We start from the raw sequence: 72089 nt of genomic DNA, 5'->3' as shown, positions 1-72089 counted from the left end.
ACAATATGACCCAAATATTCCACCTCCTGGACTCCAAAGAAACATTTGGATCTTTTTGCATATAATTGTTTCTCCTCCAATAGTTGTAGCACCCTGTCAACATGTTCAACATGATCCTTCCAAGACTTGCTGTAGATTAGTATATCATCAAAAAATACTAACACAAATTTTCTAAGGAATGGTTTGAAAATTGAATTCATCAAACCTTGAAATGTTGAAGGTGCATTGGTAAGGCCAAAAGGCATGACCAAAAATTCATAATGACCCTCATGAGTTCTAAATGCTGTTTTCGGAATGTCTTCAATCTTCATTCTGATTTGATGATATCCTGAACGAAGATCCAACTTGGTGAAGTAAATTGATCCATGCAATTCATCTAGTAATTGAGAAAGAACTTTGACTTGGTTGAATTATACCAACCTCTAGCATTTCTACAACCATATGTTCAATTTCACTCTTTTGGACATAGGGATATCTGTACGGCCTGATGTTTGGAGGAACACTTCCTGGAATCAGATGAATAGCATGATCATGATCACGCATAGGTGGGAGACCTTTGGGAGTCTCAAATACCTTGGAATGATTGTCCAGGACTTTTTGGAGATCTGGAGAAATAGATGATTCCAATGTGGAAACATCTAGCGAACATAATTGTGCAATTACACCTCTTTGCTCCTTTTTTAGAAGCTTTGTCATACCATTAGAGCTGATTATCTTTCCTGGTTTCCCTGCAATACCCCTTAATTCAACTTCCTTTCCTTCCGTAGAAAATTTGATGAAAAGTTCTTGAAAATTAAAAGCTATTGTACCCAAGGATTGTAGCCATTGGACTCCTAGTACAACATCAGCACCTCCCATTGGAATGGAAAGCATTGGGCTAGTCAATACATATTCTCCCATGGATAGCTTGATATTATGGCACTTTCCAGAGCAATTTATTGTTCCTCCATTTGCAATCATCACTTGACACTCTGGTGCTGGATATAGGAAGCAATTCAATTCTTTTGCTACCTTACAATGAATAAAATTGTGGGTGCTTCCTGAATCAATCAACACTATTACCTTTTTCTTCTTGATTTGTCCTTCTATCTTGATGGTTTGAGGAGTGGTAATTCCCGCCAATGCATTACAAGATATGGTCGGATTTATTTGTTCTTCATCTAGGCTTTGTTCCTGGAGTATATCCTCTTCTTTTGACCTTTCTTGCTCCTTTTCTTCTTCCTCTTCACAATCTATGTAGAATAATTTCTTCTCAGCACACTTATGACCTTTAGTGTATTTGCTATCACAACTGTAACAAAGCCCTTTTGCTCTTTTTTCTTCCAATTGTTGTGGTGTCAACCTTATAGGTTGTGGAAGACTAGGGGCAACAACACTTCCGTCTTTATAGTTGTGAGTGGTATGCTTCCTAGGTGCCATAATTTTGCTTTCCATTTTTCTTGCTAACCTGAATGCCTTCTCTAATGAATCAGGTTCCCAAAGGCGAACATCATGTTGGATATTATCCTTTAAAGACCCTATGAACACATCAATCCTATGCTCCTCTGGAATATCTTTTACCCTTATGTTCAATTTTTGGAACTCCTCAATGTGCTCCATTATTGAACCCTTTTGTTTGAGACTTATCAATTGGCTAAAAAAAGTGTTGCTTTTTGTATCCTCATAATGTGCTATCAATTCTTCCGTAAAAATTGCCCAAGTGATAAATTGTTTACGAGAGCAAAGCCATTGATACCATACAAACTGATTTGGTTCCAAATATAAAGTTGCCATACGTACCTTTTGTGTGTTTTGCACATTATTGAGATCGAAGAATTGCTCCATCTGTAATATCCATGTGGCGGGATCCTTGCCATCAAACTTCCTCATATCGATTTTTGGAATATGGTGAGTCTTCGATCCAACATTAGCGTCTATGGAATCATGATTAACATTTCTTTTGTTCTCATCATGAGTTTCCTTTAGTACCCTTTCACCCTTAGGGACCATTTCTTGTAGCAACTTATTCATATTTATCTTCAATTCGTCCATGTCTGTCTTCAAATCTATCTTCAAATCATCCATCTTAGCTTCCACGTCAATCATCTTAGCTTCTATGCCTTTCTTTAAACATTCCATATTAACTTCTACAATTTTCTTTAAACCATCCATCTTAGCTTCTACATCTTTCTTTAAACCATCCATCTTAGATTTTGTTCCTTTTTGTGCAAGGGACAGTTGTTGCACTTGGTCTTGTAATTTTGATATATCATGTTGCATTTCTTCCTCTTCTTCATGAGTCATGCTAGAGCTTTCAGGTTCCTTACTAGGTGTTTGCATTTTCTTTCCTCGGGCCATCAGTTACCGATAATAATTCTCTACTATGCCCTTTGAATTCCTTCAAAATAAATTTTCAAACCAAGCTTAAGCAAAAATTTAAGAAAATCTACACACCTTTTTTCACTTTGTAGGAGCTCGATATTGCCTCTGATGTATCTCTGTACTTTCCAATCATCTAGTTCTAAATTTGTGAGCTGTAGTAGCCCTCTGCGTCCTCTTTCCAATGCCACAAGTCTGACCCAAATTGGATTCTCCAAGGAAGAGTTATGTGAAATCTCCCACAGTGACTTGCTTATAGACTAGTTCAGTAGAGCGAACTTGTACGACGTGCCACGTATCACTGTTTCGACCTTTGGATCTGAAACATGCATACAAAAAATTAAAGTCCGTCCTCTTTCTATACCTTCTTACGAAATTTCAATCCGATCCCCAGAGAGAAAGTTATGATGATTTTCCCCAGGTCACCTGTTTTGAATGTAATTCAGTAGTCTGCAAAAAGACCAACTTCCTCAGATCATATCTCCGTAAATATCATGCAAACATCTCTGAAATTTGGACCCAAGGTTCAGCACGATTTCTTCTCAAATGGGTTTTTTTTGCGACTTCTGAAACGTCACAGAAAAAAGTTATAGCGAAAATTCCACGATGACCTGTTTGGAGCAGCGAAACCCTAGAATCCAAAGCTCTGATACCAAATGTTATGAAACCAGCTCAAGAAAAGATAGAAAAGATAGATCAACTCCTTATAATTCAGCCTCTTCGAGGGGTCAACCTCCTTTACATTACATAAATGAACAATTCTTGGATTATTCAAATGACAAAACCTCCTTTCTATATATAGGAGTCTAAGGAGTCACAATATAATCCAGCCGACTTAACAATAATAATATAAAGCCACAAAAATAACAATAGAGGGATTCTATGGGGCACAGGAATAACAATATGGGGGAAATAGGGGCACAAAAATATTAATAAGGGGTATGACTACAATAGTAATGGGGTAATCACTAGTATTATAGGGACCCAACATTGTACCTCATGGGATCTAGGAAGCCATGGCAGCCTCGACCACTGATGGGAAATCAAGGTATGTACCTAGATCCATCTCAGTATTTTAATAATTGTAACTTGAATCCTTAGACCATGCCTTATCCTCACATGTGTTCGCAATACCAGTTCCCACCTTGGTAGCAGTGGAACCCTCAAGCTAGTACTAGCTCTCCATGGGCTCCAACTTAGTGAGGTTCCTCTCCTGGTTAGTTTCCTCAGCAGTTGCCACAGAAGCAACTCCAATTGCCCTCCAATGTGCCTCCTGGTAATCAGCCTGCCCATCCTCAGCTTCCAATGCAACCTAACCCTAAACTAGAAATAAAGGATCTCATCAAGTTGATGTCCTTAACCTGCCTTCATATAGTATCTCCACTGCAGAGTTGTATGAAATGAATCTACGATCAGGGCAGATAGTTAACATCTAACCTCCTCTAGTTATCGTTGAACAACTTGATAGTGAAGTTAAGGAGGCAAAACCAATTAGTAAAGAGCCAAAAAAAACTTATAGAAACTAGGTACCTCCTGTTAAACATAATCAATTTGAACCACCTTACCCAGAGAGACTAATTATGAGTAAACCAAGCCCTCAAGCTGAATTTGATTTATTGGGAGAATTGCAGAACTTATTTGTTAAAATTCCCTTGTTACAAGCTATGAAGGATGTGCCAATATATGCAAAAACTCTTAGGGAATATTGTTCAAGAAACCTGCAAAGAAAACTAAAGATCCCCTCACTATATATGTTATGGGAAAACTATCAGACTTCATGATGGGAAAATCAATGCCAGTGAAATATGGAGATCCAGGGAACCCGATTTTGACAGTACAGATTAATGGGGTAGAGATTCCAAATGTGTTGGTAGACCTGGGTGCTGCCATTAATGTCATCACTACTGAAACCATGCATGCGTTAGGTCTTTGCAATTTGAAACATACACCTACAGTATTGGAATTGGCAGATCGATCTACAGTCAAACCTGTAGGGAAGTTGGAAGATGTAACAATTTCAGTGGATTCATGGCACTACCCCATAGATTTCCTAGTATTACATACGTAATCTTTAGTGGGTGGTCATCCTTTGATTTTGGGTAGACCATGGCTGGCTACTGCAGATGCTTACATCGGGTGTCGTTCAGGAAATATGGTTATTTCTAATGGGCATAACACTAAGAATTTAGTGCTATATCCACCTGTAGAACCAAATTCACCCATGAAACCAGCAGGTGGCAAGAAAGCTATATCTAGGATAGAGGCCGAAACGGAAAATGAAGAAGTGAGACCAGTCCTCACTATTGGACAGGCCCTTCAGTTGAAAATGGAATCAGAAGATGATGTAATCACTTCCTTCATGGATGATCCTTGCTCCGTTTCAGAGCCAAACCAACAGATTCTAGAATCTATCCTAAGCTGTGAGACTCAGGAAACTATGGAAATAGCAGAAGGATTAGAGGAGCCACCTGTTGATGCACCCCATGAAAGTGTTCAAGTGGAATTAGAACCTGGGAAAACCCTGAATATTAATCCAAACCTGTCAGAATCTAAGAAGAAGCAACTTGTAGATGTTCTGCGGAAACATAAAGAAGCCTTCGCCTAGGATTATGCAGATATGAAGGGGATCCCTGCCAACTTATGCACCAAGTACCCACAACACACTATGCCGAACTCGAATAGAAATGTGTCGGGGTCATCTGAAACCAACCCATGAAAGTTTGGTAAGGTTGCTAATGGAATAGGCTTTGTAGGTGCACCAGCTCCCAGATCCCCAATCGGAAAGTCGATGGTGGAGGTTGTGGGAGCCATAAATATCTTCCAATAGTCACTGGGGATTTCAACAGGCTCTTTGGAGGATGGCTGAGGATTCCTTACCACTGGAACTCAAGTCGCTTTAGCAGCACTTCCCTGGTCACTCGGTGATGAAAATATCTCCTCATTCCCTTCTTCTATCTCCTGATAGCTTGACCCCTCGGCTACAACCTCCTTTCCCTTACTGGAGAAGTCTGACCCTATCAATGTTCTACTTTTGATTTATTCCTCTGCTATCACCAATGCAAGGTTCTCCTGGTCAAGTCTACTGTTGGATGTTTCCTCCACTCCTAAAGGAACCTGTTGTGTTGAATCACCAAAGAATGCTGTAGACAGCACTGGTTTCTCTATCAACTGTCCCTCGGACCTTACTCTCCTTGCCCCTAGTCTCACAGCTGCACGAGATGATGTTTCTGATTTAGCCTTTGCTATGATCTGCTGGATATAGGTTTTTCTTCCCAGATCTGGTCCTCCCCTCTTTAGGGCTCTCCCTCTGCCCCTCTTATTTGGTTCTTTGTTCATACAAAAGTTGGTATAATGGAAGGTCTTGGTATGAACCTATAATGCTTCAATCTTGGAGTAAGGTGTCAAAGGACTATTCCTTCCCCAAGATGAAAGAACTCGCAAAAAGAAAGGCAGCTAAAAAAAACAAAAATCTAGGGTTTCAGGCCCAGAGCAAGGTGTCAAAGGACTCCTCCCTCCCTGAGACAAGAACCAGAAACAAACACAAACCACAGGAAGACCTAATACTTCCAGATCTGAAGCAGGGTGTCAAAAGACTCCTCCCTCCCTAGGATAAAAGCTAGGGTTTTTCCCAAAAAGAAAACACACAAGGGTTAAAAGAAATAAATCTAACTCAGGGCCTGGAGTAGGGCATCAAAAGACTCCTCCCTCCCCAGGACAAGAGGATGGCCCAAAATCAACAGAAAGGCAAAAATAAACAAGCAAAAAGAACACCTACACTCAGGACCTGAAGCAGAGTGAGAAAACTTGTTCTCTCCCCAGGACGAGAGATTGACCCTCTGGTTGGTCCGGATCATTGTTGCACCTTGTTAGCCTCCCCGACAACAACGCCAAAATGTTGGTGTTCATGTATGAATGATTTATTCACCATAATCTGACATTAATTTATCAATCTGGGTGCATATCCTTTCAAGGAAACACACAAGATATATGTTGGGGCAACGCGTAATCCGTTCCGACCAAGGGTTCGTGGTTAAGATTCAAAACATGGCTGTAAGATGAAATAAAATACAAACTCCAGAAATAATCATAACCAGTAAAGAACTGTAACAACAAGCACAAACTAATAATTAACACACACAAAGACGTAACACCTGATCAAACGAGCGGGCCTAGCTCTTTGATCATGGCTGCGTTAGTCACGAAGAAGATTAGAACAACAAAACAGGTGATACTTTATTAATCTGTAATAGGTGATTAAAATCACGATGGGAGAACCCCCATTTACAGGAACAATCCTTCTTTTATACACAACACAGGAGAATAACATATCTCCCTGAAACAAGGTAACCGCATATGCAGAAATATACATTAGTTGGAACGGCACCAACACCAGATAACTGAGATAGAAAAAAGGCCCAAGAATAGTTCTAGGGAATCATGACTCTAGTTGCGTGGCCTCCTGAAGGCTGGCCATTACCAGATCTGTTGCAAAATGCTAAAGCGAGGGTTCCTGTTCTCCAAGCTGTGGTCAAACATTCAATTCAGTGTTGCGAATAGATAAGACTCCGTGAATTTACTTCATTAATTAAAATATTCCAATCGGACAAGTCAGGGGTATTTACCTTATAAGTTTAGCATGACAACATGGGTAAATAAGTACCAAAAAGGGTAAAAAAGAATGATAAAAATGGGCAGAAAGATAGCCAGATTCGGTGCCCAATAGTTGTATGCCCTTCTCTTTGGAGTGCTTACTGGACTCTCTCTTCTTACGTTATCTTCACTGGCTTGACTATGCCTTTTTCTTTATTTAATACCTTATGCTCTATTAGCTTCAAATCCACACCTCTCTATCTCATTTGAGCTTTTTATGCATTTGTGTTTGTTTAAAAAGTTGGCACCAAAATCATATTGTTTTTTCCCTTGTTAGTCAAATATACTGTACAAGATTATCACATTCAATTTTGCTTGTTTCTCCCGTGATATGAAAATCATTTCATTGTTTTCTTTGAAACTTCTTAACTTACCCTTCAGAATTTTGAGAGTGTCCATACAGTCAGGGGAATTCTCCTCCACCCTCTTCCCAACTGATTCTTCCTCCTGGTCATATTCGAATCTGTTTGTGTTGTATTACACTATCTTGCCACTCATCCTTTATTTTCTGGTTGGGCCGTATCTTGTGTTATGTTCTTTTACACACATATAATCATTAGTTAAACCTAACATAAATACATCGATTCATCAACTTAATATTGAAGATTATTTAGATTTCATGTTAATCAAAATTTTACAAAACATGTCGACATGTTAGTAAGAGTATTCATCCATATTAATTATATAAAATTGGAAATTGCTAATATATTATTTAAATTCTATCTATAAATGTGTCTAGGTCCCTAAATTTTATTTTCAAGGCTCATTTAGTCCAAGTGTTGAACTTGGGCTCTGATAGTATTTTGTAACACTCCCTACCAACCCCTTATACTAACATGGGCAATGGAAGGTGAATTACTGATGCCTTAAATCCGATTTCCAGGTCTATCGTAACAATGAGGTCATAATTTTTTTTCTCTTTCTAAAATGTTTCTGGAGTTAGAAATTGAGATGAACATCACATCCAACTTAGTGAGATCTTTTCAAAGATATAAATTTTTAATCAATTCAAGTCTTGAATTACAAGTTGCATTCAAAAGAAATATTTTCCTATTAATTTTGGCCACATCAACATTAACATGCCACACAACACCTATTTTGTTTTTGGAATTGGTCCACATGGCGATGCCAGGAATACTAACGGGTCCACCACTAGCTTGAGGAACAATGATATATATATCTATATCTATATCTATCTATCTATCTATATATATATATATATATATATATATATATATATATATATATATATATATAGATATATATAGTTTATATGTACCATATGGGGAGAAACTGGATGGGATCATATTGGTAGTTAGCTAGGTAATGATGGGTCCGTGCTATTGGCAAATGGTTTTCAATTGAAACTAGCCTCCCTGGAACTAATATCAGTAGCTTGTGAGGCCTCCCCCAGAAGATTCAAAAGTACCCCCCCTTTTAGTATCCCCTTCAAGCTTCAAGTTTTGGGATCATCGAGTCGGATTCCTAGATTTCAGACCTGGCTTCATGAGATAGCTTAGCTTAATGAACTTCAATACATTATGGTTGATCTCAAAGCCTTGAGGCTGCAGTCTATTCAAGACAACCCACATCTGCTGTGGAGAACGTAACTTTATATAGAAATGGCTATAGCTATGAGAAGTTAATAGACGAAAGTGATTTCCTTGCTTGATCTCTTACTTACTTAACTTACTGACTTATGAGTGAGATGATATATATATATAAAACTTAGGCATTGCTTGACTTAATTGCTCACATCACTTAGAGTTTGATGCATTATACAAATATACATTATTTGTGCATTTGCATAAGCTAATGTCTCATATCACTCTCACCTCACTAAAATGTCGTGAAGCCCATAAAACTTAGGCATTGCTTGACTTAATTGCTCACATCACTCAGAGTTTGATACATTATACGAATATACATTATTTATGCATTTGCATAAGTTAATGTCTCATATCACTCTCACCTCACTAAAATGCCATGAAGTCCATAGGTAGAGAGTTTGGTAGGCCCTCCTTGCACCTAGCCGCATCATTGGGTCTATCAGTAGTGATGTTTTTTAACATGTGGGGTTAATTCCCCGAGGCCCAAAAGCTTGAAAACAAGGTAGGTCATACCCATGGATTTTTCCCCATTGGTCTATCTACAGTGATAACATGAAACTTGATATGTGGAGGGGCTTAAGCCTCGAGGCCTTTAGGGCCGATGCTATTAATCTAGAAGATTTCCCTCCAAAACCACAACATATTATGTTGAGGGGCTCTGGAGTGATGATCCATTAATTACTTGCGTTTCCCTCCCCCAATGCTCGATAACTAGCAAGACCTACTAGGCTTCAGTTGTGTATATTGAGGGCGACCAATTCATTGTTATGAATTTTTCTAAATAGTCCAAGGGAACAATTCATTTATCATTAGAGCAAAGGTTAATTTCCCTATGTTGTGAGCTTGAAATTTATGTTGTTAAAGGCCTGAAGGCAGATTTCATGATCTTTTGTGGTTTCTAAAATAAAATAATATGCATATGTATGTTTAATAGGTCATCAGAGCAAGAGTTATTTAGTGATAAGTTTAATAATGCCCCATCATGTGTATTTCTCCTTAGTTCATATATATATATATATATATATATATATATATATATATATATATATATATATATATATATATATATATATATATATATATATATATATATATATATATATGTATGTATATGTATATGTATATGTATATGTATATGTATATGTATATGTATATGTATATGTATATGTATATGTATATGTATATGTATATGTATATATGTATATATATATATATCTATATGTATATATATATATATATATATAGATATATATATATCATCTTGACATAATGATTTGGTAAGCTCTAATTATAGAATTCAACGTACGTTTTATATTCAGCTAGGAATTGAGAAATGAACTATTAATATCACAAAGAAACACAATTGCATATATGTATAATATCTTATTCGTGGCCAAGGGCAGTTGAACGCTTCGATGCCCAACTAGGGATCAAACAAAAATTTGAAGCCATTAAATCACTTGTACACATGAGGGAAAATGATGTTGAATTACGACGTTCGCCAATTTTGATAACATAGTAGAGTGGGAGTATATGGTTATAGTTGTTTCTCAACCAATTATGGTGAGGCTAGAAGATGAGAGATGGTTCTAACAATTCTTCAAAATATATATAGTTGTAACGATGGTTGTGAATGCCAAAATTGGTAATGCATGATTTTATTTTGGGGTGAACGCATCCACTTAAATGGTAGTGTGAAGGCCAAAAAGGAGAGCATGACCCAATTGATTTTCTAGGATGCATATAAGTTAGCTATTTATGGACATTGATTTAGTGGTTCTTTACATAGACTACTTTGAAATTTAACCAACAAATGAAATATACATCATCCGTTAATTAAATCTAGAACATGCGACCACAATTTATAATTCATATCATTTTGAGAAACCATAGTATGTTCAAATAATAATTGTAAGATCTAAGACATTGTGTCTTTCAAAATAATAGTACCAATTCAATATCTCAAGCACATCAATCCATGAAATGATTTTAGTGTTGTCTAGAATATGATATATGTTGTAAATTTTAAATCATTACATGGAATTACATTTGACCAAACAACTTTAAATGACTATGAATATCCAAGGTCAATAATAATCATGATTCCCATCATTTCCCTGCTCAAAAACTAGGTGTTCTCAACACATTAGCCACTTGGACGTTGCGAGTTTCTGATGAAAATCACCTCGAAGATGAAAAACCCACCTCCTTAAGGTTTTTAATAAGAATGGTTATAGCAGGTCCCAAGGTCTTAGATCTTTTCTTAATGCTGAAAAGGGTCCTAAGAATAGGATTGATCCGAAGGATCAGTTTTCTGGAGTTCATCTTCCTTTTATTCAAGGGACCAAGGATAAAATCACAAGGATCTTGAAAAAACATAAGATTCCTTCTACTTTTAGGCCCCTTATTCAAAGTTCTCTTCGTTCGGTTAAGGACCCGGTTAACCCCAAGGATGGGAAGGGTGTTTACATCATTCCTTGTTCCTATGGGGCTCCTTATATTAGTGAGACTAGTTGATCAATAAATCAAAGGATTTGTGAGCATGCGGCGACATCAAACATGGAAGGTCTCGCTCCTCCACTTTGACAGAACATACAAAAAAGACCAATCATCACATTTGCATAGAAGAGACTAGGGTCATCACTGGGATTGACCATTTTCATCATCGTAAATTTAGAGAGGCCTTAGAAATAGAAAAAAGGCATGTTAATATGAATAGAGATGATGGCTGCAATATCAACAGGTGTTGGATCCCTGTGTTAGACTCCGTCTTCTCAAATCCTCTGTCAGAATCCAATTCAGACAGGTGGCTGTCAAAGTCGTTGTTCAATATGAAGGCTAATGTCAATCATGCTAATGTCTCTGTTGCATAGCTTGTTCTCAGAATGTTTCAATAACATGTGCAAGCTAGAGGAGGTTTCACCCTATTTCAGCTTCAGTAGCCCCTATCCCTGCAAAAAATTATCAGTGAAAATCATTATTTCAACCAATTTTAAAGGGGAAACCAAAAGGTCAAAGCCTATTAATTTTCAAAAAGTGTCAACAACCAAACATAAGAAAATGGGTTTTGGGTTAAGAAAAAAATCAACAAGGAGTCCATATGAAGATATTTCTCCTCATTTGCAACCCATTCCACATTCCAAGAGCAAAGAGTATTCTTCTAAGGTGATTTTGTGAGTTTGAGGGCAAATCAGGCCGTTTCCAGGGCGCGCTATGCATCAGGTTGGGCGCGCTACGCACCAGGGGCACGCTACGCATCAGGCCACAATTTGCAGTGTTATTTTGCACGGGTGAGGTGCATCAGGAGCACGCGGCGCATTGGGTGAGGCGCGCTACGCGTTGGAGTTTATGCCCAGAACTTTGCCTGAAACACATTCAAACATCTCTTCTCACGCATCAAATCACAGGTAGGCTTTTATCCATGGCTCGTTCTTGGTTTTGAAGGATTTATGCAAAGAAATCATGCTATATTTCCCATGAAAAACCAAGTGTATAAACCCTCATTTTCCATTAGTTTGTTGTGAGGATTCAAATGCCAAGATTGCTGTAGGGTTTTCAAACATAAATGTTGCCAAGGTTTTCCCATTTCTTGTGTTTCCCACCCCCTATATTCACTAATATTTTCCCCAATAATTCCTCATAAAACCCTATATTATTCTCCCTCCAATCCTAACCCCTCCCTTCTACTACAAACATATTTTTCCTACCCTACCTCATCCTAAACCCTAAAATTTGAAAATTTTCATGTCCCTTCCCTTCCCTAAATTCCTTGTTTTATTTCCATTGTCCCCATTTCCCTAATGTTTCCCCTTTCCTAACAGTTCCCTTGTATATTTGTGTCCCCTTGGTCACAACATTTTGAGAAAAAGAAAAAGCCTACAGTCAATTTTGCACACAGTTGTATATCAAAATATATATATTCAGGCCACCTTGTTTTTAAAGAACATGTCAGAGACCGAGTCAGATTATGATAGTGATTCTACACCAGAGGTAAGTGTGCCAAGGAGGTATCACAAAGGTGGCAAAGGTGGTCGGCATGTCAGGGAGGAGCCTACTTCTTTAGCTCAATTGCAAGCTTGTCCACTTGCAATGGACTGTTTTCGGTATCAATCATGTTTTGAATACTGTGAGCGGATCTCACAAATCCAGCATCATCGGGAACTAGTCTGTTTATTTGTCCTACATTTGCAGGATGGTCATGTAAACCTTGCCGGAGTGGATTTCACCTTGTCACCCGAGATTATTGCTCAGACCACTAGGATACAAAATGTAGGCGAGGAATGGAGTAAACGCCAACAGTTAGACAGATTTCACTATGAGCCATATATTAAGCCCGGATGTGTAAGACACTTGACTGCAGTTTTTCCTTTCAGATTCCTAAGGGATGAGTATGCACCATTGATGAAACTCATCATTCGATATTTCAGTTGTGAGGGCAGATTCTCACATCTCTATGCGCACCATGTCCGTTTGTTGATGCATTTTACCAGGGTACGTATGATGAACATTCCATTTTTCATGTGTCGCAACATAGAGAGGATGGTGCCTTTAGTACAAAGGAAGAGCCCAGCACATCAGCATAAGAGCATCTATCATTACGCATTGATCAAAATTGTAGTGATGCATTAGTTGGCACAGCAGGGCATTACTTGGGAAGATTTCATTTCCCATGATTACTTTGCACGATTACAGCCACCTCCTGAGATAGTTCATGATGAGGGAGGACCTTCACACCAGCCAGACATTCCCGAGACTGAGCATATAAGTGCTCCTCCATATGTGACATATCAGCGAGGTCACAGGACATTGTTTGCATCTACACGACGAGTGTTATCTCCACCCGGGGTGGAAGGGGTCTCGTTGACTTCATCGGCACAGGGAGTGTTATCTCCACCTCGTGTGGAAGGGGCCTCGCTTTCGACAGCAGCACCACAGGTACAGGATAAGGGAAAGAAGCCCAAGCTTGAGGAGGGACCTTCTGGTGAGCCATCCGGGTTTGTTACTATTCATGATGAGACAGCTTCAGAATCAGAGAAGACCCAATATATCAGGTATCTGGAGCAGTGGAATAAATAGCTTGAGGACCAGCACAGGATCATAGAGCTACAGAACATCCGTGAGAATCCCCAAGCTGCCCAACATAGGCAAATTGAGTTCACCTCTCTAGAGCAATAGGTAAATGAGGATCGAGAGGCTAATCTCGAGAGGGTCAACATCTACTTGGAGGAATGGCTGAAAAGGGCCGATAGAGATCATGCATTATTGAAACACATGGTTATGCATTACAAGGTCCGGAACCTAGTTTGCATGGCACGAATTAGGAGTCTTAAGGCAAAATTGAGGAAAATGGTCAAGAAGCAAAAATGGCAAAAGGAGCTTGATCGTCTTTGAATTTTGGCCAAAGCCTCTTTGATTGAGCATAGTACTTGATTAGAGACCCCAAACCCAAATTTCAACAAGTTTGGGGAAAATTTTGTCAATTTTGAAATTTTTGTGTAAAAAACAGGTTTTTGGGCTCAACGCGTAGCGCGCCGCGCACTACCCTTAAAATTGGAAGGTTCAAATCACTAAAGGTTTGCATTTTTGGATTTGTCATGATGAAATACACCTGCTCAGCCACTACCAACGCATTTCATCAAGGTTTGGGTCCCCAAAAGGTCAAAAAACATGCAAAAAATGACCTCACTGCCCCTTTTTGGACACACAGGTAGCAGCCTTGAGAGAATGCACTTTTGGAGGGGCAAATGGACATCAAATTAGATAATTCCACTTGGGTTGGAAAGTCGACATCCAGGGCTTTCCAACAAGCCAACCTGAGATCAATTTGGATGCCGGGAAGTTCCCCAGAAGTAGGTGGAAAGGTGCGCTACGCGTAGGGCTCAGGCGCGCTACGCATCAGGATTTTTGTACAGTCTTCACCTTCCAGCTCAGGAATTGGGCCAGTCTTGACCAGTTTTGACTTGTGATGGGATTTTTCACCCTCCTTGATGTAATTAATGGAACTTTATGTTGAGTTGACACTTATTTACCTATTCTAGATGATTCATTCATAAAATAGCAAAAATTTAATGAATGAATTGGTTTCCTAGCTTATAGAGGCAAGTTGTTTTGACTGCCTAGATTGTAGTGCTTTGTTTAGAATTGGTTGAAAAAGCTCCTAGGATGATGAGCTCGACCCCTAGAGGCAAGGGAACGTGTTAGATTGCCTATATTATGTATTTTCTTAGTCATTTTCAGGGTTGGACTCTTGGGAATAGCTTGATACACTATTGTACATATTTTATCTGCAATTTTGGGAAAGCATAGACCAGGGTTTTGCAGCACTATTTGGGATTCATGTGGCCTTATGTATTGAAGGTGTGTTTCTCTCAGTACTTGTAAGTTGTGTATGTGTACCAATTTCCTTATTTGATCTTCTGCAATTAAACAAATGAAGTGTTAAGGTAGAATCCATAAATTTGCTATGCTCTGCCTTTAAGTTTGTTTAATTTTCCATGTTTTCTTCAGTTTAAGGAGAATCCTTGAGACTTCCTTGCTCTCCTTAGCTCCTCACCTATCAGGACTATTCATTCACTCACTTTAAAGGCATCAAAACAATCGCCTATCTTGCCCCAAGTAGACCTCTGCAAAAGCTGTGCCTCATCCCCGCACCCAAAATTGCCTTTCCCTTGAATTCAACAAAACTTCAAAAAATAAATTCCATAATCCTTGTACTTCATACCTAGCCTAAAATTAGTCATCAATTCAGTCATCTCGAGCCTATTTGATTACCTTTTTCCAAGATTGACCAGAGAGAGCCCTCTCATGTCCTCGTAGGGATAGCTACGAGGCTGAGCGTGGTTTGATGTGGCCTCGAGCTTTGCCTTCCTCAGCCTGAGGCAAATTCGAACGCTAACATAGTGGCGACCATACTGGGGAAGAAAAAATGGTTTGCTGGTTGATGTCATTTGTTTTATAAGCTACAGACGGAGCCTGAAGTTATGCCAGGAAGCCTTTGAAATGCTTTTGCTTTGCATTAGTGAAAGTAGATAAACGCTGCTTCAGTCAATCTCCGGTCTAGCTTGTAAAAGTGACATCTAACTTGTTAATTACCCCAGTACATGAAATCAAATTGCAGATCTGATGCTGATGGTGGACAACAGTCAGACACTTATGAAGGCTGAGACGTTCACCGGGCGACTCCAACTCGATCCAGACAGTCCAGTGCTCGCTGATCCATTTATGCAATGGTAGGGTATGTGGCAAACCCTGCACTGTGTGAAGCTGTAAAAGAAGTAAGAAATCAGTTAGCAGATTCTGAAATTAATGAAGAATTTTTCAGTGCCTTGCTTCAATGTTTGAAATCTCCAAAGTTCCCTTTTGAAGCTAAAACTGGTGTTTGTGAATTAATTGTTGAAAGAGTTGAGAAGGAGATTCAGTGTTTAGATGCGCAGATCCAGTCATATGATTTCTGAGACCCTAAAACGTTCTTGGAAATCATTCCTCCTTCAAAACAAGCAATAATAGAGTTTCCTACAGATGTTTGCATTGACAGTGTGCAGCTGGAAATATGTATTGCGGAATTGGGGCAGCCAACAGAATCTGGCTTCCGCGATCCAATGGCAACATACATGGAAATGTTTTTCAGTTTGATTGATAGATCAGGCTGTCTTTTACGTGATCAGGCTCATTACGCGCATGAAGGGTTGCCAACAATTACATCTGTGTCCTGGTGGTAGCATTCTCAAGCGGCATCATTCTCAGGTTTACTTGAATGGTTAATCTGGCATTTCAGTATTACCTGACCTATTATTTTTGCAGCATAGTAGGGTAGATTTTGTAAATAAATAAGCAGCCAAAAGGCAGCATTTCGTTCTGAGTTTCATTGCAGCTTTAGTTTGAAGTTAGTTAAGCCAGTTTTTCAGTTATTTCAGTCTTGAGATCGAATCCATTTGAGTTCAGTTTCAGTTTAAAAAATTGAGTCAGGAGTTGTGTCGATTTGTTGAAATAATGACTCCATCGCCCAATGGACGGAGGCACTGTCTGCTCTCCCAAAGCTCTGCAGTTCTTGGCACCTCCAAAAAGCGGCAGCTGCCATCCCCATTGGAGCCAATGTTAGACTCCGTCTTCTCAAATCCTCTGTCAGAATCCAATTCAGACAAGTGGTTGTCAAAGTCGCTGTTCAATATGAAGGCTAATGTCAATCAGGCTAATGTCTCTGTTGCATAGCTTGTTCTCAGAATGTTTCAATAACATGTGCAAGCTAGAGGAGGTTTCACCCTATTTCAGCTTCAGCAGCCCCTATCCCTGCAAAAAATTATCAGTGAAAATCATTATTTCAACCAATTTTAAAGGGGAAACCAAAAGGTCAAAGCCTATTAATTTTCAAAAAATGTCAACAACCAAACATAAGAAAATGGGTTTTGGGTTAAGCAAAAATCAACAAGGAGTCCATATGAAGATATTTCTCCTCATTTGCAACCCATTCCACATTCCAAGAGCAAAGAGTATTCTTCTAAGGCGATTTTGTGAGTTTGAGGGCAAATCGGGCCGTTTCCAGGGCGCGCTACGCATCAGGTTGGGCGCGCTACGCACCAGGGGCGCGCTACGCATCAGGCCACAATTTGCAGTGTTATTTTGCATGGGTGAGGCGCATCAGGAGCGCGCGGCGCGTTGGGTGAGGCGCACTACGCGTTGGAGTTTATGCCCAGAACTTTGCCTGAAACACATTCAAACATCTCTTCTCACGCATCAAATCACAGGTAGGCTTTTATCCACAGCTCGTTCTTGGTTTTGAAGGATTTATGCAAAGAAATCATGCTATATTTCCCATGAAAAGCCAAGTGTATAAACCCTCATTTTCCATTAGTTTGCTATGAGGATTCAAATGCCAAGATTGATGTAGGGTTTTCAAACATAAATGTTGCCAAGGTTTTCCCATTTCTTGTGTTTCCCACCCCCTATATTCACTAATATTTTCCCCAATAATTCCTCATAAAACCCTATATTATTCTCCCTCCAATGCTAACCCCTCCCTTCTACTACAAACATATTTTTCCTACCCTACCTCATCCTAAACCCTAAAATTTGAAAATTTTCATGTCCCTTCCTTTCCCTAAATTCCTTGTTTTATTTCCATTGTCCCCATTTCCCTAATGTTTCCCCTTTCCTAACAGTTCCCTTGTATATTTGTGTCCCCTTGGTCACAACATTTTGAGAAAAAGAAAAAGCCTACAGTCAATTTTGCACACAGTTGTATATCAACATATATATATTCGGGCCACCTTGTTTTTAAAGAACATGTCAGAGACCGAGTCAGATTATGAGGAGGATTATGATAGTGATTCTACACCAGAGGTAAGTGTGCCAAGGAGGTATCACAAAGGTGGCAAAGGTGGTCGGCATGTCAGGGAGGAGCCTACTTCTTTAGCTCAATTGCAAGCTTGTCCACTTGCAATGGACTGTTTTCGGTATCAATCATGTTTTGAATACTGTGAGCGGATCTCACAAATCCAGCATCATCGGGAACTAGTCTGTTTATTTTTCCTACATTTGCAGGACGGTCATGTAAACCTTGTCGGAGTGGATTTCACCTTGTCACCCGAGATTATTGCTCAGACCACTGGGATACCAAATGTAGGGGAGGAATGGAGTAAATGCCAGCAGTTAGACAAATTTCACTATGAGCCATATATTAAGCCCGGATGTGTAAGACACTTGACTGCAGTTTTTCCTTTCAGATTCCTAAGGGATGAGTATGCACCATTGATGAAACTCATCATTCGATATTTCAGTTGCGAGGGTAGATTCTCACGTCTCTATGCGTACCATGTCCGTTTGTTGATGCATTTTACCAGGGTACGTATGATGAACATTCCATTTTTCATGTGTCGCAACATAGAGAGGATGGTGCCTTTAGTACAAAGGAAGAGCCCAGCACATCAGCATAAGAGCATCTATCATTATGCATTGATCAAAATTGTAGTGATGCATCAGTTGGCACAACAGGGCATTACTTGGGAAGATTTCATTTCCCGTGATTACTTTGCACCATTACAGCCACCTCCTGAGATAGTTCATGATGAGGGAGGACCTTCACACCAGCCAGACATTCCCGAGACTGAGCATATAAGTGCTCCTCCATATGTGACATATCAGCGAGGTCACAGGACATTGTTTGCATCTACACGACGAGTGTTATCTCCACCAGGGGTGGAAGGGGTCTCGTTGACTTCATCGGCACAGCGAGTGTTATCTCCACCTCGTGTGGAAGGGGCCTCACTTTCGACAGCAGCACCACAGGTATAGGATAAGGGCAAGAAGCCCAAGCTTGAGGAGGGACCTTCTGGTGAGCCATCCGGGTTTGTTACTATTCATGATGAGACAGCTTCAGAATCAGAAAAGACACAATATATCAGGTATCTGGAGCAGCGGAATAAACATCTTGAGGACTAGCACAAGATCATAGAGCTACATAACATCCGTGAGAATCGCCAAGCTGCCCAACATAGGCAAATTGAGTTCACCTCTCTAGAGCAACAGGTAAATGAGGATCGAGAGGCTAATCTCGAGAGGGTCAACATCTACTTGGAGGAATGGCTGAAAAGGGCCGATAGAGATCATGCATTATTGAAACACATGGTTATGCATTACAAGGTCTAGAACCTGGTTTGCAAGGCGCAAATTAGGAGTCTTAAGGCAAAATTGAGGAAAATGGTCAAGAAGCAAAAACGGCAAAAGGAGCTTGATCGTCTTCGGATTTTGGCCAAAGCCTCTTTGATTGAGCATAGTACTTTATTGGGGACCCCCAGCCCAAATTTCAACAAGTTTGGGGAAATTTTTGTCAATTTTGAAATTTTTGTGTAAAAAACAGGTTTTTGGGTTCAACGCGTAGCGCGCCGCGCGCTACCCTTAAAATTGGAAGGTCCAAATCATAAAAGGTTTGAATTTTTGGATTTTTCATGATGAAATACACCTGCTTAGCCACTTCCAAGGCATTTCATCAAGGTTTGGGTCACCAAAAGGTCAAAAAACATGCAAAAAATGACCTCACTGCCCCTTTTTGGACACACAGGTAGCAGCTTTGAGAGAATGCACTTTTGGAGGGGCAAATGGACATCAAATTGGAAAATTCCACTTGGGTTGGAAAGTAGACATCCACGGCTTTCCAACAAGCCAACCTGAGCTCAATTTGGATGCCGGGAAGTGCCCCAAAAGCAGGTGGAAAGGCGCGCTACACGTAGGGCTCAGGCGTGCTACGCATCAGGATTTTTGTACAGTTTTCACCTTCCAGCTCAGGAATTGGGCCAGTCTTGACCAGTTTTGAATTGTGATGGGATTTTTCACCCTCCTTGATGTAATTAATGGAACTTTATGTTGACTTGACACTTATTTACCTATTCTAGATGATTCATTCATAAAATAGCAAAAATTTAATGAATGAATTGGTTTCCTAGCTTATAGAGGCAAGTTGTTTTGACTACCTAGATTGTAGTGCTTTGTTTAGAATTGGCTGAAACAGCTCCTAGGATGATGAGCTCGACCCCTAGAGGCAAGGGAATGTGTTAGCTTGCCTATATTATGTATTTTCTTAGTCATTTTCAGGGTTGGACTCTTGGGAATAGCTTGATACACTATTGTACATATTTTATCTGCAATTTTGGCAAAGGATAGACCAGGGTTTTGCAGCACTATTTGGGATTCATGTGGCCTTATGTATTGATGGTGTGTTTCTCTCAGTACTTGTAAGTTGTGTATGTGTACCACTTTCCTTATTTGATCTTCTGCAATTAAACAAATGAAGTGTTAAGGTAGAATCCATAAATTTGCTATGCTCTGCCTTTAAGTTTGTTTAATTTTCCATGTTTTCTTCAGTTTAAGGAGAATCCTTGAGAATTCCTTGCTCTCCTTAGCTCCTCACCTGTCAGGACTATTCATTCACTCATTTTAAAGGCATCAAAACAATTGCCTATCTTGCCCCAAGTAGACCTCTGCAAAAGCTGTGCCTCATCCCCGCACCCAAAATTGCCTTTCCCTTGAATTCAACAAAACTTCAAAAAATAAATTCCATAATCCTTGTACTTCATACCTAGCCTAAAATTAGTCATCAATTCAGTCATCTCGAGCCTCTTTGATTACCTTTTGCCAATATTGACCGGAGAGAGCCCTCTCCTGTCCTCATAGGGCTAGCTACGGGCTGAGCATGGTTTGATGTGGCCTCGAGCTTTGCCTTCCTCAGCCTGAGGCAAATTCGAACGCTAACACCCTGCTTTTTCTTCCTAAATTTTTTCTTTTTATCTTCTTATATATATATATATATATATATATATATATATATATATATATATATATATATATATATATATATATATATATATATATATATATATATATATATATATATATATATATATATATATATATATATCTTTTTTTTAATAAAATTTATTAATTCTAATTTAACAATAATATTTATATTATTATTATTATTATTTTTATTAATATTTCTTAGTAATAGTATTACTAATTATTTGAAAGAATAAAATTTGCTAATACCATCTCAACAACACTTTTTATGATATTGTTATTTATTAGAATACTAATTCTTATTAACAGTGTTACATATAATAGTATATTTTTAGTTTAATAATCTTATTATAAAATTGATTTTAATGGTTATATTAATAGAATTTAATTTAATAATTAAAATTCATTTCGTTTGATTCCCTTTCCCTTTTTTGGTCAAATCCTAATATTAGTTATTTAGTCAAACTTCTAGTTAGCTGCTCTCTTCATCTATTTATTTTATTGCCTAGATCTGGTTCCTCATCTTGTCCTGAAGATGAACTACACTGGCGTCAACAAGATTATCTCCTATGTGATTTTAACCGAAGGATGTTGTTATAATAATCATGATTATATAGTAAAAAAGCAATCACTTGTAGCACATGCAAAAACATAAACATTAACTGGTAATTATCAATAAACATAATGCAAAGTTCATAAAATGAAGGCATATACCATTCTACCTTTTTGATTAAGTCGAATTCCACAAGCAATCGGAGAAGGGCGTCATGCTATCCTCCCAACCATAGGCCAGTTACATTGTTCTTTCTTGTAACTTACCATGCTCGTGTTAGGTCCAAAGTCCGATGAATTAATTTCACAAGGGCAACACCACTTGGACTGAGAGATGGATACCATTTGCACATGTTTTAATAGTGGTCTACCAAGCACTGGTGGTTTCACATCCACAACAAGAATTAGTTATTTCACAACCAACCACAAGCACCAGTGATTTGTTGTACTTGTAGATTCTTGGTAGGAGACAAGCACTAGTGGTTTCACAGCTACAAGAATCACCAATGGTCTCACAATCTCAACAAGAACCAAACGTTTCCAATTTAATCTCTCTATGTCCAAACCAATAATCCAAGGTCAAAAACAAAGAGAGAGTAGCAGTCTAGCATAGGTTGAATGCTCTCCGTGAATTTCACACTCACATTGGATCTCCATGAAAATCCTCTAGAATTCAGTCAAACCCCTTGTCTGAATTGGCCAACATATTTATGGTCAACATGATGCATCTTGGGTATGGCTGAGAGGGCACCCCTTCCAAGCCCCCCTCGCCCTCCCCCCCATTCTTCCTTCCTTCACACATTACCCTTTCAACTCACGAGAAAAAAAGGTTGTGACGACACCTCTTGGTTGCATTAATAACCAAATCAAAGCAAGGAGGATTTTTCCAACCATAAGGGTTTGGAATTAAATTTAGTGGTATATGGGTATGATGGTTCATGTCAAGTGGGTGAAACTGAAGACCCCATCTCCCAAGACTCTCGACCATCATCTTTCCCTAACATATTTAAATTTCAAAAATAAATTAAGTAAAAATTACAACTTTTGTCATTAAATAAAAAACACACACACATAATCAAGAATAATGCATTATCACTCATTTTAATATTAATTAAAGCATCAATTGCATGATTAATAACTTTAAATATTGAGCAGACTTTAAGTATTGAGCACAATATTCATACACCAATACTACACTGACATAATTGAACACTAGATTGCACATTTACATAACATGTTTATAAGCATAACAATCTATCTAGTGGATGTTACATTATTGAACATAGAATGAATTACACATGATTTAGTATCAATACTATTATTTTTACATGGTATTTGTCAATATCATATTAAGTGCTAATGGAATTAGATATCTCCCTCATACTAAAAAGTATTTATTTTTTCGTTACTTTCAATTGCCTTTTCTCTTTATATAAAGTTTCAATCCATGATAATCATCAAAATACTTACCCCATTATACATTTCACATTTCCTAAATTTAAAAAAAAATCATAAAAAATAACTAAGTTATAAGTTTATTCTAAATTATTATTATTATTTTATTAATTATACATTTTTTTTTACACAATTGTCTTCCAGATCCATCACTTAAACAAGTTGATTGTTGATGTGTTTCGAACCCTCTAATATGGTTCATAATTAATACTTATTCTTATGCATGATATACCTAATCATAACTATTCTTTCAATAGGAGAAATGTTATATTCAATCAGGAGGATAGGATAGGGAGTACATCCTTTAATATTAAGGTTCTAGGTTATAAAATGCTTTTGGATATGCTCAATCCTCTTCCATGGTTCCTTGGCAACTCCAAACCCCACATCCATATAAAATAACATGGGTGACAAGAGTCTCAAAGAGGAGCTTCTTTTAATCGCAAATCCAAAGATATGTTGACTTACAATTGTTTTCAGGCCTCTAGTAAGCTTTCCACCCTCCACTTATTCTTTTCTCAATGCTATAACTCCAATTGAGTTGATGATCAATGTTGATTCCTAGATATGAAGGAACTTCCTCCAAGTAGCTATTATCGTAAATGAAACTATCATAGGTAATATTTTTGGATTTAATTATCTTGGCTCTAGTCTTGTAAGTGTTAATAGTCATACCCATCTTGGAGAAAAAATCTTGGAGGATTCCTAATTATTTGATGAGATTGTCACAACTCTTTGCCAAAAGAACAATATTGACATCATAAAGGAGAAGAGTTATGATGACACTAGTGAACGTGGGGCCAACACATATTTCATTTTCTAAACACTCTTCAAGCTTATCAATATAAATGCCAAAAAGGGTAGAGGATAAGGGACGCCCTTGCTTGACTCTGATATTGCAATTGTTTTCTTCTCACCAACCTTTAGTGGTCTTAATATTGGCAATAACATTCTCATATAGCTTTATCACAAAAACCGTTAGGCTTGGGAGGAACCACTATCTCCTCCAACCTCTTCCATAGCTTTATCCTAGGAAAGATGTCAAAATTTTTTCTAAAGTCCACAAAACAACAAAATAGGCCAATCTTATTATTGCGACATTCCTTTGCAATGATCCTGAGAGTAACAAGATGGTCACAATTGAATGATGTCTCCTAACACTAGCTTGGCCTTTAACAATTTTACCATGGCTTTCAAGCCATAGGATAATATTCTTTTCCAAAATAAGCATGTACAACTTGGCTAAAATGTAGCTGATCATAATAGTTTTGTAATTAGAAGGAATACTTTTATCCCACTTTTAAAGATAGGCACAATAAGGCTTTGCGTCCAAGGGTTAGGAAATCCTTGCTTCACCGCCAAATTGAAGAGCTTGTCTATGTGAGGGATGAGGACAAGCCCTACTATTTTAGAAATTGTAATTTTATAGACTTCAATACCCTTATCTTTCCCTTTAGTGAGGTGCTTAATCCCAAATTCAATGTATTTTAAAGAAAATATATCACCATCTATAGGAGAAATAAAAATTATGCCCTTGGAATTAGGGGACTTATAAAGGTTTTTAGGGTAGATATTCTAATTATTTAAGGGGATCACACATTATTTTCTTTACTTTTACAAATTATAAAATTTATCCAAAATTTTTTGTAATCAACTTTAGAAAGAGGAAGAGTTGTTCTCACTTCCTATTTATATAACGTCTTTTGTTTCTTTTAATAATAACTTTATACAAATTTATCTCATCAATTTTTAAGGTTTCACTATGAGCATTTAGAAATTTTACAGCCATTATCATACCAATGGTTGGTAGTTCTATTATTCTTTTTAAATGTCACCCCCGTAGAGAACTTCCTGATGGTAGTGGAAAGGGTTGTAGTAAAATTATGTTAGAGAGGCTCAATGTTATCCTTATAAGTTTAAAACTATAAATCCCTTTTTAAGTCCTCTAAGAAGAGTCCCATTTTACTTTTTTCAAAGAGTAGGTGTCTTTGGCTATCATAACTCTCTTGCATGTGGTTAGTGTGCATGTCAAAGTATAGAGTTAGTGATAAAGGCCAGTGATTAGAGTCGGGCTCATGGTCATTTGAAAGGTCAAAATTTACAATTTTGTTGGAAACAAGAATATCAAATATCACATAATCCATGACACTACTTCTAAGCCCATGAATACAAGTCATCTTATTATACTTTGGCCACTCAGTTATGGCATTACAAATTATAGGGTCTTCGGAATTGCTGAGCGTGATTAACTCAATACCAAATAAATTTTTGGTCTAGTCTTCAAAGTTTATTTTGACTCTACTAGTTAAATCGAGGTCCTTATCTATCCAAAGAGGATTAGGGTTGGAGTCATTACTTAGAAGAATAACTTGCTTAGTTGCAATTCTAGCATTCAAGTCTCCTAACAAGAGGATATTAGTTCATTCCTTAGATTATGAAAATCTCCTAACCAGATGATATTACTTCATTCTATAGAACAAATCCATCTATGTGAGGGACCACCTTAGACTCATCATGTTCCCAAGTTTCAACTAAGAAAACAATAACCATTTCACTTGGGATCCAACTTAAAGTATGATATTTATGCAATGGAAACCCATCACAATTCCAAAACAATATCCAGAGTCTTCCAAATTCGTATTCATCATTCTGATTTTGGTCTCTATCCCTAATAACAACCTTCCTATTTGCAATGATTGCTCATTTTCCTTCTTTTCTGGCTTCCTTTACCTTTTGAACCTCTTTCCTTAATTCAACTTGGTCTATGGGAATGAGATCCTCTTTTATAAAGATTCTTCCCTTTATGCTAGAATATTTACTGAGTATGACAAATTTATGGTCACTACAACTTACCTTAACATGGATCAATCTATCTTTATGATTGATTACCTTTCCAACCTTCTTGCTTTTATGAGATATGTTATTCCAATTTGTGACTTTTTTTAATTCTTCATTTTACTATTTCTAATGTGTCTTCATGTTTATGCTCTTATTATATCAACAATTATCGTGCTCATGATCTAGCTCAATTAATATTTAATATTAAATTTAATATCTCTATTAATTAGAATAATAATATTTTAATAAAAAAATCATTAATTAAACCCAACATGAAGGGATGTGTAAGTTTGCCTGTCCTTCCATGCCTCTTTAAAATAAAAATAAAAAATAAAAATTATGTTCTAAATAGAAAAATAATGTTAGCTATAATTAAAAAGAAAGAATATGATGTATAGTAATTAGAAGTAAAAAAATGTGTGAATCAAATGTTTAAATCTTATAATTTTCAAAAATATTTCAACAACATATTTAAATAGACTATTTGAAGATCTATGTTAACTCATTTATGTCTATATCAACTGCATATATATTTATATATAGAAAAGAAAATTAAGTTTTTATGGTTAAAATTTTTATCTGGTCCTATATATACTCTATTTAGTATTCAAAAATACAATTTAAACAACCAAAAATAACACATTGTATTTTTGCACTCTAAAAAAGTTTACCTACAACCCAACTTGGGGATGTGTAAGTTTGTTCATCCATTGAGTTGACACATGCCCTTTAAAATAAAAATAAAAATTACGCTCTAAATAGAAAAATAGTGTAAGTTATAATAACAAAAAATGAATATTGTATAAAGTAATTAGAAGTAAAAAAAAAAAGTGAGTAAAATGTTTAAATATTATACTTTTCAAAAATATTTCAAAATTATGTATATACCATGAAAAAAGTAAGTTTTTATGGTTAAAATGTATATTTAGTTCTATATAGACTCTATATAGTATTCAAAAATACAATTTAAACAATGAAAAATAACCCCTTGGATTTTATATTCTTAAAATTTATACATGAAGAAATTTAATCCCTCTCTACTCATATTAAATCTATATTTAAAATACATTTTATAGTCTTAAAATGTGTCATAAAAATCCCTTTCAATTCATATTAAATCCATATTTAAAATAAATATATACCAATTAGTAAAAGAAATAAAAATTAATATAATTATTTTTAGCATACTTTGAATTTAAAAATAAATAAATATACAATATTTTCTAAACTATAATAATTCAATACTTTACTTTCCGTTTCATTTTCACCTATTCTATCATAAAAATGTCATTTTAAATAATATTTATTCGATTTCAACTGAGGTCTCCACCATTTCAGAGTTTCTAGTGAACGAATCTTATTTACCTCAAAGTCTGAGAAGATTCTCCAGGAATGAAAAAGGTTTTGCAATTTTATTTTTTAATTGTTTAATACATAATAGTTCCTAGATAATTATATTAATTTTATTTGGTTTAAAATGTTGATTAAATTTTGATGATATGATTGTTTGAAAAACATTATTATTTATAATATAGATCACAAAATTTTAAGATCTAGTTTTTATATAATTCACAGTCAAAAAATTATTTGTAAAAAATCCTCCATGTAACTATAAAAATTTGCAAAAAATTTTCCAAGGAAAAACAACGTAGGTAATAAGTAATTGGGGATTTAAATTTTCAAGTGGTTAATTTTGTATAGTTATGTTGATTGGTGTATTTATTGAATAACTAGAAATATTTTTGGTAGAAGTCACATTAGGAATATTTGGTTTCAAATTATTTAGTGTGGTTCATCGTCAGGGCAAGATCGACATCAAATTAAATAAAAAGAGTAACATCAAATTAAATTAAAAAAGTACAATCGAGAGACAATTAATTCTAAAGATAAAAAATTCTAAATATAATTAATTTGAAATAAGATTTTAAAAAAATTAATTTAATTATTAATAAATGTTAAGAATTTAAACTTCATTAATTAATTTTAATGATAATCATTTATTTGAAAAAAATATTTTAATTAAATTAATTAATTAAAAAATGTAATAAAAATAAGTATTATATGAAGTGAATTATAGTTTTTGTAATAAAAATAAGTATTATATGAAGTGAATTATAGTTTTTTTGACATGTATTATTCATAAATCATAACATTGAGCTATGATACTCTAACAAAGTATATTTATATGTTAAAGATTTCCATAATTAAAAAATGCATCATATTTTAAAAAATATATATTTAAATAATATATATAAATTTTTTATAATTAATAATAATAATTAAATTTAAAATTATAATTTAATTTTTTATTAAATATTAGGTTTACACAATATTTACTAAAAACCTCAGATTGCAGGAATCCCCGAAGGAAGAAAATGATTATTTGATGCAGAACGACTATGCTACTTAATGGTGGTGCAGGGATTCCTTTCATCATATTTATAATTAAGTAAAATATTTGGAACATTCCTTTACTATGCATACAATAAAACCGTCATTATATAGGAAACTTACACATTTAATTATAAATGAGATTTAAAAATTTCAAATTAAATAACCTTTTTCTCTAACTTAATCCAATATTTTTATTAAATCTGAAACTTTTTCCTATAAAAAAAAAAACTTGAAAAGATACCCAAAGTATTTACGGAAGCTTTGCAAGAAAATACGAACAACAAAGATACCGAAAGTATCTACTGAAGCTTTGAAAGAAAAATACGAACAACACGTAACATTAAACATCATAATTCTCTTTTGAAAACTAGCGATATTACACTAATTAAGAAAGACACCCTCAAAACTAAAGCACGGTCCTCATGCCATTTGACACTCTAAAAACTAGCGATAGAGAGAGGGTTTGTTTTCTATAGCAACCCACAAGTTACATTTTGCATTTTCACTATTTCTGTTTAGGGAAAGAAAAAGAAGAGGACACTTATTTTCTTATTGGGTTTTCTCACGGAAAGGTCCCTGATCCTATGTTGGTGTTTTTTTTGTTTTGTAGTGATTTTTTTAAATTTTCTCTATTTTTTTAGAATTTTATATTTTGAATGCATAAGTAGTAAACAATAACTTAATAAATATATAAATCTAAAGAACACGTAATATTTTAGTACAAATTTTGAGAAATTATTATCAGATATGTTGCAATAAACTATGTAATGGAGTATTTAAAATAGTTTATGGATCTTATTGGTATAAGAGCAAGTTTCTTTGGGTATTTTTTGCAAAGTTACACGTGATCTAGATTAGTTAACCTAAAAGTCATAAAAACCTAGCCATGTTCAACTAATCTATTAATAACCCTTGAGATCAAGTAAATGAGAGGTTGTTGAGCATATATGAGCAGGTTACAGAAGTAAGCCACAATATGAACCTCATTATGGTCACTCTGGTGAACAAGGTTGGAATTAGAGAAGACATGGGTTTTGTTATCCATGATAACCACTAAAATAAATTTTTAGTTTTATTAGTCAAGGTTTTCCACCACTGATCTTTTCATCTATCTGTTGTTTTTCTAAAAGAGGTTGTTGTGCTTCATATTTGAAGATTTAAGAAGGAAGGATGGGTCCAGTTAATTTTTTTTTGGAGAAATTCCCTTGTTCTCTTAAACCCATTTCTTTCACTAATCCCATTTCATCCTTTAGCCACATCTTATATTTCAACTCTAGTCGTAACCCATATTTAAAACTCTAGCCGCATCCCTTTTTTAACTTTCGTCATAGTTCTTTTTAAAGGGTTGGGACCCGCAGTTTATATCACAATCGGCCCTTTCCCTTTTGTGAAACCATATCTGGCCATGTCCCTCCTCCGCTTGCGATTGCGATATCGCATATCACAAAGTCACTCCTCCACCGATATCACAATTCCTCCCCGCCGATTGTGATATCGCATGAACCCGTCACACTCCTCCGCCGATATCGCAATTCCTCTCTGCCGATTGAGATATCGCATAAAGTTCCGCTTGCCTCGCTGATTGCTATGTGTCTCCCCCACCGATTGCGATAAGTTCTCCCTCGTCGATTGCAATATCACAATCAGGCATCACACAATCATTAGTTCTTGTTCCCTGGAGACTTCCCCGACTTGCGATTGCGATGTGCGAGAACCCTCTCCAGATGCAATATTTTATGCGACGCATTCTATAAACATCACGTCTAGATCGTCAGGGAATTATCATAAATCAGTGTTAAGGGAACCTCCTCCTGTGTTGTGATTGCGATGTAAAAAGGCTCATATCAACGGCCCAGGTTAAATCAACTCGGATCAATGACCTAGATCAACAAATGTTAAAGTATTTATTCCACTTCCACTTTGTGAGACATCAAGGGTGTTTTTCGGCATTTCTTCAACGTCATGGTCATTAAACAGAGCGCCAGAACACATGATAGCAAGACACAAATACAACAAGACACTTTCAACAACAAACAACATAGTAGATTCGAAGAGGCAGATGTTCGAATTTCCACAAATACAGTGTCGCACTTTAAATTATTGTAACAGTTCATACGACTCCCATTTGTATTCGAATTTTGTTGTAACAGAAATTCTTATGAAGGCTCGAATTTTTATTAATCAAATAGGATTAGATCTCACAGTGGTAGATCGAATCTAGCCCAGGTGGTAGATTATATAATGGGATCTCTTCCCTATAAATATGTAGATTTTCGACTCTACATAGGGGGGATCGATGATGTGAGAACCATTGTTGTATTGTTTTCAATTAATAGAAAATACAGTTGCAACATACTCTGTTTTAACCTGAGATTCATTTTGGTTTCAGTCCTATCCTGTCATGCTCCTTTGTTATTAATTTTCAGATCTTATTTGATTACTTGGAATTCAATGTTGCATTGCTCCAACTTCCTTCAATTTGTTGTGATTACTATGAATGTCCATTTCCACATTAGTAAACCAAAGATGCCTCAGCTTCCATAAAACAATTTTCTTTGTTGTTGCTTTTCTTTAATTGACTCCATGCCCAGTGGTGGCTATCCTCATACTCTTTCACCTGAAAAATCACATAGAAAACCAAAGTTAGCCATCTGTATTTATAAAAAATAAAAATTGAGAGAGCCCTCTCAGATTGGAAAGGCTAACTTCCAATCAAAAGTTGGTTTGAAATAGTTACTCCTAGTTGAAGGGTTGACATAGCCCGACCCCCACTAGACCGGTTGATAACATTTTGGTGTGTCTGCCAGGAACCAAAAAGATCCTTTTCTCGGATTTTCTTGAGTCTCTTCTTTCTGATTCCTGAGGGTAACAAGAAATCAGAAGTTCTGAAGGTTGTGATATTACCCTGGCAACTCCACTCTTAAAATATACTAAAAATCAAAGTTTCATGGTGACTCCACTGCTTGCAGATCAGTAGCTTGAAGAATTTTCAAGACGAGTTCTACCACAAGCCTATTCCAGTCATCAGTGAAGGTGAAGTTTCCTCCATTTACAAGCTCAGGTGATGGATTCAGTTTTTATTCTAAGTTGCCAATAGTTGATCCACTACTGATTTTGTTCAAGCACAGTCAAGAAGCCCAGGTGTTGGATCAACTATTTGTCTGGTTATACTATAGATTTTATATTGCTTGAATTAAGTAGGTGGATTTTTAGATATTAGAGAATGTACACAAATAATCTTGTTGGGAAAGTATTTCCTTCATCTTTACATTATATTTTGCAGTTTGATTTTCATTTTGTTGAAGTGGGTTTGAATGTAGTCTTCATATTAGGATCAACCCAATGGTCAGGAAACTGGTCTGTTGGTTCTTTTCTGCACCACAGGGGCGCAACATCCCCATTGGATCCAATGTTATCCATTATAACCACTAAAATAAAGTTTTAGTTTTATTATTCAATGTTTTCCACCACTCATCTTTTCATCTATCTGCTGTTTTTATGAAAGAGGTTGTTGTGCTTTATATTTGAAGATTTAAGAAGGAAGGACAGGTCCAGTTAAATTTGTTTTGGAGAAATTCCATTTTTCTCTAAAACCCATTTCTTTTACTAATCCCATTTCATCCTTTAGCCACATCTTATATTTCAACTCTATCCATAACCCATACTTAAAACTCTAGCCGCATCCCTTTTTTAACTTTCACCGGAGTTCTTTTTAAAGGGTTGGGACCCATAGTTTATATCGCAATCGGCCCCGTGTCCCTCCTCCACTTGCGATTGTGATATCACATATCGCAAAGTCACTCCTCCACCGATATCACAATTTCTGCCCGCCAATTGCGATATCGCATGAACCGTCACCACTCCTCCACCGATGTCTCAATTCCTCTCCCCTGATTGTGATATCACATAAAGTTCCACTCCCCTCTCCCATTGCGATGTGTCTCCCCCTCCAAACACGATATCACAATCAGGCATCACACAGTCATTAGTTCTTGTTCCCTAAAGGCCTCTCCGACTTGCGATTGCAATGTGCGAGAACCCTCTCCGGATGCGATATTTATGTGACACATTCTATAAACCATCACATCTGGACCGTCGGGGAATTATCATAAATCATTGTTAATAGAACCTTCTCATGTATTTCTATTGCGATGTAAAAAGGCCCAAATTAACAGCCCAGGTTAAATCAGCTCGGATCAATGGCCTAGATCAACAAATGTTAAAGTATCTATTCCGCTTCCACTCCATGAGACAACGAGGGTGTTTTTCGATGTTTCTTCAACAACATGGTCATTGAATAGAGCACAAGAACATAGGACAACAATACATAGATACAAAAAGACACTTTCAACAACAAACAACATAACATATTCGAAGAGGCATATGTTCAAATTTCCACAAATACAGTGTCAAGCTTTAAATTATTGTAACAGTTCATACGACTCCCATTTGTATTCGAACTTTGTTGTAATAGAAATTCCTATGAAGGCTCAAAGTTTTATTAATCAGATAGGATTAGATCTCATAATGGTCTATTGAATCTAGCACAGGTGGAAGATTATGTAATGGGATCTCTTCCCTATAAATATGTATATTTTTTACTCTACATAGGGGGGATCGATGATGTGAGAACCACTATTGTATTGTTTTCAATTAATAGAAAATACAGTTGCAGCATACTCTGTATTAACCTAAGATTCATTCCGGTTTCAGTCCTCTCCTATCATGCTCCTTTGTTATTAGTTTTCAAAGCTTATTTGATTACATGGAATTCAATGTTTCATTTCTCTAACTTCCTTCAATTTGTTGTGATTACTATGAATGTCCATTTCCACATTAGTAAACCAAATATGCCACATCTTCCATAAAACAATGTTGTTTGTTGTTGTTTTTCTTTAATTGACTCCATGCCTAATGGCGGTTTTCCTCACACTCTTTCACCAGAAAAATCACATAGAAAACTAGAGTAAGCCATTTGTATTTAAAAAAAATAATATTGAGAGAGCCATCTCAGATTGGAAGGGCTACCTACCAATCAAAAGCTGGTTTGAAATAGTTACTCCGAGTTCAAGGGTTGACACAACCTGACCCCCACTAGCCCAGTTGATAACATTTTGGTGCGTCTGCCGGGAGCTGAAAAGCTCATTTTCTTTGGGTTTTCTTGAGTCTCCTCTTTCTGATTCCTGAGGGTAACAGGAAATCAGAAGTTCCAAAGGTTGTGATACTACCATGGTGACTCCAGTCTTAAAAGATACTAAAAATCGAAGTTTGATGGTGACTCCACTGCTTGCAGATCAGTAGCTTGAAGAATTTTCAAGATGAGTTCTATCGCAAGTCTGTCTAGTCATTAGTGAAGGTGAAGTTTCTTCCATTTACAAGCTAAGGAGATGGATTCAGTTTTTATTTTGAGTTGCTGATAGTTGATCCATTACTGATTTTGTTCAAGCACAGTTAAGAAGCCCAGGTGTTGGATCAACTCTTTGTCTGGTTATACTGGATATTTTATATTGCTTGAATTAAGAAGGTGGATTTTCAGATATTAGAGAAGGTACATAAATAAGCTTCTTGGGAAAGTATTTCCTTCAGCTTTAGATTACATTTTGTAGTTTTATTTTCGATTTGGTGAAGTGGGTTTGAATGTAGTCTTCATATTGGGATCAACCCAATGGTTAGGTAACTGGTCTGCTGGATTTTTCCTACACCATAGGGGCGTAGCTTCCCCATTGGATCCAATGTTATCCATGATAACACTAAAATAAATTTTTAGTTTTATTAGTCATGGCTTTCCACCACTGATCTTTTCATTTATCTATTGTTTTTCTAAAAGAGGTTGTTGTGCTTTATATTTGAAGATTTAAGAAGGATAGGTCCAATTAAATTTGTTTTGGATAAATTCCGTTGTTCTATAAAACCCATTTCTTTCACTAATCCCATTTCATCCTTTAGCCACATCTTATATTTCAACTCTAGTCGTAACCCATATTTAAAACTCTAGCCACATCCCTTTTTAAAATTTCGTCAGAGTTCTTTTTAAAGGACTGGGACTGATAGTTTATATCACAATCAACTCTTTCCCTTCTGCGAAACCATATACGCCTATGTCCCTCCTCCACTTGCGATTGAAATATTGCGTATCGCAAAGTCACTCCTCCACCAATATCGTAATTCCTCCTCGCCGATTGCGATGTTGCATGAACCCGTCACCACTCCTCCACCGATATCACAATTCCTCTCTACCGATTGCGATATCACATAAAGTTCTTCTCCCCTCTCCGATTGTGATGTGTCTCCCCTATTGATTGTGATATTGCAATCGGGCATCACATAGTCATTAGTTCTTGTTCCCTGAATACCTCTCTAACTTGCAATTATGATGTGCGAGAACTCTTTCCGGATCCAATATTTTATGTGACGCATTCTATAAATTGTCACGTTCGGACCGTCGGGGAATTATCATAAATCATTTTTAAGGGAACCTCCTCCTACGTTGTGATTGTGATGTAAAAAGGCCCAGATCAATGACCCAAGTTAAATCAGCTCGGATCAACAGCCTACATCAACAAATGTTAAAGTATCTATTCTGCTTCCGCTCTGTGAGACATCGAGGCTGTTTTTCGGTGTTTCTTCACCAGCATGGTCATTAAACAGAGCGCGAGAACAAAAGATAGCAAGACATAGATACAAAAAGACACTTTCAGCAACAAACAACATATCAGATCTGAAGAGCCAGATGTTCGAATTTCCACCAATACATTGACACACTTTAAATTATTGTAACAGTTCATACGACTTCCATTTCTATTCGAACTCTGTTGTAATATAAATTCCTATGAAGGCTCAAAGTTTTATTAGTCAGATAGGATTAGATGTCATAGTGGTCGATCGAATTTAACCTAGGTGGAAGATTATGTAATGGGATCTCTTCCCTATAAATATGTAGATTTTCGACTCTACATAGGGGAGGATCGATGATGTGATTAGAACCACTATTGTATTGTTTTCAATTAATAGAAAATACAGTTGTAGCATACTATGTTTTAACTTGAGATTCATTTCGGTTTCAGTCCTATCCTATCATGCTCCTTTGTTATTATTTTTTAGAGCTTATTTGATTACCTGGAATTCAATGTTGCATTTCTCCAACTTCCTTCAATTTCTTGTGATTACTGTGAATGTCAATTTCCACATTAGTGAACCAAAGATGCCTCAGCGTCCATAAAATAATGTTGTTGTATTTTTTGTTTTTTTAATTGACTCCATGCCCAATGGTGGTTGTCCTCACACTCTTTCACCTGAAAAAACACATAGAAAACTAGAGTTAACCATCTGTATTTAAAAAAAATCTATTGAGAGAGCCCTCTCAAATTGGAAGGGCTAACTTCCAATCAAAAGCTAGTTTGAAATAGTTACTCTGGATTGAAGGGTTGACACAGCCCGACCCCCACCAACCCGGTTGATAACAGTTTCCAACTTAAAGGTCAAATCATAAGGAAAATTGATGGATCATGCCTTGAAATAGTGGGAAATCTTAGCGAAAAACTTGAGGTTGGAGGGGGATTGTACAGTGATTTAGTGGGAATATTTCAACGCTCTCATAAATTCCAAGTTCTACCCTACCAGATATGTAGAGGACCAATGTATCTAGTGGCATCATTTAAAGAGTGTACAAGAATAGACCAATTAATTTAGGAAGATGGCTATAATACTGGGTATCTCTCCCAAGACCCCATAGAAGCTCCTAAGTATATAGGGGGTGTATACATCGATCTAGGGAAGAAAATGATGTTACTTAAATCCAAAACGATGCACACAAATTGCATACAAGAAAAATAACTAAAAAAAATAGGTAGTAATAAAGGGAAATCGAGTGGGTCAAAGTAGATGGAACACATTTAAGCTTCCAAATACGGGAATAAATGGAAGAGGGGGAGGATAAAAATAAAATATCCACGACACACTAATGAAAACATCCCAAAACCCACTATAACATCGATGGTCAGATAGAAGCAAAATGATGGAAACTACATCTAGAACTCAACTTGAAGAAGTAGAAGAAGGATGGGGAAAAGAAAAATCTCATGGCCATTGATTCAAGTAATCAAATGGAAATTAGCTTGGATGTGGATGAGAATATCACCTGCACATAAATGTGGAAGGAGGTGAACTTGGGTATCTGTTACAGGGAAAAGTGTCTACACAGAACTGCTTATCCCACTAAGGTGTGATAGCTACCTTAGAAACAAACAAAGTAAAGCTACTTTCGTTTTTCCTTTATGAAATATAGATGAGAGAAGAACAAAGAAGACCAACCTCTGTCTTGCGCTAATCTCCTAGTTCGATTCCTCTCTCTCTTGATAGTCTTTCGCTACTTGTTCCCTTGCACGCCCAGCTTCACAGAGTACCTGTAAGATCACAGTAGCATAGCACTATACAAGAACATGGATCTATAATCATAAACAATCTAGGATCAGATGTAAATTGACCATACAAATGCAGAAAACATAAATGACACAAGAGTATGGAGGAAAACTTGAATAGCTTTTATTGATAAACAAGAAAGAGCTAAGGGAGTTACAACCAGTTGTTCTGACCCAGCATCATCCTCTTAGCAAGGAAGCCCCTCTTCACCTCTTACAAAGCTTAGATCACCCAGCAATCTGATGTTGTCTCAAGAAACTAACAAAAATTCCTTACAATATGCAAAATTCCAGCCTCCGGATCTCTGGGATGAGGGATCCATATATAGATATCTGTAAGGGAGATGAGTCAGCTTGTGATTTGATTAGTGTCTTCCCTCTGATAGTTCTTGCTTCCACTTGGAGATTGATGATCTCTTACTCATCCTTGGTCGAATTTAGAGAGGCAAGTGTCACAGGAGAAGTTTCTGGAAGTTTCCATGCCTCTCCACCTCGCGGAATGACACTGCCATTTGTCACTTCTCGCCCATCGCACCCCATAGAAGGGCTTTTTGAAATGCAACGCACCCACACAGTGTATTTAGGTGAGATGCAATGCACTTTGCCTATGGAGCAGCTGAAATGATCCTGTTTTGACCAGTTCTGAGCAATTTTTCATGGAGAACTTCTGGGAGAAGTTGTAATCAGTTGACCTTGTTCCTTTAGGGGTTAGAACAACACTTTTAGGGACTTAGGAGCCCTTGGTTTATGGACATTTCATGCTTGGGGTTGTAGTGCCCAAAAATGTCTATAACAGTTGCCCCCTAAAGCATGAGGTCGTTAATCTTTTGATGTCGGGTGAAATGCTTTATTATGAGGATCCGAAGTTCTTTCAAGCTGGGAGGAGACCTGTAATAAGATACAATACAATACATTATCTTCATAATATTTTCATGATCTAGCTGAGGCGGGCATTCCCATGCTCAGCTTTATAAATTCATTTTCATGTACATAGGACAGACAATCGTCTGAGTGTAGACTGATGATTCTGGTAGAGCCATCATCCCTATGATTGGATGATTATCTGTGCAGCAATGATGTACATTTGATGTCTTTATTTCCCTGAATATATATCGCAGCCCAGATGGATGAAACTAGATCCGGGGTCTTCAATATCGTTCGATCTTCACTCGAAGTACAAGTCTATCCATGTGAGAGGTGTTCTGGAGTCGAACATGGAAAGACATCACCTGATTACCAGCCAATGATGTAAGTTGTTAACAGGCGTGATAGGAATCACCGATAATGATAATGACCCTCAAGGTACTGCAGTACAATTCACGTGGTGTGAATAAAGGACTTGGCGTCGAACACCACGCAAAATCTCTCGGTCGAAGGTCATTGATGTAAACTTGTCGCTGGAAGTGAGAAACTTGCCATTGAGGCATGCAAGCTTCAAAGTACTGAACGTGGTGTTCCTAGATCGACTTCTTGGATAATGAGCTGATGTCGACAAGAAGCGATCCGTCACAGGAGGGCCTTAATGAATCCCACATCAATGACACGGAACGAAGTAAATGATTTTAATGGAGGTGAAAACAATCTGATGACATAAGGTTCAGGGTGGCGGTCATGAAAGAATGGAGTGTAAATGTATTGTAGCAGGTGAGACACAGGTGAATTCTCTGAATGACTTCTCTTGAACATATCGGCGACACTGACGTGATGGACTGGTAGCATTAACCCCAAATGTGGATGGTGTGATGGGACCATGGTGATGTGACCGGTGAATGAAACAACCCAACCTGACTTGGATGCGGAGTGAAAGTGTCATATTCAAGAGCGACTTGCTACCAATAAAGTTTCTTCAAGTTTTCTTCCCAATTTTCCCCAGTCATTGCTGACCAGTACCTATTTATTTTTGTCAAGCTTGAGGAGGATAACATATGCTTGTTCTATAATTTTCCCTTCAGGCAAACCCATCGCTATGTTTTAACGAGCCTAGCGATAGTGAAACTCGTTCTTGTCTGCTATGGACAAGTTTGTCGCTATTAAGTTTTAACGAGTTTAACAACAAAGATAACTCGGTCCTTTTCAATTTTAGAGATTCTGAAAAGGAATGTAAAGGAAACTCCAAAATTCCTTTTTCGTCATCTAATCCCTTAAGTCCGAAAAAGTATAAAACAGTACAGAAGGGATGAATTTTCGATACTTTTAACGAGCCGAACAAAACAAGCGCTCGATCTTTTTGTGTAATAATCCCTCAGGTCCAAAAAGATTAAAATTTAGAGGAGGGATAGCACTTCCGGTCCCTTTAACGAGCTGAAGAGGCCAATGGCTCGGCAATCTTTTCATATTTTACGAGTCAATTGAAAAGAGCTTAAAGGAGACTCGTCTTTTGAGGAACGAGTGATAAAACTGGGTGGCAACTGATTCCAGGTAAGGTTTGGAATTTTCCAATCACGGCAGTGTTACAAGGATGGCTAGTGAGATCACTCTTCGCAGTTGTTCCTCAAAAGGGGTAAACAATCAAATGGAGGTGAATGATCGGCCAATACAGAGTGGAGGTGATGATGAGAACACGACCAAGGCTTTTAAAGGCTGAAGTACTACATTCACGATGGTTATTTACCGGGAAATAGTTCATTTTTTAATGAGCTTAAACGCGGGGGGAAACATTTTCTCATGGCTTATGTTTATTTTTTAACGAGCTTGAACTATGCGCTAAAACTGCTCGATGCAACGGTCATTTCTTGACTTTACCATAAATAGCTTTGTTCTTTCAAAGATTGTACTGCATTTTCAATTGCTTCATCAAACTAGTTAGAAATGAACAATACATGTTTGAAAAATGAGTTAGAACACTAATATTTTACTCGAATTACGTAAAAAGTAATGTAAAAGTGCTTTTACCTCTCATTTTACCATTTCATTTGAACTTTGGTTTGTTGGAGCTTTGGAGGTGCTTTCCCCCCTTGATTTTCATCAGCTGATTTTAGGAGATTCTGTGGACGATTCTCGGCGCCGTCTGGACCAGGTAGGAGCTAAACTTGAGCTCTTTCATTTCATGCTTTCCATTTTGCATTCTGAGCTTGATTCCTGGTTTTTCTGAGCCTCTGGGGTTTGAAAAACTCGCCCTGGCTTCAGTGCACCCCTTGTGTATCGAAAGGTGCATTGGATGTTGGCCTGTCTACTGGCCATCTGACATGCAATGCACCCAGAGCACTACTGTAGGTGCGATGGGTGCAAGGAAGGAATTTTATGCACAGTTTTTGATGGAAATTTTGCCTGTTTCTTACCAAAATCAGGATCTAACTCTTCTCTTGTTTGTTTTCAGAGATTTTTGGAGCAAGATGACTATTACATGGTGAGAATGTGAGCATGAAGAAGAGGACATGCTTGCTTTACATGATCCGGTTACAGTAAACGCACTGCGGAACTATGGCTTGCTGAAGTTTTTCCGCATTTCTAGCATGAGACAACAAATCAACTTGCTGTAGTATTTGCTCGATGCTTGGGATCCTACCAACCAGGTGTTCTAGATTAGGGGCAAATCCATCCCCTTGACTGTAGTGGACATCTATTTCTTGACTGGCTTGTCGAGGCGGGGTGCCCCCATCTCTTTATCAGGTTCGGCTCGAGGAGGTGAATCTGTGAGAGATTATGTTCGCCGGTATTGCAGAGAGGGATCTCAGCCGAGTAAAGATGGCAAGATCATCATCCGTGATGTCACTGACAGGTCCCTCAGGACTATTCTGTTTACTTTTGGTAGGATGGCTGGTGGTGCGGCTCTTCATGTAGCCAACCGATCTTATATGCAGTATGCCTTGGAATGTCTCCAACTGAAGGTGTTCAACTGGTGCGACGCAGTACTTCTTGTGATGAAAGAACAGTTGACCAAGGTGAAGAGTGGGAGGTTGAAGAACTTTGGGTATGGTTCTATTTTGACCGCCTTTTCCTTGGAAAAGATACCACTGATGCAGCCGCAGTATATTGCACTCGATTTACCTTCACCGACTGAACCACGTATGCAGAGATGGGTCGACCATATGTCTAGGCATGCTGGTCAGTCTCAGATTTCCTTTTTTGATACCTTCTTCAGGTGGTTTGATCGTCAGGAGATGGTTTACTCCGAGTATCCATATGCTGGTATGGACTTCCGGGGTGATCCAGATTTAGTACTGCCGGCTGGCGAACAGTGGGGCGCCATTGGTAAATTCTTTGACCATATTCATGTTTATCATTTTTCTTTTATAATGTCCTTGTGCTTTATTCTGTCAAGACTTAATCAAACTCATGTGTTCATGTAGATGTTGGTCCCGTTCGGCCAGTAGTACACCTGAGAGTGCCAGCTGCCGCCCCAGCAGGAGAGGCTGTTGGAAGGGCTATCCTTCACGACCTCGATGTGGCCGAGACTCTCACAGCATTACAGGAACAGGTTGAGGGCCTCACTCTTGGTATTCCAGATGTGAGGACTGACGAGCTGCCCTTGAGGTTACAGCGACATACTACTGGTGTGCCCAGACGATGGACTCGGCTCTTACGCATGATCGCACAGGCTGTGACTTGCTATCACGAGCATCATTAGACTAGGGTGCCCCATAGCGTTTTGAGTTTTGGGTCATTTGACCAATTTTTTCTTGGTTACAAAACATTATGTGTAAACCATAAACCGTTATATATATATTTTTGATTTTCGAAGCTTTATTTTGGTTAAGTTACATGATCCAAATGCAAATATTGATGGTATGCTTCTTTTTATAAATGTTGCAAATGTCTATCTAACACATAATTTTCCAATGAGTCAGTTAATGTGTTTAAGGTTCTAGAAATATGCTGATATTGAATAAAATCAAATTGTCTTTCCAAAATCTTAACCCTTAGGAACATGCGATAAATAGCTGGATTTCGGATAGAGTAGATACCAGTGAGTTGTAGTATGAAGAGTTGTGAATCTAGCCTGACAATCAGTCGGCGTATACCATGTGTGATGGCATCAGAGAGAAGTTCTATCAACGTGCTATATTCAGCGATGTTATTCATTGATCGACCAACACATACCCCTCTGAAACTTACTAACTCGCCGCTTGGATCAAAAATGGCCTAGGCCGCGGAAGATAGGTTCCGCGAACTACGACTCGCTCCATCGGCATATCCAACACATGACTCCAATAGGTTTGACATCTGCAATAAATGTAAAAAGTGGATTACTCGACCAAAACAAACACTTTAGCAAAAACAAAAACATAACAAAATCATACAGGTTACTATACTGAATCACGCATAGTAACGCTTGAGGTACAACCCGTTACGAGTTTGTGCCAGTGGAATCCCGTCATAATCCATTAACTCGTAGGCTCCTTTTGCTAACACTCACTTAACAATATAGGGGCCCATCTATAAAGACTTGAATTTACCTGCCCCCAATTTATCCAATTCTTGGTCATAAAGCAAGACCAAGTCACCTTTTGAGAAGACACGACGTTTGACATTCTTGTCGAACTGCACCTTGACTCGTTTCTTATGGGCTTCGTTAGCCAAAGCAACATCACGATGGGTTTCATCCAATTGGATTAGTTCCAAGAAACAAGCCTCCTCTTCTGAAGTTCTGGGGAGAAGGTCAATTGCGAGTTTGAGGGATGAGATTTCACACTGGATTGGTAAGACTGCTTCCAGGCCATATACCAATTGGAAAGGTGTAAACCTGGTTGCGTTCCTTACCGATGTTCGGTAAGCCCACAAGGCTGAGTACAGGATTAGGTGCCAACTTCTTTTGTGAACTCCAATCATCCTTTGCAGCATGCGCTTCAGGACCTTGTTGATTGCTTCAACTTGTCCGTTGGCTTGCGGGTAATATGGAGTAGAGCTGTCGTGAGACAACCCTAGTTTGGCGGCTAATTCGACCATCATGTGATTGCGAAAATGCGATCCATGATCTATAACTATAGCTTGTGGGACGCCGAATCTGGCGACTACATGATTGAAAAAGAAGAGGGCAGCTGTTTCACCAGTATTATCTAATGTAGGCATCGCCTCGACCCATTTGGTAAAATAGTCAACTGCGACTATGATATACCCATGCCCCCCGGTCGAGGTGGGGTTACATGTCATGAAATCGATGCCCCATTTGGCGAATGGCCCGACAGCAACTATTGGTTGCAGAGGTGCGGGTGGTCTTCTGGTTTTGCTATCGAAAATTTGACAAGCATGGCAACTTCTGACTGCGGTTATGCAATCTTTGAACATTGTTGGCCAGAAGTATCCTGCTCGTAGAATTTTTTGCGCTGTAGCATAACCGGATTGATGCCCCCCACATGCGCCTGAATGGAAATCATTCAGGACTTTTTCGGCCTCCTCATGGGTGAGGCACCTTCTCAGAACCGTATCGATACCACGACAGTATAGTGTATCACCGACGATCATGTAGTATTTTGCTTGGTATCGAATACGTTTTTGTTCGGAGTGAGAGGTATTTGGCCTATATTTTTGGATTTGGAGATAAATGATTATATCCCCATACCACAGATTGCTTGAAGATATCAGAAACAAATTTTCGTCCACGATTGTTTCTTCGGATGTTTCATCGTTGGACGACGATGGGAGATCGCATAATAATTCTGCAAAAACCAGAGCTTTCTTTGACTTGGATTTTACAAATTCCAGATCAAACTCTTGTAGAATTGCTATCCATTTTGAATATTTGCCTCCCAGCAACTGTCGCGACAATATATAAGTCATGGGGTTGCAATCTGACAGAATGGTAGTTTTTCGAAAGAGGACATAGTGTCGAAATCTCTGTATCGCTTGAACAACTGCGAGCGCTAGCTTTTCAACATAAGAATATCTGCTTTCTATATCATTTAATTTCTTACTTAAATAATATATAGGATGTTCAATTCCATTGTCTTCTTGAACTAAAACCATTGCAATGGTTGTATCCGCTGCAGCTAGATACAGGTTAAAGTCTTTTTGATAATCAGGAGCGTACATTAATGATGCTTTCATTAGGGATTCTTTTAAAGCATCAAAGGAAGCTTGCGCAACCTGATCCCAGACAAAGGGTACTTCCTTTTTCAAAAGACGCGTATAACCTTTAGCAAGTTCGGCGTAATTTGGAATGAACCTTCTCAGAAAGTTTGCTTTCCCTTGGAGTTTCTGAATCTGAAGCAAATTTGAAGGTGGAGGCAAATTTATGATTGCCTGAACCTTACATGGGTCGAGACGAATCCCATCTTTCGAGACTACAAAGCCAAGTAAACGACCAGAACTGACACAAAATACACATTTGTGTGGATTGAGTCATATTTTGGAGTGTCGGCAACGGAGAAATGTCGCTCTTAAATGCTGCGGATGATCAGTCCGCTTTAGCGAATGAGCCAGAAGGTCGTCGAGGTATGGTTGAATGATGTTTTTGATGTCATGGAAGGCATAATTCATTTCCCTCTGAAATGCTGCCCCTACGTTCTTTAAACCAAAGGGTAATTTTCGATATGCGAACGTGCCCCACGGACAGATAAATGCAGTCTTTGACTGGTCCTGTGGGCGGATATTTATTTGATTATACTCGAAGAATCCATCCATGAATGAAAAGATTTCACATCTGGTGCATTCATCAATTATCTGGTCGAACAATTCCTTCGTCGGTGACATGCACTCGCGACCAAGGATCTGAAGGGGTACCATATTCCTTAGACCTATCTATCCAAACGCTTGATGAGCGTTGATTTGGGTTTACCTCCCATGCTAGGAACATTGATTGCTATAATATTTCTATTGGGCTTGGAGGCAAAACCTACGCATGATCCATGTTGATGTCGTTTTCTGAGATCTTTTTAGAAGATATCATATTGCAGGTTCCTACCGACGCTACTTCCGCCAAATTGATTGGAGGTGGAAGGGCAAAAGTTCCCATTAATATAGGATCTTTTAGTAGGCCTACTCTGATATTTTGAAGCGAATGGGGGCTTCCATGGATCATTGGAATGCTTCCCGTAACTTGAGAACCATTGGGGAGGAAGTTTTGTTGATCGACGATTGTAATCCCTCCTTGAAAGGGAAATGCAATCTTCCTAAAATAGGTTGACACAACAGCAGCCATAGCATATATCCATGGTCTTCCCAGTAGGATGTTGTAATCGAGATTTCCGTCGATTACCTCAACATCTATTTCTACTGTTTTCCCTCCTAGTTCAACCTTCAAGTTACTTAGAATACCATATGGGGTATATGTTCGTCCATCAAATGCTTTTAATGTCGTTGAAGATCACGACAAGGTTGGAGATCCTAAAGTTTTCCAGCAACTCATCGACATAATACATGTAGATGCCCCCTCATCAATAATTGTTCGATGAACAGTTTTGTTGAGGGCTTTCACTTGAACGAGGAAAGCTAGTTGAGCTGGTAACTGAGGATCGTATCCTTTATGATCGAAGGATACAATATTGGAATCCTTTGGGTCTATCCCACCAATGGCTGATAATAAAGCTTGCTTTTGGGATGGGCAATTTTGTAGTACCTCAAGAGTCGACATAGCGGATGGTGATTGGGCCAAATCTTCCACTATATTATAATGCTGTGCCGCTCTAGCGCGGGGATTAAACGTCGACTTGTGTACTACTCCCTTTGGCGGTTTTATTGTCAACTCGGGAATGATGGGTGGCGCAACTTCTGTCGAAGTTGTTGTCGAACTACTAGGTTGATCTTTATCCTTGTTGTTCGACAACTGTGGATTCCCATAATCTTTGTTTCTTGTCGATATCAAAGCATCATTTTGCTGTTTGGAAACCGACAACATTAGCACTTGAGACGGGGAAGCATTTCCACTGTCAACCAGATTTGTCCCTGGATTTGGAAACAGATCAGTTAATACTGCCGAGGTTTTTGAATTCTTGAAGAATTTTTTAAGCTCAGCTCTGTGTGGACAATCTGCGGTCCAATGATCCTCATCGCATATAAAGCATGGATTTTTTGGTTTCCTATTTCCAGGAGGGTTTGCAGAAGATTTTTCAGGTGATGATTCTTCCTGTTTCTTCTTCTTCCCTTTTCCTTTCTTCTTGCCCCCTGGTTGCTTGGTTTCTTTGCCTTTATCTGTCGATATGAAATTTACTTCCGAGGCAAGAAGTTCCTCTTTTGCATTTTGACCGGAAATCTTACGGGCCTTTTTAGATGTAGCCTTTGTCGATTTCGTGTCTGTTGCGCCAATCACGCCATCGCCGGCATGAGAGTCATTGTTTGATTTAGGAGGAGAAGGAACTGAGAATTCCGGTCTAGGAGCGTCAGGTATTTTATCGTAGAGTGTGCCGGACTGAGTGTAAATCAAGTCCATATATTGTGCACGAGCGATAACCTGCTCTTCAGTGATGACTCCCCCTTTTGCCACATCTTTCGTGATGGAAGGCAGTAATGACTTGATAAACCATTCAGCTAAGAGCTGATCGGGAACATACGTTTTCACCATTGTACAACGATGTCGCCACTCATGTATATGATCGGATATGTGAGTGGCCGTTGTTTGTTTGAAATTGGTAAGAAGTTCTGTTCCCGTTTCGTACCTTATCGGTAACTGAAAATGGGTTAAAAAGGTTGTGGCTAGGGTACTGAAGTTGTCGAATGAAGCTCTAGGCAATTCGATATACCATTTTGCTGCTGGACCAGTTAACGTCCTCTGAAAAAGGCAAAGCCTAATCAAATCATCGTTTAGGGTGTTTGATGAACACCACAGATGAAAGGTCATCACATGATTCGATGAATCTTCACCCAGATTTCCATTAAATTTAGGAATATCTTATGGAAGTTTATGTGGAATCGTTGGCCACCAAGGGGTGTAAGCGATTGGATCATTTGTTAACCGATTTAAATCAGGTAACTCTAAAGTCGCCACGAAGGGTAACTGTTGATTCAGGTTAGGTGAAGCATACCCAGGATAAGATGGGATTACCTGAGCAGTTGGTCTTTGCATACCAGCATAATGCATTTGATGCTGGTAACTCTGGTAAGGTTGGTGGGCATGACCATTGTAAAATGGTTGATTTTGACCGTTTTGAATATATGGCTGCCCACTATTTGCAAAGATTTGTTGCTCAGAACCTTGGTATACTTGTTGGAACTGCGGTTGTTGGTATTGCCCTAGCCATGGTTGTGAAGCCATGTGTTGTTGCCCAATACTAACTTTTTGACCAAGATGAGGGGTAATTGTACCCGTTTGAACCTGTGTCATTCCACCAATCGGCGATTGTGGTTGAGCTGCAGGGTCAAGGGGCTGTTGCATTACAACCTGAGAAACCTGAGGTTGGCATACAACATGCAGCGCTTGAACTTGTGACACCGTCACAATAGCTGGCATAGTTGGTATACTTGACATAGGTAAGCATTGTTGCATCGAATATACAACTCTTAGTTGTTGAGGTAATATCAGTACCCAACCGCTTGACGTAATTCCAGCATAACCCAAATTTTGTTGTGAACTCCCGTATGGCTATCCTCCCGGAGGGGATAATGAAAGGGCATACTGCCCCCCATACGGTGGTAATCCGGTACTTAAGGGAATGGTTTTCCCTTGAGGGCCGGACTGCCCAAATTGACCTCCAAATGGATCAATTTGTTGAGACTCAACATAAGAGTTTCCGGATATTATTCCGGATGAACAAACAGGAACAGACCATACCGTCGAAATGGCCCCTGAGTGGGCTCCTTCTAGCGATTGAGAGCTAGTTGGGACAGATGGTATACCGGCGAACATTTTTGGAGCGATAGCAGGGAGTTCTACCATCGCTGTGTCAGATGACACAGTCCTAGATGTTGACGGTTGTTCAGACATTTCTAGTCTATCCAAAAGATTACCTAGCGATTCTACAGGAGCTTCCGCTGGCGGTAGACTAACTTCTGATGAAGAAGGATACAGAGTGATCCCGACTCCAAATTGCGATGGAGTACTAGATGGAGGATCTTCCACAATCTCTTCTATAACAATCAGACCAGGTGGAAGGGGTAGACCGTCAGGTCCGTAGAATATTTTTGGTGCCGAAGAAGGTATGGAATCTACAACGACAGATGTTTGGGAGCAACACTCTCCGAACTGGTTCAGTGATACAAGTGTTTACCCTCAGACTAGGATCAGTACCACTGTCCTTCTGTGGCTGCTGAACTTCTTCTGTAAAGGAAGGGATACCAGAAATGTTTGGAGTAACCGGAATCTCTGATGTTGTTGGAACACTTGTTCTAACTTTAACAGGAGATTTGGAACCGGTTAAACGAGTTCGCTTTGTCCGTACTAGCTTCGATTCCGGAGACAAAGATGGTTGACTCGTAAGCCTCTGTGAACGACGGGGTTTCAATTGACTTTCTTCCACGATTGCGGATTACTCGATCAACTAAAAATAAAGGGGAAGTATGTTTCCGAATTAGATGAATTTTAGATGCTTTGACACAACTTGCTTTTTCAATTTTTAAGAGTCGAGAAAAAACAAAAGATGACTCTAGTCGCCTTCGATTTTTAATGAGCCTGAAGTGACAAGTGCTTAGATGGACCTTTTCCGTTAAGGAGTCTGAAAAGGAACGAAAGGGACTGCTCTGGAAATCTAGGTAGAGGGATTACCAAACTAATCGCAAAACTGCAGAATACTTTTTACGGTACGGCAGTCAATCTTCCCGAATGCTGTGTTCAGTGCATTACAATCGATAGGGTGGCAGACATGGCTTCCTATGGATAAAGGATCAAGCCTATTGTGGTCTCCCAAAATATACTCGACGGTACGTGGAAGCACAAGTTCGTACTGGCACTTATCGTCTCAAAGTGGAGGAATCACCCAACCATTAGTGAGAACAATAGTTACCAGGCTTTACGACGCTGGAATACGTCTCTAGCCTAGACTTCTAAATGTTGTGCGTTAGGTTCCAAAGCGTTGTTAGATTCATTGAATTTATTTTATAGTTGATCTTGTTTATGAAATTTTCCTTTCAGGTTCACCGCGAGATGTAGATGTATAATTCCTAAAATGCAATCTAAGATGATAAACAGTCTTTTATCTTCTTTGTGCAATGAAAATCCTAGCTACTAAGGAAAGAGAGACAGTATTCTTTCACAAAGAGCAAAGAGCACACTCTAAATGCACTATCCTAAATCAAACCAATCAAACAGTCTAAATGCAAATGCACATGCATGTATTTTTTTCGGTTTTCTTAGTATGTGAATGGAAAAAAGAAAGCTAATGCACAAATCTGAATTACTTTTCAAGCGAAAATTACCAACAAGTTTCTTTTCGAAATCAAAAATGGAGACAATCACAACACTTTACGATTTGGAAATGAATACTTGCTTTCGACACTAGAAAAATTACAAATTCAGACCAAATACAATAGTAACATGATAATCGACTATCTACAGCAACCAAACTCTTTCCTATGACTGAAAACGACACTTGCGACACTTTCAAATCAAAGGACGACAATACGATTACGTTACTTTTTGCAAAGGAGAACTGAAAATGACTCAACAAATACACAAAAAACATTTACAGTTCTTTTGTACAAAGGAGGCAGAATAACAGCAAGGAAAAGGGGTTTCAAACAGAGATATACTGATCACAGGTAGCAAAATTCATGAATAGAACTGGAAATAATGAATCACAGAAACCAAAACTGAACAATGCCTAGTCTAATCAGCGCACCTGTAACACAGGGAATTTGAAATGCAGCGCACCTACTACACTCGGGAAGTGCGCTGAATTTCAGATTCACAGAACAGTACCTGCGCTGGGCCAGAGACGAGACTTTGCTTGGGTTCCAGGTCACAGTTTGCAGTTCAGTTCATGGGTTTTGGCCGAGCGAATGGTAATCAATAATGCAACAATCAGGGGTAGATCTAAGAAGGATCTAAGAGCTACCACAAGGGGCAATCAGAGAGTTTATAAATCAGTTGTTTAATTTATAAAAAAATCCTGGAGATTGACTGAAGCAGCATTTATCTACTTTGCATTTGCATAGCAAATGCAGTTCAAAAGCTACCTGGCTCGACTTCAGGCTGCGTCTGTAAGTTTATAAAATAGACAACAAGGAAGATAAACAAACAAGCTAATTCGTCCCCAGCGGAGTCGCCATTTTGTTACAGGGAAAACGGTCTACACAGAATTGCTTATCCCACTAAGGTGTGATAGCTACCTTAGAAACAAACAATGTAAAGCTACTTTCGTTTTTCCTTTATGAAATATAGATGAGAGAAGAACAAAGAAGACCAACCTTTGTCTTGCGCTAATCCCCTAGTTCGATTCCTCTCTCTCTTGATAGTCTTTCGCTACTTGTTCCCTTGCACGCCCAGCTTCACAGAGTACTTGTAAGATCACAGTAGCATAGCACTATACAAGAACATGGATCTATAATCATAAACAATCTAGGATCAGATGTAAATTGACCATACAAATGCAGAAAACATAAATGACACAAGAGTATGGAGGAAAACTTGAATAGCTTTTATTGATAAACACGAAAGAGCCAAGGGAGTTACAACCAGTTGTTCTGGCCCAACATCATCCTCTCAGCAAGGAATCCCCTCTTCACCTCATACAAAGCTTAGATCACCCAACAATCTGATGTTGTCTCAAGAAACTAACAACAATTCCTTACAATATGCAAAATTCCAGCCTCCGGATCTCTGGGATGAGGGATCCATATATAGATATCTGTAAGGGAGATGTCAGCTTGTGATTTGATTAGTGTCTTCCCTCTTATAGTTCTTGCTTCCACTTGGAGATTGATGATCTCTTACTCATCCTTGGTCAAATTCAGAGAGGCAAGTGTCATAGGAGAAGTTTCTGGAAGTTTCCATGCCTCTCCACCTCACAGAATGACACTGCCATTTGTCACTTCTCGCCCATGGCACACCATAGAAGGGATTTTTGAAATGCAACGCACCCACACAGTGTATTTAGGTGAGATGCAATGCACTTTGCCTATGGAGCAGCTGAAATGATCCTGTTTTGACCAGTTCTGAGCAGTTTTTCATGGAGAACTTCTGGGAGAAGCCGTAATCAGTTGACCTTGTTCCTTTAGGGGTTAGAACAACACTTTTAGGGACTTAGGAGCCCTTGGTTTATGGACATTTCATGCTTGGGGTTGTAGTGCCCAAAAATGTCTATAACAGTATCCTTCACCAACAGGAAGAGAAGAAGATGAACAAACTCTTCCATATAAATATACAGGTCAAGAAGACAAAATTTTATTCTTTGTTTGACTTGGGATCATGAGGGAATCTCATTGCAGCAAAGTTGGTCAACAAATTGGGGTTGGAGGTGTGATATAATCTCATCCCATATCCATTGGGATGTGTAAATAAGGATGCAAAATTTAAGCCAAAAAAATAGTACAAAATCAGATTTTCTATCAATGTAGATTTTTATTGATGAAGTAGAGTTGGATGTGGTTCCATTTGATGTATGTGGAGTGGTGCTTATAAGTCCCTATTTGTACACAAAGGATGCAATATTTATGTATAAACCCAAATAGTACTTCCTCACCAAGGATGGATAATTCTTCACCATTAATGCACACAAGGGAAAGTCCAATTTTTTGTTGGTAAGTGTTATCCAAACTATGAAACAATATGATTTTGCACAACAATGTTGTTTGGCAAATGCAAAGAATTGACGGTTTGTACAATATTATTTGGATTAATTAGGCTATGTGATTGGTTGAGGAGATTTAATGATATATCCTTCCAAGATGGAGGCAATCATGAAGTATTTGGTGCTTACCAATGTTTCTGAGGTTATGAGTTTTATTGGGGTAACTTCGTACCTAAGGAAATTCATACCATTATTTTCAGTAGCAACAACACCACCTCATGCCATAATAATGAGTAGTAAGAGTTTCCAATGTGGAAATGGTTAATAGAATACGTTTGAGGAGTTCAAGAGGAAAATCAATCAAGCATTAGCTCTTGCATTACTAAACTAGCAATAACCCTTCGAAGTGGAGATACATATGAGTGGGTATGCTATGGTGTAGCACACCTAACTCCCTAATATTACATTAGGGATATGGGGCGTAGTTAGACCTAACCTTCAAGGGTTAATATGAATATGGGTTTATAAATTCTTCTCTTTCTTCCATCATCTCTAATCACAATTTTGATACCATCACTTCCTTATGCTACTTGATATATTTCAAATGATATAAATTGCATCCAATTTTGAGCTCCAAGCACAAAGTTACACCCATTTTAAGATTTACCTACTTAAATACCACACCAACATCCATACAATCTATGTTTCTAACACATGGAAATCCTTGGCCAAACATCACACCCAAACTGGTTCGCGTCCTTAGCCCACCTGGCATATTGAAGCCTTTCCATATCATTATTTCCATAAAAATTTCACTTTCCCGAGTTCCGACGATTTGATATGCCAATATAATTGTGGCCCATACTGTCAATATGGGGATATGTTTATATGTTGATACAAAAATGTGTTGATATGTTGATATCTAATGTTATACACCTACGAGGTGCCAATATGTAAATCTAGTTGTATTATTTCAATATGCTACCATGTTGATATGGAAATATCTTTCTATATGTCGATATGAAATACCGAGGTATCAATGAATTTAATATAATTGCAAAACTTTACGATTTCCTAACAGGTTGATAGGTAAATGGCCAACTCAACATGCCACTTGGTATCTCTGATGACCAATCATCGTTCAACAAAGGCCACATGTTGACATGTCCCATGCCATGTGGCACTACTAAAATGTGTTATGTGTCACTCACTTTCCTAGTTGGCAAGCTAAAAATGTGAAATGTGGGTGACATGTGTCTATCATCTAGCACTACAACATCATCAATTTTTACGTCATCATGATGTCATTCTTCATAAGTATTCATGCTTTAATACTTCAATGTCATCTATGGTAATAGAGATTTCATCATCAACTAGAGCTTGTTGACCAGAACACACCATACCAAAGTTTCGCAGAGGAAGTTCCTTTGATTTCTCTTTGGGTTCTAGTATTTTGGTAATTTCCCTTTTTATTGGTTCTAGATCTTAGCTCTTACGTAACAAATATGACCAGAGGATAAGTTCGAGGCATCAAAACCTTAAATTCTCAACGAAATCCACTGAGGGGCTTCGTCTCCATAGTTCCTTTCACCCAAAATGAAGGGTCAAGCCCCAAATTATCTCCTAAGCAACACTTGACCATAGAGAGAATCCTTAACTTGTCTTGAAAGTTGAGGAGAGATTCTCAATAGGGCCTTGATTTGTGGAGAACACCCTTGATGGCACAAGTTTCTCCATCGGGTACAACATCAACAAAAATCCTCCATTTTAGTGCTAATTACTAGGTCTTCCTTCCAAGAAGTCAAAGAGCCCTCTATGCCTATTTTTCTCCATCTGAGGTCTCCACGCCTCTCATTCCCTCCACGTAAAACCTTCCCATTAGTTAGTGTTTTTCATTAGTGTAAATTATGGCCAATTTAAACTTTTAGTTAGCCTTCAAAAACTCCATATTTCTTTAGTGAACGCTTTAATATTTCATTAGATGTTTTGAGAAGAATACTTCCCTTAAATCTCCCTTTTCTTTAAATCAAGGATTTTATTCATGCCTCTAACATCGACATGATTCACAAGAACTTGCTCAAAGGCTTTTCATACCACATTTTAATCCTTGACTCGCTCAAAGGCTTGTTATGACCCAAGGGACTGTTTTGTCTCCCTCTATCCAATTCAATCTTCCACAACCCCTGCGGTTCAATATCCAAACATCGAATCACCAATCATGGTTTAATAATATACTACCAATTTATAGGACATGATGAGTTTGGATTTGCACATAGTGCTTGTAAATGGATTTCCTTTGTCCTTGCATGTGAGTATCTTTTTATTTTTCTCCCTTCTATGTTTGTTATGTCCTTCATGGGTCAGTTTCCTTGCATTTCTTCCTTGATCGGTTTTCTATTAGGTTTCCCCATGTTGGTTAGTGGTAAATTTCCCATAGCCTTGAATAATATTGGTACCACTTCTGACTCCTCTCATAACTATTGGTAGTTATCGTTGCACCTTCACATTAGATATTTTCTTGGGGAAAGGTTGAAAATCTTGATGTTTATGGGCATTTAACTCAGGGAATAATCCATTAGAAAACATTAATCCTACTATTCCCATTTGTTGGATATCCTACACCTCATTACTTCTCTGGTTCATATCATATCAAGGCTACACTATTTCATTAGATGGTATTTAGGTTGTAATTGCAATTATTTTGGGTCTTTTGGCCATTTACATTTACATTCCCATACAAGTATCAATAACATAATTAATTACAATTAAAATGTCAACGGGGTGAAGTGTTGGGGATGTTACAATACCCTCCCCACTAAAGGACCAATTCCCTCGGCGTCCACACCATTTCAAGTGTCATATTTAATAGCATTTCACTATTTCAAGTGTCGTTTTTCATTACAATAGTCTATGGACTATTACATTTTAACTACACCAACATCCTTTCTCCTTCGTATCATCATCTTTATTCATGATCTTTTCCTTTTCCATTGTTTTATCAATGGCATTTCTTCATGGTGTAGTCACTTTCATACTTATGGCATTCCTACAATAATTATTAGCATAAAGGTGTATTAAAATATTTTTCTAAGCATAAGAAATATCTTGAATCACAAATTTGAGTAAACTATTTATTTGACCATAATAATTATCTATATGGTTATCCTTTTTTTCATCATGCTTCCACATGTAACAAGTTTAGCTCACTACTTGTAATCAAATGTACCCATTCACTCTCTCAATCTAGTGAGTGCGTGACAAGTCTCCCCTTCCTAATAGTGATCCAAGATCTTTTACTTATAGATGCATCAAAATTACATGTAACATTGCTTATTAACCATGGAACTTAAAAGCACATAAACAATGTGGAAATAACAAGATAAGCATGAAACCATGACACAAAGATTTGATTATGGAGTTCATCCAATTTGGACTACATCTCCGGGCCCTGCTCAATAGTGGGGAGGCCTTCATTCATTAAGTGGCATAAAAAAAGATAAAAGTACAAGCAACATTCATTTACAATCCTTATACCTCCAAGATGGAAGATGGACGAATAATGGAGAGCCCAAATTCAGAAACAGATAATACCAATGAAATCGCGGCGAAAAATAATGCAGAATCGCCAGTCTGAACACCCATTTAAGAGAAATGATGCTTATGCACCCTCTCGGAACCTCCCTGCTGCTCAAGGCGAGGTTCTGACCTGCTGGCAGGCCAGGTTACTATTGTTCAATGGTTTTTGAACTATGTCAGTCTCATGAACTCTTCCCTCCTTGCGATCTGTGATTGCAATGTATCGCATCACAACCTGGCTTGCTCCAGAGCCGATTCTTTAACTCCGACCACCTCCGATGTGCGATTGCGCGTAAATCGCAACTCGGTAATGCTGGGGCCGATTTTATTTAACTGCGACCTCTTTCTTCTGTGACCTGTGATACGCGGGACCAATGGCAGCTTGCCATTGGCATTATGATGCATGTGTTGTACTTGATGGCAACCCACTGGTAGAAGAACAACTCACTTATATATAACTAGATGAATCTACAGAAGAGATATCAGATGTGACAGAATACATGGGATGCAGGACAGCTCAAAGGAATCAGATGACAGTTCTCAGTATGACAAGTTAGCTTTGCCATCAAGTCCAAAAGAGGAGATTGTTGGCATTATGATACAAGTGTTGTCCTTGATGGCAACTCACACAGATGACAGATCATAGTGCAGCAGGTCAGTAGCAAAAGAGTTGATGATCAGACTACAAAGAATGAAGAAAAAAGAGTATATACGCAGGTTCACTATATACCAAGTCGTGCACATAAGCAGGTTATACATAGGTTCACTATGTACCAAGTCACGTATATACGCAGGTTCGCTATATACCAAGTGGGTATACACGCAGGTTCATTATATCCAAAGGCGCATATACACGCGGGATTGCTGATCAAAAGTTGCGTTTGCGTATGCACGCACTTTGATGAACGAAAAGCGCGTACATGTGGGAAAGCTTATTTTTGGGTCTGTGGTATTTAGACCTATGGTTTTGGTCCTTGGTATTGCATCCAAAGTGTTGAACCTAGGTATTGGGTCCCTAGTATTGGTTCTCAATGGTTTTGGACCATGGTATTGAGTAAGGCCCAAGACTATGAAAGGAGAAGAAGTTCATTAGGCAAAGGCATTGAGAAAGTCTTGAATATCTGATGAAGTATGAGATCCAGTATGCAGGTTATGGGTTCATGATGCTTTTCTTGATCTAAGCTAATGAGGAATCTCAGCGGTTGATGGAAAACAAGATCTAAGGATAGATCGCAATCTAAATGGCTTGGAATGAATCATCTCTATATGGTTTGATCTTGTTTAGTCTAGATCTATATACTGATGCATGTAATGTTTTGTAAATGTCATGATCTGGGTATAACTCAAGTTTGGATCAGCTGCAAAGTTATGAGAAAATATTTGTAGATATGTGCGTGGGTTGGCTTTGGTGAAAGCGGGTATATAAGCTGGTTTGGTTCGTCATAGTAACGTATACATTATGATATATGATATTTGAAGTTCCAGTTAGATCTGGTTATTGTTGCAGAGTTCAATTGTCTGTTCTGTGTTCTGGTGACTGTGTTGTTGATAGAGTTTTAGTGTTTTAGTATTGGGTGATTCAGAGATTGATGATACAAGAGTATTGCAGTGATGATTAATTTTGTGCTTCAATGTTGTTGATGGGTCCAGTATGAAAATTGGATGAAACGTGGCCTCAGATTATGGTGTTGTGCTTCAGGAGTATCCAGTATGAAAATTTATGAAACATGGTACTTGGAGGAAGATAGAGAAGGTTGTAGCCTTCTGTAGGTCGGCACCTACGTACTAGTACATAAGCTAGTACAAGAGATAAGGAGGTGGTAGCTCCCTTCCAGTAGCAGCTGGAAAACGAGTAAAGGTTGGAGCATATCAGTAGGCCAGCACCTACGTACTAGTATATGGATCGGCTAGTACAAGGGCAAAGGGGGTTGTAGGTCCCTTCCAGGAGAATCTGGAGAACGAGAGAAGGTTGTAGCCTTTTGCAGGTAGAAGCCTGCATACTGGTATAAGACTGCACCAGTACAGAACCATTTTAATAAGAAGTTTCTTATTAAAAGAAGATTGAGACGACTTGCAGCAGGTGGTTTTCACCCACATTGGGTTTCCACCTTACATCATGGTGTTCATATGTGCTTCTTGTGTGTGATGATCTATTCTATCTTACTACTCCTGTTTACTGCTCTTATGATTAATAATGTTCTAATGCACTCATTAAGGATCAACTAACTGAATCATAAGTTTACTGGATATACGCTGGTTGCATTACACACAATTGCGTATACACGCGGTTTTCCTTAACTAAAGTAGCGTATATGAATCTTAATATGGAAATGAAAAAGTTATATTGATTTGATAATACTGATCCCCCCCCTCTCAGTATTATTTCCAACAATTGGGATTAGAGCAAGTCCTTTGGTAGAAGATTGATCGCTTGAAGGAGATCCGTAGATCAATGGGAAAGAAGCTTAAGAAGAAAGCGCCTAAGAAGAAGAAGACATCTCAGAAGAACTATGACAGTGGGAGCATCGATTGGGGAATATGTGGAAGAAGCACTTCAGATTCAGAATCACTTCAGAATGAAGATGAACAAGAACTATCAGGTATGAATTTGTTATCCTCTGGTGATACATTTATCCATCCATGTGAAGATGATGAAAGTGATAGCGAAACAACTAAATTTTCTCTTATGGGTGAGCAAGAAAGATATCAAATAGAGGCAGAATTTGAAAGGCTTACAGACAAAATTAGAGATCAACAAGATCTGTTGAACAAAAGGGAATGTGCCTTCAAAGAAGAATCTATCAAACTAAAATCACAACTAGAGGAAGGAAACAAGGTATGGAAGCTTTTCAAGGAAAAATGTCAAAAGTTGCAGGATGAAGTGACATGATTAAGAAATGAAGTAAATGAAAGGAGCACAACAATCAAGAAACTTAGAGAAAGATCCAGTTACTATGAAAGTCTTGAAGCTACGATCCTCTCGCTGAAAGAAGATCTTGAAGAATCAAATAAGGAGAATAAAGAACTACTTCAAGCTCTTGAAAAACAAGGAAATGAAGTTCTTGAATTAAGACACCAGTTGGAAGAAGGAAGAAAAGCTGAAGAAAACATGAAGAAGTAGTATCGTGAAAAGGAAGAGCAACTTCAAGTTGAGGTAAATATTCTAAAAGATAATTTAGAAGAGAAGGATAAGTTCTTACAATTTCAAGATAGTAGTAAGATCTTGAATGATATTCTTAATAGTCAAAGGTCTCCTGCTATCAAAACTAGTCTTGGTTTTCATGAATCTATTGAAGGTGAATCTATTTCACAAAATGCACAATCTCAAATACTCAACAAGGAGATAAGAAGTCAATCCCATAAACAACCAAGGAAAGAAACTCTTCAAAGAAAATATTTTACTCCTCCGATGAATAATGTTGAATGTTATGTATGTCATAATCTTGGACATGTTGCAGCCAGATGTAGAAGTAGAATGGGTCAAGACCATCACACAGAAAGATCATCACATTCCAAGTACTTTAAGGGATATTGTTTTTCTTGCAGTATGTTTGGTCACAAAGCTGTCGATTGCTACAGAAGGAATATGAAACATGTAAGATGCTATGCATGTAAAAAGCTTGGACATATAGCTAAGGATTGCAGGAACAAAGTATGGACACCATACCAAAAGGAGAAAACATCATCACACTTGAAGATATGGAAGAAGAAGGAAGTACAGTCAGAAAGATGTGGCACAGCACAATATACAGACATAACAGACTCAGAGAGAGCTGAAAGTGTAAAACTTTAGTGTCCTAAATCTCATACGCAAGTTTCATAAAGGAAAGTTGCATATATACGCGAGTTAGACACTTCACAGTCGCGTATATGTCAGTTTGAGGAAAAGCAGTGGGATAGAATCAAGAAAAAGGGTCTGATATGATTCAGTCCATTATTTGCTCTGTTTGATAATGGTTACAATCTGTTGATGATGTGTGGAAATGTCTTGACACTTGTAAGATGTTTTAAAGTATTTTGATCCTAAATTAATGATGATGATGCCTTGATACTTCTTGCTGATATATGCATGATCAGATCTGATAGTGAATAGATGGCACAGGTTCAGGGGGAGCATATGATTTTAATAATGCATTGTTGGCATTGTGGTTAGTAGTCCTTGGTAATGATGCTTATATGGCTTGCTATGATATGGTTATGAGTTATCCATGACAAAATCTCATATGATTCTTGGGGTTACATAGTTGATGTTCAGATCAGATTTGTGGTTGATTCTCTGATGATGCATATATGATGCTTACATGGTGATCTTCATAAGGATAAGGAGAAGTACAAAGCTTGAATACACATCTTCATTAATTGATGATGAGTCATTCATATGCTGCTGTCGTCATATACATAAAGATCATATAATACAGTTATGATGCAGGATTCCTATAGTTCTTGGCGCTCATGTGGATGAGGATTGTTGTTGTTGATGATATCAAGAAGTATTGACAAATGATCTTGAGCTCAAGATACTTAGTGCTGGATGCATGAATGATTACTCAAAGTTACATTGTTGGAGATATGATGATGATGAGTTCTTACCCGTATGATGATAGGTTGATACTTACATATGTTGATTGATGCAAATATTCCCAAGAGATGATACTTGGATCATGCAGATCTCAATGTTGATGAGATGGTTATGGTGTTTTTCACATATGATATAATGTGACTGATTCTGGATGTCATATGCAGAATTTTGTTCAAAAGGATGAGTTGATGCGGACATACCTTGATGACTTATACACTAATGAACATATACAAGTTGTTGGTCTAGATGCCGCTGACAGATGCTTATGGAGCAGATCATACATTGTGTATGATAGTTGCTGATGACTATCATGATATTATTTAGATGTTTGGTCTCTATTATAAATGTCATATCAAGACTCATGATGTAATAGTTTGTCTCTATCTATTGTAGTCATTTGATGAATCCCTTTTGGTGATATGATGTAATTTGTACCCCCACTATGCATGGGAAAGATGATGTAATATTTCAGTCATGTATAAACAATTGATATCTAGTGTATCCCCACTTGGTTGGGTGGATGAGTCAATATTGATATATCCCCACTTGGTTGGGAGATGGATGTATGTATAAGTATTTGGTGATGGGAAGGTCATTTATGATAGAGTCATGTTCTTCTTCTAGAACATCTTTTTGCAGACCTTGCTTACAGTCAGGGGAAGCATGAACAACACTCTTCAGCAGAGCAGAGATTTTAGCATGTACTCAGAGGGAGCATGGAAAGATTGGTACACCTTGGCATATACAAAGGGGGAGCTCATTCAGAGATTTCAGCAGGTACTCAGGGGGAGTATGGACAACGAAATGTTTATCAAGGAAAGAGAATATCCTGGTCCGCCCTTTGCCCTTGATGTCAAAGGGGGAGAGTGATTTGGTGTTGTTGCCATCAAGTCCAAAGGGGGAGATTGTTGGCATTATGATGCATGTGTTGTACTTGATGGCAACCCACTGGTAGAAGAACAACTCACTTATATATAACTAGATGAATCTACAGAAGAGATATCAGATGTGACAGGATACATGGGATGCAGGACAACTCAAAGGAATCAGTTGACAGTTCTCAGCATGAAAAGTTAACTTTGCCATCAAGTCCAAAGGGGACGATTGTTGGCATTATGATACAAGTGTTGTCCTTGATGGCAACTCACACAGATGACAGATCATAGTGCAGCAGGTCAGTAGCAAAGAGTTGATGATCAGACTAAAAAGAATGAAGAAAGAAGAGTATATACGCAAGTTCACTATATAACAAGTCGTGTACATAAGTAGGTTATACACAGGTTCACTATGTACCAAGTCACGTATATACGCAGGTTCGCTATATACCAAGTAGGGTATACACGCAGGTTCATTATATCCAAAGGTGTGTATACACGCGGGATCGTTGATCAAAAGTCGCGTATGCGTATGCACACACTTTGATGCACGAAAAGCACGTACATGTGGGAAAGCTTATTTTTGGGTCAGTGGTATTTAGACCTATGGTATTGGTCCTTGGTATTGCGTCCGAAGTGTTGAACCTAGGTATTGGGTCCCTATTACTGGTTCTCAATGGTTTTGGACCATGGTATTGAGTAAGGCCCGAGACTATAAAAGGAGAAGAAGATCATTAGGCAAAGGCATTGAGAAAGTCTTGAATATTCGATGAAGTATGAGATCTAGTATGCAGGTTATGGGTTCATGATGCTTTGCTTGATCTAAGCTAAGGAGGAATCTCAGCGGTTGATGGAGAACAAGATCTAAGGATAGATCGGGATCTAAATGGCTTGGAATGAATCATCTATATACGGTTTGATCTTGTTTAGTCTAGATCTATATACTGACGCATGTAATGTTCTGTAAATGTTATGATCTAGGTATAACTCAAGTTTGGATCAGCTGCAAAGTTATGAGAAAATATTTATAGATATGTACGCGGGTTGGCTTTGGTGAAAGTGCATATATACGCTTGTTTGGTTCGTCATAGTAGCGTATACATTATGATATATGATATTTGAAGTTCCAGTTAGATCTGGTTATTGTTGCAGAGTTCAGTTGTCTGTTCTGTGTTCTGGTGACTGTGTTGTTGACAGAGTTTTAGTGTTTTAGTATTGGGTGATTCAGAGATTGATGATACAGGAGTATTGCAGTGATGATTAATTTTGTGCTTCAATGTTGTTGATGGGTCTAGTATGAAAATTGGATGAAACGTGGCCTCAAATTATGGTGTTGTGCTTCAGGAGTATCCAGTATGAAAATTTATGAAACGTGGTACTTGGAGGAAGAAAGAGAAGGTTGTAGCCTTTTGTAGGTAGGCACCTACGTACTAGTACATCTACTAGTACAAGAGCTAAGGGGGTGGTAGCTCCCTTCCAGTAGCAGCTGGAAAATGAGTAAAGGTTGGAGCGTATCAGTAGGCCAGCACCTATGTACTAGTATATGGATCGGCTAGTACAAGAGCAAAGGGGGTTGTAGCTCCCTTCTAGGAGAGTCTGGAGAACGAGAGAAGGTTGTAGCCTTCTGCAGGTAGAAGCCTGCGTACTGGTATAAGACTGCACTAGTACAGAACCATTGTAAAAAAAAGTTTCTTATTAAAAGAAGATTGAGATGACTTGCAGCAGGTGGTTTTCACCCACATTGGGTTTCAACCTTACATCATGGGGTTCATATGTGCTTCTTGTGTGTGATGATCTGTTCTATTTTACTGCTCCTGCTTACTGCTCTTATGATTAATAATGTTCTAATGCACTCATTAAGGATCAACTAACTGAATCATAAGTTTACTGGATATACACTGGTTGCATTACACACAGTTGCGTATACACGCGGTTTGCCTTAACTGAAGTAGCGTATATGAATCTTAATATGGAAATGAAAAAGTTATATTGATTTGATAATACTGATTCCCCCCCCCTCTCAGTATTATTTCCAACAATTGGGATCAGAGCAGGTCCTTTGGTAGAAGCTTGATCGCTTGAAGGAGATCTGTTGATCAATGGGAAAGAAGCTTAAGAAGAAAGTGCCTAAGAAGAAGAAGACATCTCAGAAGAACTATGACAGTGGGAGCATCGATTGGGGAATATTTGGAAGAATCACTTCAGATTCAGAATCACTTCAGAATGAAAATGAACAAGAACTATCAGGTATGAATTTGTTATCCTCTGGTGATACATTTATCCATCCAAGTGAAGATGATGAAAGTGATAGCGAAAAAAATAAATTTTCTCCTATGGGTGAGCAAGAAAGATATCAAATAGAGGCAGAATTTAAAAGGCTTACAGACAAAATTAAAGATCAACAAGATCTGTTGAACAAAAGGGAATGTGCCTTCAAAGAAGAATCTACCAAACTAAAAGCACAACTAGAGGAAGGAAACAAGGTACGGAAGCTTTTCAAGGAAAAATATCAAAAGTTGCAGGATGAAGTGACATCATTAAGAAATGAAGTAAATTAAAGGAGCACAACAATCAAGAAACTCAGAGAAAGATCCAGTTACTATGAAAGTCATGAAGCTACGATCCTCTCGCTGAAAGAAGATCTTGAAGAATCAAATAAGTAGAATAAAGAACTACTTCAAGCTCTTGAAAAACAAGGAAATGAAGTTCTTGAATTAAAACACCATTTGGAAGAAGGAAGAAAAGCTGAAGAAAACATGAAGAAGCAGTGTCATGAAAAGGAAGAGCAAGTTCAGGTTGAGATAAATATTCTAAAAGATAATTTAGAAGAGAAGGATAAGTTCTTACGATTTCAAGATAGTACTAAGATCTTGGATGATATTCTTAATAGTCAAAGGTCTCCTGCTATCAAAACGGGTCTTGGTTTTCATGAATCTGTTGAAGGTGAATCTAGTTCACAAAACGCACAATCTGAAATACTCAACAAGGAGATAAGAGGTCAATCCCATCAACAACCAAGGAAAGAAACTCTTCAAAGAAAATATTTTACTCCTCCGATGAATAATGTTGAATGTTATGTATGTCATAATCTTGGACATGTTGCAGCCAGATGCAAAATTAGAATGGGTCAAGACCATCACACAGAAAGATCATCACGTTCCAGGTACTTTAAGGGATATTGTTTTTCTTGCAGTATGTTTGGTCACAAAGCTGTTGATTGCTACAGAAGGAATATGAAACATGTAAGATGCTATGCATGTAACAAGCTTGGACATATAGCTAAGGATTGTGGGAACAAAGTATGGACACCATACCAAAAGGAGAAAACATCATCACACTTGAAGATATGGAAGAAGAAGGAAGTACAGCCAGAAAGATGTGGCACAGCACAATATACAGACATAATAGACTCAGAGGGAGCTAAAAGTGTAAAACTTCAGTGTCCTAAATCTCATATGCAAGTTTCATAAAGGAAAGTCACGTATATACGCGAGTTAGTCACTGCACAGTCGCGTATATGTCAGTTTAAGGAAAAGCAGTGGGATAGACTCAAGAAAAAGGGTTTGATATGATTCAGTCCATTATTTGCTCTGTTTGATAATGGTTACAATCTGCTGATGATGTGTGGAAATGTCTTGAGACTTGTAATATGTTTTAAAGTATTTTGATCCTAAATTAATGATGATGATGCCTTGATACTTCTTGCTGATATATGCATGATCAGATCTGACAGTGAACAGATGGCACAGGTTCAGGGGGAGCATATGCTTTTAATAATGCATTGTTGGCATTATGGTTAGTAGTCCTTGGTAATGATGCTTATATGTCTTGCTATGATATGGTTATGAGTTATCCATGACAAAATCTCATATGATTCTTGGGGTTACATAGTTGATGTTCAGATCAGATTTGTGGTTGATTCTCTAATGATGCATATATGATTCTTACATGGTGATCTTCATAAGGATAAGGAGAAGTACAAAGCTTGAATACACATCTTCATTAATTGATGATGAGTCACTCATATGCTGTTGTCATCATATGCATAAAGATCATATAATACAGTTATGATGCAGGATTCCTATAGTTCTTGGCACTCATGTGGATGAGGATTGTTGTTGTTGATGATATCAAGAAGTATTGACAAATGATCTTGAGCTCAAGATACTTAGTGCTGGATACATGAATGATTAGTAAAAGTTTCATTGTTGGAGATATGATGATGATGAGTTCTTACCTATATGATGATAGGTTGATAGTTACATATGTTGATTAATGCAGATATTCCCAAGAGATGATACTTGGATCATGCAGATCTCAATGTTGATGAGATGGTTATGTTGTTTTTCACATATGATATAATGTGAATGATTCTGGATGTCATATGCAGAATTCTGTTCAAAAGGATGAGTTGATGCAGACATACCTCGATGACTTGTACACTAATGAACATATACAAGTTGCTGGTCTAGATGCTGCTGACAGATGCTTATGGAGCAGATCATACATTGTGTATGATAGTTGCTGATGACTATCATGATCTTATTTAGATGTTTGGTCTCTATTATAAATGTCATATCAAGACTCATGATGTAATAGTTTGTCTCTATCTATTGTAGTCATTTGATGAATCCCTTTTGGTCATATGATGTAATTTGTACCCCCACTATGCATGGGAAAGATGATGTAATATTTCAGTCATGTATAAACAATTGATATCTGGTGTATCCCCACTTGGTTGGGTGGATGAGTCAATATTGATATATCCCCACTTGGTTGGGAGATGGATGTATGTATAAGTCTTTGGTGATAGGAAGGTCATTTATGATAGAGTCATGTTCTTCTTGTAGAACATCTTTTTGCAGACCTTGCTTACAGTCAGGGGAAGCATGAACAACACTCTTTAGCAGAGCAGAGATTTCAGCATGTACTCAGAGGGAGCATGGAAAGATTGGTACACCTTGGCATATACAAAGGGGGAGCTCATTCAGGGATTTTAGTAGGTACTCAGGGGGAGTATGGACAACGGAATGTTTATCAAGGAAAGAGAATATCTTGGTCTGCCCTTTGCCCTTGATGTCAAAGGGGGAGAGTGATTTGGTGTTGTTTCCATCAAGTCCAAAGGGGGAGATTGTTGGCATTATGATGCATGTGTTGTACTTGATGGCAACCCACTCGTAGAAGAACAACTCACTTATATATAACTAGATGAATCTACAGAAGAGATATCAGATGTGACAAAATACATGGGATGCAAGATAGCTCAAAGGAATCAGATGACAGTTCTCAGTATGACAAGTTAGCTTTGCCATCAAGTCCAAAGGGGGAGATTGTTGGCATTATGATACAAGTGTTGTCCTTGATGGCAACTCACACAGATGACAGATCATAGTGCAGCAGGTCAGTAGCAAAGAGTTGATGATCAGACTACAAAGAATGAAGAAAGAAGAGTATATACGCAGGTTCACTATATACCAAGTCGTGTACATATGCAGGTTATACGCAGGTTCACTATGTACCAAGTCGCGTATATACGCAGGTTTGCTATATACCAAGTAGGGTATACACGCAAGTTATACACGCAGGTTCACTATATACAAAGGCACGTATACACGCGGGATTGCTGATCAAAAGTCGCGTATGCGTATGCACACACTTTCATGCACGAAAAGCGCGTACATGTGGGAAAGCTTATTTTTGGGTCTGTGGTATTTAGACCTATGGTTTTGGTCCTTGGTATTACGTCCGAAGCGTTGAACCCAGTTATTGGGTCCCTAGTATTGGTTCTCAATGGTTTTGGACCATGGTATTGAGTAAGGCCCGAGACTATAAAAGGAGAAGAAGATCATTAGGCAAAGGCATTGAGAAAGTCTTGAATATCTGGTGAAGTATGAGATCCAGTATGCAGGTTATGGGTTCATGATGCTTTGCTTGATCTAAGCTAAGGAGGAATCTCAACGGTTGATGGAGAACAAGATCTAAGGATAGATCGGGATCTATATGGCTTGGAATGAATCATCTCTATACGGTTTGATCTTGTTTAGTATAGATCTATATGCTGACGCATGTAATGTTCTGTAAATGTTATGATCTGGGTATAACTCAAGTTTGGATCAGCTGCAAAATTATGAGAAAATATTTGTAGATATGTATGCGGGTTGGCTTTGGTGAAAGCGCGTATATACGCTGGTTTGGTTCGTCATAGTAGTGTATACATTATGATATATGATATTTAAAGTTCTAGTTAGATCTGGTTATTGTTGCAGAGTTCAATTGTTTGTTCTGTGTTCTGGTGATTGTGTTGTTGACAGAGTTTCAGTGTTTTAGTATTGGGTGATTCAGAGATTGATGATACAAGAGTATTGCAGTGATGATTAATTTTTTGCTTCAATGTTGTTGATGGGTCCAGTATGAAAATTGGATGAAACATGGCCTCATATTATGGTGTTGTGCTTCAGGAGTATCCAGTATGAAAATTTATGAAACGTGGTACCTGGAGGAAGAAAGATAAGGTTGTAGCCTTTTGTAGGTCGGCACCTACATACTAGTATATGGATCGGCTAGTACAAGAGCAAAGGGGGTTGTAGCTCCCTTCCAGGAGAGTCTGGAGAATGAGAGAAGGTTGTAGCCTTCTGCAGGTAGAAACCTGCATACTGGTATAAGACTGCACCAGTACAGAACCATTGTAAAAAGAAGTTTCTTATTAAAAGAAGATTGAGATGACTTGCAGCAGGTGGTTTTCACCCACATTGGGTTTCCACCTTACATCATGGTGTTCATATGTGCTTCTTGTGTGTGATGATCTGTTCTATTTTAATGCTCTTATGATTAATAATGTTCTAATGCACTCATTAAGGATCAACTAACTGAATCATAAGTTTACTGGATATACACTAGTTGCATTACACACAGTTGCGTATACACGCGGTTTTCCTTAACTGAAGTAGCGTATATGAATCTTAATATGGAAATGAAAAAGTTATATTGATTTGATAATACTGATTCACCCCGTCCCCTCTCAGTATTATTTCCAACACTTGCCATTTGACGCTTCCCCATTCACTGAGATTTTTTCCATGTCACTTCCTCCTGCCACCTGTCCAAGTCAAACTTGATCTTGGACTTGCTCTAACTTCTTCATATGAACTCGGATTTGAGTGCCATTCACACTGTTAGAATCAGGATGATGAGAAATTCGATCTAATGCTATGTTCACCTAGATTTTGCGACTTTAAGTTTTGAGCCTTCTTACCATGCCATAGGTACATTTTTTAGAGATCCACTTGGATCAATCCTCCCCACTAAGAGCTTTTGGACCGCCAAAACCCTTTTCAGTCAATTGGCAAGTGAGGAAATTTCTCCCTCACTTTTTCCTTTCTCCATCCACTGGGCTTTACTTAGATGCATTCCTTTGAAACCCACACGAATGTACTCCACATCTCCCCATCGTGAAGCTCTAGTTTTCATATCGAGTATGATATATTCGGGTAACTTGTCTAGATACTCTGGTGCAAAATCGTCCATTTTAGGAATCTGTGTAACCTCTTCAGTATCCATACTCAATCGAGGTTCATAAATTTTCAGGTTTTCAACGTTCACTACTGAGTAAATTTGCAATCATATAAAAGCCATACATGACTCAAACAACCCCACAATTGCCAAGAGTTTATAGCACACACTCTCTTTTGTCAAGTTTTACATGATAGAAACCAATACCCAAACTACTCATAGAAGGCCTAAACACATCATCGTTGCGTTTTTAAGTGATGGGAAACACATCATCACTTTTACATTTATTCGCAATGCATGACTTACAAATGGTGGCCATAACAAGCTACTACACCTAACAAAACCATATTTGACTTAATAAAGAAGACCACCATGAATGTGGTGTATTCATTTGTTGAACATTTTCACCCGTTGGCTTCTTTATCGATGCTTTCTCGGCATGGAGCATATGATATGTGGCTCCTTGGTGTCCCACCTGGTTACAGTGACTACAATGATTCTTTCTCCTCCAAACTTTTCGGGTTGTCTTGGAGAACTTTCCCGTGATGCTCCTCTAATAAGTGTTCATGGAGCCCTCACTATCGTTGGAATGTGAGGAAGTGATCTCATCATCCATCATTGGTTGGTCACTAGCTGTTTTGGAGCATTCCCCAACTTCCTTCCTAACATACCCAAGTCCTGCATGACGAGGCAATTCCTCTACTTTGATGGGGTTTATGATGCCTTGGCCATTAATGTCGAGGCCCTTCCCCTCATACCCCATTCTCCTTAACAGTTTGGAGCCGATACCTGTAGTATGTTTTTCAAAAGCAGCAAAATCATCATCAGGAAAGGTACATGAAATTGAAGAATCACTTTTTACCTCAAGGTGGTTATGTTGTATCTTTTCCAAGGCTTCGTCCTTGGCTTGCAACTGGTGTAGCAACCTTTGTTTCTCCTTTTCTGCTTCCTGTAGGAGTCTCCTTAGCTCAACATTCTCTACTTGAATGCTTTGGTTGATCTCCTCAAGTTCCTGGAGCCATGCCGCATTGGGTGTCCCTTTCATCTTTGGTACAATATCTATTGAAACTTTTTTTTCATCGCCCAAATCAGAACCCAAATCGACGAGTCCATCTGCTGCGATCCCAAGAGCTGCGATCTTCCTTTTGTCACCGGAATCTGACCCCAAGTCAATTGGTCTACCTTGTGTAAATCCTACAGCTGTGACCTTCTCATATTCCTCTGATTTAGACTCGTGATCTTGTTGCATGGTGGAAGTTGTCTTCTGCCTCTCCTTTCTGTCATTCCTCTTAGGTCTCAGCTCAGGGTGCAGTTTCCAGCAATTCTCTTCGTCATGTCCCTCTTTCTCACAATGTGTACAAGAGGGCTTTTCCCCTCTTCTCTTGGTTGTTGCGGCTCTTCTTGGGTGGTCATTTTGTTCAAGCATCCCCCTGCTTTCAAGATGCATGGCCTTCACACTGGCCTCATCGATAGTAGCAGGCTCAAACAATAATAATGAATTCCTTATGTAACTATGTAAAGAATCGATATACTTAGTTACAATCTCTGGTGAATCTAATGGAATGCTCAAATTCAATGCTTGTTTTCTAAATTCTTTGGTGAAGTTTTGCACATTTTTCCCCTTGCCTTGCCTTAGGTGTTTCCATTCCATTAATGCTTTTTGTTTATATCCCAAAGGGTAAAACTGGTTCTTCAATGCAGAAACAAAATTTGACCATGAGGAGAGAAGGTTACCCACATTTTCTCTGCCTTGCAATCTGCTCTCCCACCAAACGAGAGCGGTGCCACTCAGTCGAAGGGATGCCAACTGGATCTTTGCCTCGTCTTCCTTGATTTGTTGAATCCGACAGTAGACCTCAATATTCCTAATCCAATTGTTGAGATTTTCTGCATTACATTCTCCAGCATATGTAGGCAAGTCAAACTTTACATCTAGTTTAAGGAACGGTTTCTTAGATGTATGTCTATGACATCTGCGAGAATGATGAGAAGAAGAAGCGGAACTGTCACTAGAAGATGGAGAGGGAGGGGGATATTCTCCACTACCTTCATGATTTTCTGACCTATTGTCATCGACATCTTTCTTCTCATGCCCAAGTTCCTTCTCATAATCTAAAAAAAACTTGTCCACTTTCTCTGCCATATTGTAGAATGCCTTGTGATTTTGTTCCTCTTCCCAACAAGCTTCTTCATTTTTCATGTTTCTTCTTCGTTGTGCACGTCCTGCTTTGGGATCAAAGGACTCAATCTTTCCTTCACCTTTTCACAGCTTGTTCTAGGTTAGCATATACTCATGCAATTCACATCGATAAAGGCCTGCTCTGATACCAAACTTGATCCAATATATTTTACTTATAGATGCATCAAAATTACATGTAACAAAGCTTATTAACCATGGAACATAAAAGAACATAAACAATGCGGAAATAACAAGATAAGCATGAAACCATGACACAAATATTTGACTACGAATTTCATCCAATTTGGACTATGTCTCCAAGCCTTAGTCAATAGTGGGGAGGTCTTCATTCATTAAGTAGCATAAAAAAAGATAAAAGTACAAGAAACATTCATTTACAATCCTTATACCTACAAGCTGGAATATGGACGAAGAATGCAGAGCCTAGCTTCAGAAACAGACAATACCACTGAAATCTTGGCTAAAAATTGTGCAGAATCGCCTATCCGAACACCCAATTCGGAGAAATGATGCTTCTACAGCCTCTCAGAACATCCCTGCTACTCAAGGCGAGGTTCCGCCCTACTTCCAAGTCAGGTTACTGTTGTTCAATGGTTTCTGAACTATGCCAGTCTTTGCAACTCTTCCCTCCTTGTGATATGTGATGGCGATGTCTCACATCGCAACCTGTCTTACTCTGGGGCCGATTCTTTAACTCCGACCACCTCCAATCTGCGAGTGCGATATCACAAATCGCAACTCGGTAGTGATGGGGCCGATTTTCTTAAGCCACGACCTCTTCCTTCTACAATCTGTGATATGAGGGACCAATGGTGGCTTTCCACTTGGCGCTTCCCCATTTGCTGAGAGTTTTGTCACGTCACTTCCTCCTGCCACCTGTCAAAGTAAAACTTGATCTTTGACTTGCTCTAACTTCTTCATATGAACTCAGATTTGAGTGGCATTTGCATCATTGGAATCAGGATGACGAGCACTTCGATTCGATGCTAAGTTTACCTAGATTCTGCCACTTTGAGTTTTGAGCCTTCTTACCATGCCACTGATACGTTTTTTAGAGATCCACCTAGATCAAATAGTTACTCACCATTTCAATGTCTAGGTAATCCCCTTCCTTGGGCGATATACTTGACCAAGATCCTCTTTCCCTAGGGTCCAATATCATTTTAGTGGTCTTTCTCCCAGGATCTTTGCCTCTCAACCTTTACTTATTCCAATTAGGGAATTACCAAATCCCTCTAAGGAGGCATCACATGGAATATTTTCAAGCATTTCACTACACCAATATGATTTATAACCACTTTTCATTCTCCCTATATAGATAAATCAAGTCACCTATATCACATTCATATATATTCCCATGAGATTTATCATAAAATTTTCAATCATAAATTTTATTTTCCAAGCTTTCTTCATATAGAATCCATGTCTCACAACTAGGAGACTCCTATCCTAATGTTTGTAATTTCTTTGTTTATAGGTGATAAGATTCCCATCCTTGATGATGGTCATACATTCCATGCCTAACCCAAGAGATTCTACCTTCAATCTATATTTTACACTCAATCGTAGTGTGCTAGTTTCTCTGGAATAAATCCTTTCAATATATCATTTACGAAATGTAATGATTTTGTTTCAAAACCATCACATAGTCGATCCTTGCATCATATTCAGATGCATGACAATAAAATAAAGGGAAAATAATGGCATTGCAAAAAACATTTAAAATTATCCTAACCTTTTCAAAACATGCTATGGAAATTAAATCCTTATCATGATAATAAATAAAAATGTCAAGGTTGAGTGTTTCATTTTCATTCTCTCTTTTACATATAAGATTCAATATTCCACACTTTAAGCATTGAGCCCATGCCCATTAACACATAAAAAACATGGCCGATTGGGATAACACAAATAAAAAGTAGCCCTTCATTGCTCTCATAGTCCCTCAATACATATCTATCTTCTAGTTCTTTGTGTGCCTTAATCACAAAAATATTTCAAAATTTCCTTCAAGCCCCTAACCAAGTTGAAGGTTTCTTCACTAACCTCCTTAGTTAAACAAGGTTCAACCACAATCTCACCCAAGTTTTTGTGACTCAAGGGGTTTTCAAGCATCCCCTTTTTGGAGTCACACACACAACCTCTTGGGTGGATCAAGTTGCATTCTCATGGGCTTCACAGTTTCAAAATCCCATATTTCCTCCATATTATCCACCATTATCCTCCTTAACTTGTGAGAATGCTACTCACCTATCTA

Source organism: Pinus tabuliformis, chromosome 3_2, assembly GCF_031772625.1.
Source record: "Pinus tabuliformis cultivar Carrire ecotype Pingquan chromosome 3_2, CPIR1, whole genome shotgun sequence".
NCBI classification, from domain to species: domain Eukaryota; kingdom Viridiplantae; phylum Streptophyta; class Pinopsida; order Pinales; family Pinaceae; genus Pinus; species Pinus tabuliformis.
The sequence above is the reverse complement of the archived record's forward strand: the minus strand, read 5'-3'. Positions refer to the sequence as shown.